The following is a 60,948-nucleotide window of genomic DNA, read 5'->3' as shown; positions in this document are numbered from 1 at the left end:
CTTAAAATGTTTCTTTTCACCTACAAGGTTGACAGACAATCTTGTTAAGGTTGTCGGAAGACGTAGTAAAATGGGGGGGGGGTGTCATGTGCAGCAGTGGACATGAAAAATTAATATGATGTTATTTAATTAAACTAATTTTAAATTGAATTCTATATAAGAGTTTTTGATATAGTGGCAGCCTTATAGCTGCTTATGGTACACAAAGGCTGTCACTATAACAAAAATTCTTATCAATCAAGACTAATTTTACAGATAACCTTGTGTGAAAAATCGAGATATATCTCGAAAGTTTGAAATCTACTAAAGCAATTTATCGTATTGAATATCAAACTTTTATATTGTCTCACTCAACGAGATGACGGTACCTCAATAAATCAATGATGTTACCGGCCAATTTAGTTTTAGACGGCATCTTACGTCAGTTAAATACAGCCTGAATTTTAGATGGATTGACTGACAATACATAGGCCTTGCTCCGTTTGGAAATGATATCAATATCACAGTTGAAGCCTGTAGGCATTACAGGCTTCAACTGTCATTAATATTTCGATAGAACATTTCGATAACGGTTTCAGGAATGCAAATATCATTTATCTAGCAAACAGAAGTGATTTTGCCGATTTGAAGGAATCGTAGCTAGGGTAATTATTGACCTGGTGATACATACTGCGATAGTAAGTGTAGTTGAGATTTGTTGTATTGTAAAATGTTTTTACTGTGATGACTTCACGTGCATTAGATGTAAATCATATTTAATCTAGGATATAAAAATAATTGTGCAGTGGAATGAGACTTGCGAATGTAGGTTCCGGTTTCGATTTCCGGGATGCAATCGTACATAACTCACGATACCTTAATTATATATGATTGAAAACTACATAAATAAGTATCTAGAGGATGGGTAGCAACGATCTCTATCTACCATAATACCATACTGCGATCGCTAACCCGCCTGTCAAGCGTGGCGATTATGATGCACCCCCATAGATATCTTTGGGGGAGTAAGAAAAGGACCAATATTTAGCCACATCCGCACATGCAGTGGTAGTCGTGCAATCAAGAGCACCGCCCGCCAGCCCGCTGATAAATGCGTATGCGGCAAACAATTCGAATCACACAACCGCCACCGCCAAATTACGCAACACGTGTCTCACCCCTCCACGGGGCATCTTCAAGAGTTATGTTACACCGATTAGTGCCAAACACAGAGTCTTTGACTCTGTGCATGTGCGAAAGTGGCTAAATATTGGTCCTTTTCTTACTTAGGATGGACTTCCGCAAGGTAACGCCTGATTCCATCAAATATCTTTGGGGGAGGCTTGCCTTGAAGTGACCCTCCATGGGTTGAAATAATATAACCTTTACAAAGGTTGATTGGTTATGTCATATGTTTACAACTTTAAAAAATTTAAAGAGCTGAATGTAAAGCGTATTTTCTGTCAATTAATATATCACACAGACTACAGAAATAGAAAAATTGTAAAGAAAATTATTGATTTACAAAATTTTTACAGCCAGAAGCTATCATCCGGTTGCATTCAAATAGAATTTTAGACTTTTCACTTTATACAGGATGAGTGGGTGGTACAGTTGTTTAGTTCATTTATATGCAAAAGCTTTATAGCTTTCACATATACTATATAATCTATCACTCTGTATTTATATTCTACACATACCTTTGCATAGACGTAGTTGGTAAAATAAGAGTTTATTCACAGAACTCACACGTTTTGAAGTGGAAATTACTGATGGGCAAGTGCAGCATAGGGCATCTATTCATAAAGAAGACAGATAAACTTATTAACACTAGATGCAGGCTTCTGAGTGGTCCTTATGGAAATGTACCGACGAGGTCTGGACCAGACTTGGGAGTAGTGGATGTACTGCGACTAGTAAGATGATGATGATAATCGTAATATTAGATGTGGCGTATATGTAATATGAAGTAGGCATGTGGTTCCACGAACCGTATATTTAAAAAACTAGACATTGTTAGGGCCTCTTTAAAACAAAGAAGAAACCAAAGATTTGAAAAAAAAAGGTTATCGTGGCAAATAGTTGACTTCGATTTATTTTCAAAAAGTTTACGATTTAAGTAAGTAAATAGTTTAAGATACTTATACACTGTAACAAGCAAAAACGTGAGTAAAAAAAATGTCGGAAATATTAAACGTAAATGTAAAAACAAAAGTACGGTTGTTGATGTCTGTGGATTATAGATCGTGATTAAAAATTTCATATCAAATTAATTATAATTGACAATTTTTTATGTTTTTTACTGCTGCCCAAACGGCATTTGCAGATACCACGGGTATGATAATTGACAATGGAGTGTATATTTAGTATTAAGGTAATGTTTCTATGAATATGACAAATTGCTAAAAAAATTCCACAGGCGCATCAAAAATATCATTAGAAAATAAGTATAGAAATATTTAATATTAGCTTTTAATAATACTATTTATGTACAAGATATATCTAGTAAAAAGTTTTCTATCTAAGACTTTTAATATTTGTATAATGTATACACTTACAACAAAATTAATGACATTCATAAAAATTAATTTATTAAACCAAAACGTAAATAAAAATAAAATAATAAAAGATTTATTGAAGCAACTTTGTGTTATACATACTTACAATTAGTTATAAATTGACTGTTCCAGGAGTCTTCTTACAATAAATTTCAATTAGTATTTCGTAACAGCACTATAACAATAATTTACGGATACAAAACGTGGAGAGAGACAAATGAGGAGATATGCAGAAAAGCCTAGGTTACCGAAGTAACTCGAGGAATTGCTTGTTTTTGCAGCGTCTTGCAGCGGAAGGCTTTTGGGGGCGTGGTTCACGATGGCAAAGAGCCGGTAGATGCGGCGTGAGTAGGCTTTCCCCTAGGTAGACCGACAACACAGTAAAAGGCCACATAGTAAAATCAAGGCCTTATTTGGGAAAAGCCTATGCCTTGCAGTGGGCGTCTATTGACTAAAAAGACAAAGAATATAACAAACTTTGACTCTTTTCTTTATAATTTTTGTCGTTATGTCATTTTATGATATTTATTAAATTACGTAAGTATGTAAGACGGTTACATTCTTCGCTATAATTTCATTGTAATAATATTAAAATAAATAACATTTTTTATTATTAATTTTTTATTTCTTTTATTCGATACAGCAGGGATAAGTCAAATATGTCAGACTTCAGATAATTAATATTCGTAAAATGTAAAGGAAAATGAAAAACATTTTCATTTGTAAATTATATAATGAAATTTACAAATTGATAATTTACATTTTTGGTGCTCCAAATACTCGTATGCCTAAATTTTCTTATGGATATACATATTAATTTATCTATTTATTAAACTAATACTATTTGTGTCTTTATGTATGGAAGATGGCTCTTCGTTTAGATCAAGGTTTTGATATAGAAAAAAAAGCCATTAAAATACAAAGCCTGTCACATTTTATGCGGCGAATTAAAAAAAAGATCATACACTAGAACAATGTTTTCAAACCATTTTTGTACCATGCCTCCATTTTTGTTCTTATCCTTCCTGGTTAAAATAGTGTCGAGTCCATTTTCGAATTGCCCTGCTGTGGGAATGGGCCCCACGTTAGTAAACACTGTTCTAGAAGTACTTAAAATGTTTTTCATAGTAATATGGCAGAGATAATTTATTTAAAATATTCATTACATAAAATTAAAAATGTTTATGAAAATAATTAAGAATTGCTAAATTATTCAAAATAGATCAGACTAGACTACAACTCAACTTTATGGGAATTATGATTTCAAGGAACATTAACAGGCAAAAACATTTGTGGGTCTCCTAATTTGGGCTCAAAACGAATGTTCACTTTGGTGTCACCATCACCGACTTCAAGAAAACTATTCCAATCGAGCATCCAATAAAAGCCATTTTTTCTTGGAGGAGGCAATATAGAATCTCCCGGAACTTCAGGAGCTGCACCTCCAAATGAATCTTCAAGATCTGAAATAGATGCTCCTTGATCATTGTCCATTGCAGGTGCATCATTTTTAGATTCGCTTGTATTAGTTGTTGGTTCCTCAGTAGTTATTGAAATATTACTAAAATCTTCCGTAACTGTTTCATTAACTTGTCTTTTATTCTGTTCTGTGTCAAAAATTATTTTTTCGTCATCTATTGGGCTTGGGCCTTTGTTTAACGGTATAACTTTTATAGATTCATAATCAATTGGGTCATAGTTAGGTGCTGGTGTAGCGGCTTTAGGTTTTCTAGGTTTTGGTAGATCGTAAGGAAGTACCGTATCTGTTATATCAGATGATGCTGTGTCTAATTCGAATGGATGTACCGGTGGTAATGGATCATATAAGAAACTAGTTTGGGATGGCACTTTGTTTTTTGTTGAAGAAAATTTACTGTCTGATGGTGATATTAGATCGTAAGCAAGCAATATACTTTCAGGTAGTTCGACAGTTTCGTCAATAACTTTTGCGGGAGGTAAAGGTTTGAAGCCGTCAAGTGGTAATAAGAAATTGTCTTGTCCTGGAGATCCTTTCAAGCCATGTGCATTCAAAAAGGCTTGTAACTCTGCTGGGAAATTTTGCTTTATAATATCATCAACCTTTACATTATTTACGGCTTTCGAATTTTCTTTTATTTTGAGTGTTGGTATTGGTTTCTTTGTTACTTTCGGTTCTGGCACTATTTCGACGCGTGGTGGTCTAGTGTACAATTCCTGCAGTGATGATCCATCTCGTGGGGTATACGGCAATACTAATGCTAACTTGTTTTCTCGCTTAGTTGTACTTTCTACAGTGGTCGCTGGTTCTGTCGTACTAGCACTATTATTTTTTGAGTTGTCTTTATCTTGGGTTACCGGTATTATCTGATCATTTTTATCATCGATGTCTGTCTTATTTTGGTCATCATTTTTAAGGTTTTTTAGTAAGAGTTTACTCTTAGCATCCTCTGCTCTTATATCGTTAAGTAATTGAAGAATTTCTTCACGTGTTAGTCTCGGTAGCAGGGAATTAGATTTCAGTATAGATTCAACTTGCTTTACAGTTTTTTCCACATCCACGGCTCCTCTTGTTATTGCGGCGAACATAACAGCCACGAAGAAGAAGATCAATTTCATTTTCTGAAAGATAAAATGGTTTAATTAAATTTTGTACAGAGATATTTCTATCACAACTATGTAGAATAATAAATACATAATTATTAATACGATATTTTTTACTTAATTGTATTTGTTTTTAAACGTTATAGTATTTTAAAATTATTGTCCATTCTTAATTTCTTTAGAAGTTGTAAAAGGTCTTTCTAATAAGTTAAATTGAGCAGTCAGGTGTGTGTTATTTATATTTTAAAATAAAACTTTCTTAAGAATAAATGCAAGATTGTAAAATTTTGATTTTTTTTAAATTATGATTTTGTTTAATAAAGTGTGGTGTACCTATACACCAAAATATTTATTGCAAATCATCAATAAAAAATTATATTTTTATGAAAGGTTAATATAAACATTGACATGTAACCAGCGTACCTAGAAGAAAAAAATCTTATAATATGACATTAAATTCTTATAAATCACCGCTTGGCCCCCAAGCAATTAAATTTTTTAAAGCAGTTATGTATGTGTATATAGAATAACGAATAACTATGCAAATGTCGTGATTTTCAAGACATTCATAATACGATGACATGAATAGATAGGCAACATTTAGCTTTGTGATTCTATAGCCATTGTTTTTGATTACTCATATACAGTATGTCAAAATGCAAATATAATTAAAACAATGAATAAACGTATCTGATATGACACGGCTAATTATATTAAAACTATTGATATTAGAAATAACCGGTTAATAAACAGTTTTATTTGGTTCGACCCGTACGGAATTTATTTGGATAAAAATTAGAAATTGAAATTTAAGCACCTTCCCGTTGTCAGATTGATCTGAAATTTGGTTTACACATTTAATTTAGATGACAATACAATATAATAAAATCAATAACATTATAAATCTAAGATGGCCGCCGATACAAAATGGCAGATTACGTATTTTTCCTTAACCCCCTCAATATGGGTATCAAATGAAAGGGCTACACTAGTAAAACACGATGATTATGTCAAAATTTAAAATTCAAGATGGACGCCGTTCCAATATGGTGGACTAGGTACATATTTTTCCACAATCACCACAATATGGGTATCAAAAAACCGTTTAACTTAAAAGTTTATTAAATGTATTTATAATGCTAAATAAATTATATTAGGTAAAATAGAATAAGGTCAAACTTCATAAATAATGTCACATAGATATTCATAAATGATCGAGAGGCCAAACGAATTTAATTGGAACGAGGAAAATTTCAAAAAAGTTACTCGATGACTTTCAGCTTCAACAATTTTACTGTGGTTACAAAATATTTCAACGTTTATTGGCACCGAATTTTACCTCGCCGAAATTCGGTCAAGCTAGCAAATATTAAAATTGTAATAATGTATCCTGATAAGAAATATACAAGGTTAATATTTATAATAAGTTTTTTGATATGTTCCTAAATAAATATGTAAATGTTCCTCCAACTTTCAAAATAAGCTACATAATTATTCAATTTTATTTATTTAATACAAGAAGTATAAGCTAGTATAGCAATGGAGAGGCTTTGCTTGGGGTTTGGTTCACTTTCTACAGTTCTTCGCGCTGCGTCGGTGACCTTAGTTCTATTGTGGACCTTCTTGCGAAGCTTTGAATTCAACACACATTACTCTATGAGTGACTTTGAGCTTTTTTATAACTCTTAAAGGGAATAATTTGTAAATAATGTCAATCAATATCAAAAATATTTTAAATAATCAACCGAATTTTCAGACAGAGAGATGCATTGGTAAATGTCGCATGTATTATTTATGTATTATCTCCTGTTTGCAGTAAGCACTTAGCAACTTATTATTCATAGAAAACCATAATGACATTATGACTTCGTCCAAATTGAAAGAAAGCTTAACGAGTAACGAAAATATGTATCCTAACCAATTCATTTCAATATCCTTTAAACAATGCGGCGCTCATTCATTTCCAGATCGTGGCAAACTTTCTGGGTCAATATTTAGTTTTGGTAACTTTCCTTTTGTACCGCGAAGTTGGCCGCTTGATTATACAGTGAAATGAAGAATTTATTTGGTTATTCAATAAAAGATGGGCGGACCCGGTTCGTTGCGTAATTGATACGCCGCGGTGGATTCGTTACCTCCTTACCGGTAAGTTACGACCGGAATGAATTTTGTTTTTTGTCGAAAATATATCTGAAATTGAGTTTCAGAGAGTTCAGCGGAGAAACACATTCGGTGGAAAGCGAAAATATCCAGCAGTTTCAAAAGCATACGGCTAATATAATTTTGACATACGTACTATAAGAAAAAATCACATTGAGGATGGACAACAGCGTCCTCCGCGTGCTATCATACGTCACTGTATTCGCCAACTCTCCTGCTACACTTGGCGATTATGGTAAATCCCCCATAAACATCTTTGGGAGAGGTTTAAGCCTTACAGTGTGCCTTACCTTACAGTGGGCGTTTATGGTCTAAAACGACGCTGACGAATGTTTCATTCTTATAAAAATATTATTTATTGTTTATCAGATAAAAGCATATAAGTGACACCTGTTGTGTGTATATATACACCAATACCTAACCTTGCGTCGTGGTTACGTTCCAAAAAAACACGACGCAAATTGAAACGCCGCAAAGTGAATTAAGATTTTCTATACCAAACCATGTAAAGATCGAAGATTGGTTCCAAGGTCACGAAAATACTACTTTTTAAAAGAAAATTGATCAAAATAAACATTTAAAAAACACAAATAATTTACCTTTTTATAACCAGAAACAACACGTAAAAATTTATGTAAATTTATAATTCTCTTTTAAAAAAAAGCACAACACACTACATTACAACTCTTAAAATTAGCAAAACAAAATGAAAATAAAACTATTAAAATTGCGTTGATTTTTAGTTACAAAGGAAATCCCCGAGTTTTAATGGCATGGCGCAATTAATAGAAGTGTTGCCATCTTTTAGAAAAAAAAGGAAATAAAAATAAATTAAAGATTTGAACCCAAAACAACGCAACCTCGAAAATGTAACGACGCACAGTGAAAATTAGTACTAATTAAGCAGCGAAAAAAACGCTAAACGAAACGACCCAAAGCGAGGTATTGGTGATATATATATATATATACACATATATATATATATATATATATGTGTATATATATATATACATGTATATATATGTACGTTCCGGTCGAAAATTAATTGAAATTAGTTGCGCTTTGTTCCTTATAATTTGTATGTATACATATAGTAATATGTTGGAAATAAATATATCAACATAATATTTTAATATGAAATTTGATAAAACATTACTTAGACAAAGTGAGAGGGCCTTTGGTAAAAAAAAAAAATATGTAATAGACAGAAAGTAATGTACGGTATATCCGATCTTTTTTCTAAGACACAAAATGGTACATCTAATAATTTCATTAGCTATTGTGCCCAAACGGTAACAATATGCGTTAATACAATATTACATTACCTTTGACCTTATCATGTTAAAAGGCTATGATAGGGAAAGTCAAACGTAATCTTGCGACTATATAGCGTAGGGAAAGAAAATGATAGATTTTTTTATTTACCCTTATAAAGTTGAGACACAATTTCTAATCGAAATTAGTACATAATCACCCGGATTTACATTTGTGTTAAAATAGTTCATACAGACAGAAAAAATCTCATTATTATATCATACGTAAAACCTTTACTACTGAACATAGGCCTTTACTATAGATTTCCAATAAAAGCGATTGGAGCCTCCATCAAGCGACTTTAACAAGATCGTCTGCCCATCTTCTGAACTGCTCCGTGGTAATCAATCCAGAACCTTTATGTGACTGCGGCCATTATTTTTTTAAGCTGATAGACGCCCGCTGCAAGTGATAATCCTTCCTCAAAGATCGCTTCGATGACCGGTCTTGCACCACCACGTCCAGCTACCCATGCGGCGTCTACCAGCTTGTGGTCACCATTCGAGAACATCAGGCATCATTACGCCATTAAATTCGTATGATATAACGTAACGATTTAAATATAACATCTTTTATTTTCATTAACAATTGCATAACAATACATAACTACAAAACTAGGTTAAATATTTTTTTTTGAATAGCGTTAATAATTATGTTATTTAACATAATAATTATATAACACAAACGGAATAAAATTACATAAACGAGAATAAATAACATTGAGAAAGTATGTTAATGATGAGTCAGTGGCGAGCTAATAGCGCATGCGATTTATAACATATGTTTTAACATACGTTATAGCAGACGAAGCGTGTAGACGCGATAGCACGTTCCGTTTTGATATTTCGAATCAGTGTAGTGTGACCAATGAGATGAAAGTGCATAATTGAACTAATATGCATGTTCGCCATTTCTAAACTATATTTATTTCTACATAATATATTATTAATTATTAAGTAATCATTTTGGTCATTAGGTCAAGAGACCAATACCTCTCTGTTTAAAGCACATTGTTTTTCTACAATAATTTTAATTTTTAAAGTACATTGGCGTCTAGATACTCCAGAAACGAGCAGTTTGTGATGAGGTGTGAGGAGTCCGATTTATTTTTTATTTTTTTAGCGTCCGATATCTTATGCGACTGTTTTTGTGTTTGAGTAAACTACGGAGTATTTTTTTAATTCTAATATGTATCGCTAGTGTTTTATTACAATAAATTTTATTTCGCTTTTACTAAACGCAGAAAGTTGGGAGAAGGTTGCCGCTATTCGATACGGATCTTTCTTCTCTCGACTGCGAGTCACGATAAGATTCTATCATTATTTACATTTTTTTCCTTATGTGTGAATACGACTGAAATTTATTCATATTAATAATACAATTTGGAACTTTTATTCAATTGTACTTTAGTTGGCACATTATTTTATTTCATGCTAATGTTTTCGTGGATGATATTTTGAATCCTTTGTAAATACTTTTGCTTTTGTTATAAATAACAATTTTTTTATTTTACACTTGGACTAGTGTAAATATTACTAATCTATGTAAAGAAAATAATTCCGGAAGAACCACATATAATGTTATACAGGGTGATTTGTTATACATAGGCGTAGAAACTATAAAGAGAATGTATAGCATATTTGTCCGCAAAAAGAATATAAGCTTATACACCTATTTCCCTGCATAAAGCGATCATTCTTTAAAGTTCATATTATGTTTTTTTTTATTGCGACAAGGCAATAACATTTGGAAGGACGTAGTCTAAAGCGACAGATTAATAATTATTTATCATATGTAGTAATTAAAAAATTGTAAAAGCTATTTCTTATCATATTCATTATTTATTATATCTGAAACAGTCTACCATACGTCAATTGACAGCAAATGAGCAAACATTCACCTTTTCGAAGCTTTCATATTTGTAAACCCGGCTTTAAATTTCATAACAATAGTGAGCACCAACCACAATCATCTGTCCCTTTCACTCGCTTAATGATAAGTACTCGTGTCTCGCTCCAACCGCCACTTAGGGTTATGTAAGGAAATTTGCTGTTATAAGATTGTGTTAAATGTTTGAAATTTGTTTTATACAAATAGTAATACGTAAAACATAACAGAAAACTTGTAATAAAAATTATGCACAAATGACATGAAGTGTGTAACATGTATTTATTATACAAATAAAAAAAAAACAAGTAAACGTACATCGTGACGTACCAAGGCGAGCTCAGCAAAAGTGAAAGGCATCGTGCGTGATAATATTTCGTTACAGCGACGACATACAATGAAAACAATTGCATTGTTGGCTTTATGTGCCTCTTAATGTCGGGTCGTAGAAAAAACACATCAATGGATATTCAACACGGCAAAACAATCGCGTACTTAACATCTAAAGGTCAGAGGCTTAGATTATACAATATTATTTGTTACATGGTCATGAAGTGGAAATAATTCCGTTAATAGCGATAAATGTAAAATAAAAAATTGTTTTGAAACTTCCAACAATAATTTTTGAAATATATATTTAACTAGCTGATCCCGCGAGCAAACGATGTTTTGCAAAAAAAATTAAAGTTTTTAATTAACAAATGTAAGATAAGGGTTGATCGTAGAAAGGGGGAAAATTTAGGTTTGTATGTATTTTTGTATGCTGTATCATAATAAAATAAAAACCAAAAAATTGTCTAAAAAATTAAAAATAAAATTTAGGGGTGGACCACCCTTACCACTTAGGGGTATGGAAAATAAAACGCATGTAAAATTTGGTAAAAATCGGTCAAGCCGTTTCGGAGGAGTTCAGGTTCGAACACCGTGACACGAGAATTTTATATATTAGATATAGGTACGCAATTTCAGAAAAAAAAAATTTATTTAAATGAAATTATCTAATAATAGTTAGCTTAGTTTCTTACTTTAAAAATGTATTAATGTTGACGTCTGAAGTGGAAGGCGAGGTACATCGCTCGTGTAAACAACGGTCGAACCGGAAGACGCGTCGTAGATAGGCTACCTATTGGTTAAACCGACAACATATACAGTAGAGGTCACGTGACCCTTCATCGTAGCTATCCTTGGGGTACGCCTATGCCATGCAGTAAGCATCTATCGGCTTATAAGTTAACAAATCTAAAAGACAACTTAGACCTTTAGTTACTTATTTTTAAACCTGAAAGTATATTATTAAATAAACCTTATTCCGCATTCAAGAGTTTTTGATTGATCGAAATATGCGAAATTTAATATGTTGGCCTATTTATATAAATGATATAATAATGTACATATAAAAAAATTGTTAAATCATTTAAAAATGCAACTGTTGAGGTTCTGACCGGCTCTTCTCAACACATGAGCGCAGCGAGCCAGAGGAAACTTAATATTTATAGAGTCAAAATAATCGACGATTCAATATCGCTTGTAAATACTTTAACAAACATATTTTTAATAAATCAGTTGGGGTAGCTAGTTAAGATTAAATACACCATTTGTATTATAGTACAACGGTTATAATTAAAAAATTATAAACGTTTTATTTAACTCAAAATATTCTTTTTAATAAACACCGAAAATAAATTTGCAATCTTCAAATGTAACAAATGAACGACTTAATAACGTCATTCAGATGACGTTTAGTGATATAATTATGTAATTAAGTAAGTACCGGTAAGAAGTTTGAAACAAAGAGCAGGGAATAAAAGAAAATAGAAAAGGTAAGTACTTTGAAGACGGAAAGGAAAATGGAACTTGGCAATTGGAAATGGCGTTTTTTACAAGTGTAATTATTTCACTTGATTGTATATACTTTCTTAATTAAATCTTTTTTTATGATTTCTTATAACTAATCATCGCAAATAAGTTCTTAATATATATATATATATATATATATATAGCTGTTCCCGCAAACGTTGTTTTGCAAAAAAAAAATTAGGGTTTTAATTAACAAAAAAAATAAGGGTTGATCGTAGAGGGGTGAAAATTTGGAGTGATATGTATTTTTGTATGCTATATCATAATAAAATAAAAACCAAAAAAATTGTCTAAAACATAAAAAAAATAATTTAGGGGTGGACCACCCTTATCACTCAGGGGTATGAAAAATAAATAGTAGCCGATTCTCAGATCTACTGAATACGCATATAAAATTTGGTAAAAGTCGGTCAAGCCGTTTAGGAGGAGTTCAAGTTCGAACACCGTGACACGAGAATTTTATATATTAGATATTTAAACTATTATTTTTGTCTGTATATTGCAATTACAGGGTAGAACAATATCAATTAAAATTCAGAATACCTTCATTTAAGCAGACATTTGCATGCGATTTTGAATCTGAGATTATTTTTTACTTTTTTAACATTATAAGTAGAGCTACCACCAGCTCAGAACGCTGATCTGTTGAGAAAAGCCGGCCAGAAACTTAACAGTTGATCTTTTGAAAAGATTTATCACTTTTTTATGTGTTCATTTTAATAATATATCATTCATGTGAATATGTCAACAAATAAAGTTTCACACATTTTGATCTATCAAAAACTTTTGAATAATCTTTCATGGTGGCGATTTATTATTGTCTATTGTCTCATGTGAAGTTTTTGCTGTAAGCCTTGCGGCTTTTAGTTTCATCGGAAACGAGTTCACGGAACGGAGGGGTCCGTGAACTATATAAAATTTACAGGATTCGAGTTTCCCCGTATCAGTACTCGGCGGGGAGAGGAGGAAGTCACAAAGAAGCAGCGGGGCTCACCCAGCCAGCCCTCGAGGACACAAGCCCAGCGCAACCCAGTTGGCCGGCAGAACTCGCGGCTAGCGCGCATGTCTGGTCAGTGTTGCTGAAGTGTACTGCGTGAGGAGTTAAGTGTGGACGGCAGCGTGGACAACTCGGCAATCTGGGGAAGGATACTGATCCTACCTCGGATCGGGTGGCGATCTCCAGGGAAGGCCTAGGCCTTTCATAGGCTGTCAGTTGGCTGGCATGATCTTGGTCATGAAAAGTCTTTTGTAACAGTTACACTCGTGTCTATTTATGTATCTAATAAAGATTTATTATATGATATAATTATTTTTTAAATTTCACTTTACGACTCAGGAGATATTACAAAACAAATACCTTTTTTTTTAAAATTAAATCTGTCTTTAACGATGTGTGCATTAAGGACTGAGATATCAGATAATCGAATAATATAACATGAGAACTACTGTCCGAACAATGTACTCCCATAACTCATATAACTATGTGTAAATATGTTAATTGAATAATTAGTTGAATTGAATAGTTCGTAGAGTTGTTACACTACTCCGGAAGCTATTTAAACTTGTTGTAACTATGCAAATTGTCATACTCATTGCCTATTCAGTTTAAGTTACAATGTCCGATCCATTTACAAAAGATAGCTGCTTACTTTTTATTTTTTAACTGTCTTTCGCTTCTAAGTAAACTGTAAAGCCTTGCTCAGTTTACTTGATCTCTTTGTTTGGCACTAATCGGTGTAACATAACTCCTGAAGATGCCCCGTGGAGAGGTGAAACATGTGTTGTGTGATTTGGCGGTGACAGTTGTGTGATTCGCATTGTTTGCCGCATACGCATTTATCAGCGGGCTGGCGGGCGGTGCACTTTGTTGCACGACTACCACTGCATGTGAAGAAGTGGCTAAATATTGGTCCTTTTCTTACTTAGGATGGACTTCAGCAAGGTAACGCCTGATTCCATTAAATGAACAGTTTACTTGAAACAATACTTAGCAACAGTTTCGCTGCTTATTTTTGATACAATCATCAAAACAAATTAAAAATCAATTAATGCTTGAACACAAACAGCGATTTTCCCGTAACTATGCTAATGAAACTTACCGCACGCTTACGCGTGTACAAATTATATTTTATTGATATATAAACAGTTCCGACTGACTTTGTACAGCCAGGAGATATTGACCTGGCACATTCCAATTACGAATGTTTATTAACATAACGTATTTCTCTTGATACCTTTATTGATTGATTAAATTTGAAATAATTTAGTTTTGTAATAGATTAATACCGATAGATGCGCTTTCAAACGACTATATATAGGTAAATTTGCAGTGGTTGTATACTGAATGGAATGCGAAAATGTTCCATACATTTCTAAGTAGCCGTAATAAAATGTTACAGTCAAATAAAGTGACAATAAAGCTGTAATCGCAAGCACGTGTTTCACTCTAATTCCTACCGAAGCCGTGGTAATGTTAGCCATATAACTGTAACTATACAAGTCAAGGTTTAAACTTCTCTAGTGACATTGAGGTGGAATACTAAACGGGTACTCTCCACGAGTGACAGTCATTCCATGAAGCGTCCGCCGAAGTCATCTTAGAGTTCAATAACCTCCCCATTCCTGGTAGTAAAAAAAGGTCCGAGCCAAGGCTCCCCTATGAGTACCTCAGCTTCGCTATCTTTAAAGAGGTCTTAAGATAGGCGCTCTCTGCGCTCTGACGCCATGAATTCGCGGAATCTGGAAATGTCACTTAAGTAGCAGTGTAAACCAAGTTAACACGTTCACTGCGGCTTGAGGTCGATTCAGCCTCATGGTAAACTTTGCACTGGTGCGGCGCGTAAGACTCGTGTTTTCTCTCTAGTGCGGCGGCTGTTTACAATCAACCGTATGAGGTATGACAAAGACAAATATAGCTTTCTTTATGTCTGTGAAGCATTGACTCAATATTGTGAAAAAATATTGATGAACATGAGGCAGAAAAGGCCTCAACCGCACTACTAGGAAGTTCAGCTTGAGGCTGATTCGACCTCAGCCGCACCAGCTGAAAGTTCTTCAAAATTGGGCCCGCAGTGAACGTGTTAAAAAAAATATGATGTAGTCATAAACGAAATAGATTAAGTTCATCTAAGCGATCTAAAATCTTCTAAGGGCGCCCTCGAACTTCGATACCTAAGAAGTGTTTTTAACCTAAGCACCGTCTACGCCCTGCTCCCTAGGATAAGTGGAATCTACAAATTCCAGTTGGGCAGCAGTTTAAACTTGGTACACAAAAACGAAAATGATTTTACATAAATAGCAGTGTGAACTTTAAATGATGTGGATATAATTATAAAATAATAATCTTGCTTTAATAACCCAATAATGTACATAACGTGACCGCAGTGTAGAATAGCCAGACTGTTGAAAATGAATTATCGAGGTGTAAACTCATATTTTGTAAAAACCTGTTTATTAAAAACAAATTGTGGTGAGTGGGCGTGTATTTGTCAACAGGTTGTGGGTATGAATGGTAACGCAACGACTATAGATTTCGAAAATCGCATGCATTTATTGCCTATCCTGTATATACTTGTAATCTCTCAATTATATATATTGTTAAAAAGATAGCACCGAATACTTTGTTTAAGTTTTGAAAGATATAAAAACTGATGCGTGAACATAAATAGTAATGTCGAAAAAAATTCATAAGAATATTTGTGTGGAACATACACAATTTTTGTACAATAAAATGCGTCTTGTATCTAAGAAAATATTCATATCCGATTGATAATACAAAAACGTTTTCGATTCTTAACTCGATGTTATGGCATCACATAACAATCTTTATTTTGCGTTTGTGTCTATAATAAGTTAGTACTGTAGTTTTTCAAAATTATTTTTATAGTACGTCATAAAACAAGTATTCTTTAAATATAGGCACTCTTTTATTTGAACAGTTTATGGAATTAGATTTATACGACGCACAACACATACAGAAATAAGATCGGAGGGTTCGTGACAGTTTGTGAGTGCGACGTTTGCGATATGTGGTTATAGGCCGAACTGACGATCGACTGTTCATTTCTGCACAAACACTGCAGATTTTGCACAATAGAGTCTGACGTGATATATTTATGTTGTAACTGAGGTCCCCTAGTAGGGACCCTTAAGGCTAAACACTCCATGGAACATCCATGGAGCAATCTGACTAACTTTAAAAGAGTTCTTGGGCTAGGCGCGCTCTGCACCTTGCCAACGTAAATGCCATTTCAGTAGCTGAAAGAATCAGGTTCAAAAAATCAAAAGTATTTCCTTTCGGCACAAGGACAAACTCTAAGCGAACATCTTGTATCATTAATAACAGCATTCTTCTTTTAATATTCTAATAATGTTATTGTATAATAGGCAGTACTTCTACGAAATACGATAGTATATATTTACTCACACACCTGTACCTATTGGATTTTACACCTGAATACTTGATGTGGAATATATTAATTCGTTTCAAAAACAATTGTCTATATATATATGTACAATTTAAGTATGCGTGTTTGAGTTTATATTCATACAAATATACCTACAAAGCCTCGCTTACACGTCGGTTACTCCGATTTAAATAGACGTAGCGAAGCTTTTGACACATCAGTTAAAGGCTTTGCAAAGGTAGCATGTACTCTCGGTTCAGGCCTACTGAGTTATTTTTGGTTCACACTTTATAACTGTTTATGTTTATACGATCTCTTCCGACTTTAATCCATAAACTACCATTAATTCTAAATCTAAACTTTAAAAAAAAGTAAAAATAAAGATTTAAAAAAAATTAAAGCTTTCCTGCGTTTTAAGTTTGTCCTTACATAAAGATATCAGTATATTCTGACAGCCATACTGTGTGAAGTTCACATTGTATTGTAAGTTAGTTGATAAGTTTTTAACATCGAACTTGCTACCAAAAATTTTAAATTATTACTAAATACTTAAATAAAAGATTTTGCGTTGAAAAGCACATACTAATCTATCTATAATACCCGGCGCTATCTCTATCGCACGAAATACGACTGACAAAACGTCACATAGGTAGTGTCGGACAGAGACAGTGCTCTACGAATTCGAAATTAGCCGATTGTCTCTTTCCAAAGGTCGATGTGCAATATTAATCGCCGGGCACTGTACATATATTCTTTACCTGCCTTAAATGTAGATTTTTCTATACGACTCACATGATAAATTGTTCAATTCACCAGAGTACTTGAAATCGATAATGCTTGTTCATTGTATTATGTACGTGTATAAATCTTTCATAGTTGTCGCTGTCAGGTTATGTATTAAAAAATCTGCTAAAAGAGCACTTCTTTGAACTCAAAAATAGAATATTGACTAGCATTTATTTATTATACGTATATATGTAATACCTGAGCATAATAAATATATGACTGTATTTATATATGTGTGTATATTAATGTATACGTATTTTAATATGTTCGTAAATTAATTAGTACGTCTAATTTTTACTATAAACGCTTTAACTCGAAATGTCCCTCATGTCCTTCATTCAAAGGTTGTCTGGTAGAGATCGCCTCGATCAATACGACCGCCTGTTATACCATGTTTTTATAAACTATTTAACATTTGTTTGTCATCTATATTTTTGTGCTATACTTGTGTTTTATTTGTTATTTTGGTGTACAAGTAAGTCTAAATAAATATATACGTAAATTTAACAAATGGTCTGTTAGTTATTTAAATAGAAATTGTATTATCGCTTAAACTTATACTTTACTTGCAGTTGAATATCTTCTTTTTTGTCAGCCCAGGTACGTCTAATGCAAGGCGTGGACCTCCCAAAAATACCGCCAGAATGTATTATTAAGTTTGAAGTAGTAATAAAACTGTAAAAAGAATTTGAAAAATTAAATGCTGAGAGACTTTTCTTTGTTTCATTTATGAGTGTCTTTATAAATTATAGATATATCATTTTAACAATGATTCCCCAGCTCGAAGCTCGGTTTATAAATATCCTAGTCCTTTAGAGAAGTTAGTCGAACTAGAAGAAGTAGAACTAAGTCGTCGATCTACCTGAGGGGCGGGGGGGGGGGGCTAACTCACGTTTACCAGTTCGTGGACGCAATTCGAGAACTTTTCGAACCAAACGGCTATCGGTTGCAAGAGCGATGTACCCCGATCACTGCCATTTCAGACGAACAATTCTTCGAACTACATAGATGATGAACTACTTAGTTATTCTGCAGATCTCTATATTTCTGATCTCGATCTCGCAGCTAAGTTCCGAGCATAGTTCTCCCATTGGTCTCTGGGTGACCTTGAGCGTTTTTATGACGCCCATCGTAAGCGGACACGTCTCTTGGATCCTCTGATATCATTACCTCAGCTGAATATGAAATGATTTCATTTTTATCTTCGTTTTAAATAGTTAATATTTAATGGAATCAGGAGTTACTTTGCAGAAGTCCATCCTAAGTAAGAAAAGGACCAATATTTAGCCACTTTCGCACATGTAGTGGTAGTCGTGCAACAAAGTGCACCGCCCGCCAGCCCGCTAATAAATGCGTATACGGCAAACAAAGCGAATCACTGCCACCGCCAAATCACTCAACTCGTGTTTCACCCCTCCACGGGGCATCTTCAGGAGTTATGTTACACCGACTAATAAGTTCGATTAAATATTACTTATACGACAAATTAATTGATTTTTTTCATTTATAAGTTTTTACAAAATACATGTTTTAGAATGAATAAACATTTTTCACTGTGAATTATATGTTTATTTTCATTTTTTATAGATACAAAAGTGTCGATGTTTGGTTTCAAATTAATATCTTGGTTAGAGAAACCCGTAGATAGATATCCGGTTAAATTAAATTTAGTTCTAGAAAACTCTCCGCAAACTGTCGTAACTACGATTTAAGTTTCGAACGCGTTTAAATTTCTATTGGATTTCAGTTTAGCATAAATTAAGTTCCGACCATCAAACGCCGAAGTTAATTTCATACACGGTTAAATTGTAACGCTTTCACAAGTGGGTATGTTTATTGTTTAACGTCGAGATACATTGCCTAGCTCCCGACTTGAAATTAGAAGGGTCACATTTCGAAGTTCTTTAGCGAACAATATAACACAGATGTTGTGTACACTTCAAACTTAAATGTTAAGCAAATAATTCTCTGAAACTGTTTATGTTAATAGATTAAATAAAGCTAGATGTTTGTTGATTTATTAACCTGTTTTATTTATATAAATTTCTAAGTATGTTCTTAAATAGGAGAGCTTTTTTTTATGACTTTGCTTCCAATATAGTGACTCATCACGATATCTCGGTAACCATAAGGCTTAGAAGCTTGAACTTAAGTAGAAATATTACTTTTGCTGAGCTAAGATCAGCTAGGAACGAATTTAAAATTCTATTGGCTATGTCAGTAGAGACCTTCATTAAAAATGCATATTTTCAAACTATGGCTCTTAAAAATTTAAAACTTGGTTAAAATATTTTTTTTGGCATGTAAAAATGTCAAGGATTAATTAATGGAGTCGACCACAAAAGGCAGTGCAGTCTACGTGACGTAGACGGGGGATAGCTAGTTATTGCACTCTTTTTCTTCTTTTTTCAGCCGATTGACTCCCATTGCATACAAGTAGGCCTCCCCTTAAAATAACTATGAAGGATGTACCATAATCGTTACGCTGGGCAGGTGATCTTAGTATGGTGTTATGGTACATTGAGGACAATGCCGCCCAACCTCTGGAAATTTGTGAGGCAGTCATATACAATTAAAGCACAAAGCGTCAATTATATAAGATTGTATCATGAGAATCGAAACCGCGATTTAAGCTCGCAAGTCCTCTATCGCTTGGCTACAATTACTTAACTTAAATATGCCAAGCGTGGCGATCATGATATATCTCCCCATAGATTCTTTGGGAGAGGTTATGCCTTGCAGTGAGCGTGTATGGACTGAAAAGACAATATGTAAGCAAATTCAAGTTTGATATTGTATTTTTAATTTTTGTTATTTCTATAAAGACGTTTTTAATTAAATAGAGGCATTTGTCATTTAATATAAAATAGTTATGTAGTATATTGCTTATATTTAGATATTTCAGATGACGAGATTGTCGATATCGGCATTTTTACTAAAAATAATGTGGTTCTATAATTGTGATACAGTTTGAAAAGTGCCATAATTAATAAAATTATTTTGTTAACGAGGGATACTGACGTATGTTTCAAACGGAAACACACAAACACACACACATATACATATATATATTTATATATATATATATATACACACATTTGGTTGATTAAAAAATACAATGTCAAATGTGGCTGGCATTGCAATGTCGATAAATAAATAGCAAGATCATTTTTTCAACGCTTAGGGTATCAATTGTCATAATGGATGTTTTTCACGTCGTGAATTATATCCTGCTTGTTCCCGAGCTAAAAAAGTATCTTATTTATTTCGGCACGAAAAAATAAAGTTAATTTGATTTTTCATAGGTAAAATTGAACAGCGACTATCGGGTCAGCTCGTATATACGTACGTATATTTACATAAATATGTAGAAACTCTGTAGTTGTCGGACGGCGCCGATAGATGGCGCTGGTAGTATCCCCACTATAAAAGTCATAGCCAATGACACGACACATACATGAAATAGACACGAGGTTAACTTTGACATGTTTCCAAGTTTATTTAAGTGTTTTGACAAATGCCTAGACTTAAGATATATTTCATTACTAAATACGTCTCTTTCTTTCGAAAATAGTTGCGATTCTGTTTGATTATTGTATTTGATTACAAAAAAAATAAAAAATTGTTACATCATACAAATTGTTACATCTTCAGTTACATATGAAGAACTTATTTTTTTGTAACAAAAGTGAAGATTAACATCATTTGAACCGTAGAAGGTCCAGTTCAGGACTCAGGCCTCCCTCATTTACAATGAGACAAATTGGAAGCGGTTTGCTTTCAGCGTCTTTTGGTTGTGGTTGGATGACCTATGCTTTAGAACCTAAGATCACAGCGTCTATCTGTTCTGCGCTCCATGTAGCTTATCCACTGCCACTTCAAGTTGTTAACCCTTAACTGGGCAGATTTTTGTTTAATATTACATTAATATTCATACCACTTGACTTTTAAGACCCAAGGATGCCAACAGAAAAAACTGAACAAGCGTTCGCAAATTAAGAAATTACTTAAACATTCACATACAAATGATTACTTTGCGTTCAAAATTGATGCTACTATATTTTTTTTAATTCTGATGTATCTCTACAGATACATTATCAAGAAAGGAGTTAATAAATGGAGACAATATTATCAGAATTATAATAATGTCTACGAAGTATTCTTTTTACTTTAAGATATGGCCACGAAGAAACCTTCCGAATTTAAGTGGAAGGCATTTTTTCATTCCGTTATATTTCGATAAATATTTAACAGATTGGCTATTAAATATTATTGAGTATTATACAGCGAATTTAAATCGTGTTCCAGTCGAATAAAGTTCACATTAATTAAATCACCCTTGCTGTGTCAACGAGTTATATTTTACAGCGGAATTGCGGACTCTATCTAAAAGTTTGCGGTAATTTGAAGCGATGCTGGTTCATTAAAAGGCGGTTATAATTTCGAAGTCATAAATTTTCGTTGCTTATTTACAGATGGATATTTATAATGATGTGATAATTTGACTTACAAACTGTCATTTTTCGGAAATTATTTTGATAATTATGTAGAAATGTAATTAAAATACTTTTTCTTTCTTTACAGCTGAAGGACGCCCACTGCAAAATATGTCTCCTTCTAAATTCGCTACGATAACGGGTCTTGCACTGCTGTAGTCAGCGACTCTCCGCCACTTTAGCTATATCGATGGTAGCCTACCCACGCTGGGTCTACCTTCTCGTGGTCGCAACTCGAGTACCTTTCGACCCTAACATTAAACAACTCAAAATACTTAAGTTATTTTAAGTACGAAAGAGTGTACATAAATAGTGGAAGCCTCATATTATTTTGACCTCGTTGGATAACTTCTTTAATTTTAAGTATCGTAATTCAGTTTTTCCAGTAACCCTTAAACATCGCACTGTTCTGGCATAGAAACACACTTTCTAGCTTTTGAATGATACATCGAAAATATAAAAAAATTAGATCCAGTCAAGAACAAGCTGCTATCGCTGATGATGATAGCTTGGAAACTACAGGAGACGTTAATTTGAAATTATAATAGATAGAAGCATTGCTAGCGTTTCTTTCACTATTTCTCACGGCGTTGATGCTTTTCAAAATAGCAGTAATGTTAAATAAGCAATAACAGCCGACTAAATTGAGGTCTCATCACTTTCGGATGCCCTTAAGTTGGAACGCAAAACACGTTTTGAGTGACAATCCAAGTCGAGGTAAGAAAAAAAGTCTAATATTTAGCCACTTCCGCACATGCAGAGTCAAAGACTCTGTGTTTGGCACTAATCGGTGTAACATAACTCCTGAAGATGCCCCGTGGAGGGGTGAAACACGTGTTGAGTGATTTGGCGGTGGCGGTTGTGTGATTAGCATTGTTTGCCGCATACGCAGTTATCAGCGGGATGGCGGGCGGTGCACTTTGTTGCACGACTACCACTGCACGGCGGAAGTGGCTAAATATTGGTCCTTTTCTTACTTAGGATGGACTTCCGCAAGGTAACGCCAGATTCCATTAAATATCACTTGACGATGTCTTTCGGGAGCCTTTACACCTAGTTACTCCGTGTACCCAAGCGATCTAAGATCTCAAAGGCCTTACAATCTGGTAAGAAAAAAGTATCAACCGACCTGAGTCTAGACTCCTGACTGATCTTTTGAGCTATGCTATCTAATAAAGGTTTAAGTTAACCACCATCTGCTTGCTAATTTCTCAAACCCGTAGAATTTTCAAATACCAATATGGCAGTAACCATCACAGATAGAGATAAATTTACAGATATATAATCATGATCATTTTACATAGGCCTACTTTATATGTTTACAATAGAACCGGTTGAATTGGGTTGCATCCAGTGATTGATAAATTTAACAAGATCGTTTATCCACCTTGTGGGCGGAAATCACACGCATGATGATCCTTTCTGATATATAGGAACGTAAAAAAAATATTTTTTGGCGTCCTATGTGTTAGACTCGATTAACATCTCAAAGTCGAATTTCTTCAACATTTTCATCCCTAAGCAATAAGAACGGTTGATAACCCAATGTTATATATAAAAGGTACCAATTACCTTGACAGTCAGTCAACATGTTTTGGTGCGTATCAATCTCACGAGATTGGCATTGCTTTTTCTAGAAGCCCTTCTTGTATGTAGATCTATTCAATACTACCTTTTAAAGTTTTACTTGATTACTTGATTTAAGTATATAAGTCGCAAGAACTATTTAGTTTTCGGTTTGTTTAAAAGTAGCATAAGCAGAATTGGAGTCATGTTCACAAAGAAGGACTAGCGTTAGTGAAACATGATTGCGGAAATATGGTATTGAAAAGCCATAAGGATTTACTCTCAAGACTTATCGAGGATTTTGAAATTCAAAATCCTTGAGTGGTACATTTTTGCATTCCTCGCTCCATGTTCGATGGTATTTTTAGAATTCTCAACGCTAATAAAGTTACTTAATTCAGTATAGTTATTATTTTTAAAGCCATATGTGGTCTTACGTTTTCTTACGTAGTTAAATTAAAGAAAATGTATAATTGTATTGAGTAAGCCTTTTTGCTTCTTGTAAACCATTCAGGTTATACTTCAAGGTTTAATAATTAAAATTACGTGAATCTTTCATTTAGAATAATAAAGTCGAAGGTAACTTTAATTTATTTCATAATTAACCAACATAATTTGTAAAGTTCCGGCACTTTAAAAAAAAACGTAAAGGACACGGTATTGCCAGAAAAAAATTATGACTTTGAGACTTATTCTATGTAATTATATCCGATTTAAATTACGTTCGAATTTAAACTAATTATACTGATACGAATTATATAAGAAACGATATTTAACTTGAACAAGTTATTACAAATCTAAGCAAAGGCAATGCATCTGTTAATGTATATATGTATCATTTTAACCTTGTTATTTTATTCACCTTGCAAATTAAATTATACATTTTGTACACGCAACCGGTTTTGGTTTACCAATATATTTCTGTTCATAATTATTTTTACTAAGTAATAACTAATTACGTCTAATTAATATTTCAATTAAACATTTGTATTAATTACTAATTATACTAAATATGTAACGTAATTATAATGAATACTAAACTACTGCAAAAATTATTGTATCTGATTTTTTATTAAAATTGAAATTCCATAAGAATTAGCACCGTAGTTTTAGCCCATAGACGCCTACTGTAAGGCATAGGTCTCCTTTCAAGATATCTATAAAGGATATACTATAATCACCACGCTTGGCTGACACGTTGGCGATCGCAGTGCGATATTATGGTACGCAGAAGACGCTGATATCTATCCTCTGGAAACTTGTTTATGAGAAGTGGCAATCGCATATATTTAATGCACAAATTGTGAATTACTAAAGATTGTATCTCAGAAATCGAACCCGCGACATATTGATAGCAAGTTACAGTCATCTACCACTGAGCTACCACTGCTCGTCGTTCAATACACATTATTAAATAACTGGCATGAATATATAATATAGGGATATTTCTCTGTATTTTATATTAAGTATTTTAAAATCTTCGGTTACTACAATTACTTCTCTAACAATTATAAATTCTAATTTTATAAATCGAATTCGCGACCTAAGATCGCAAGTCTAAGTCCGCTACCGCTGAACTACCTCTCCTCAATATGAATTATCATAGAGTACGATAAAAAAATATATTATTAATTTTAAAAATATGTACCAAAATTCATTTATTCATGACAGCTGATATACGTCCACTTCTATACATAGGACGCCCCCAAATACCAGCGACTTCCATTGAACTTGATTGTGTTGTCAGTCCACATAATAGGTGGCCTGCTCAAGCCGATATAAGTTTATTGAAACTGGTCCTTAAGTACATTCTAAGTGAACATTATATAACTTAGCTATTTTTGATATGATTTATCCAATTCATATTCATTTAAATATTGAATCAAGACAATTCAGTTAACAATAGTTTTCTATTGTCGGAACCTAATTGGCGCTATGCAAACTCCTTGGGAATATGTAATTAATAATAATATTGTACAGTATACATTTAAATATTAAGTAGTGTATATTACTGTAGTCAGTCTTGAAATAACGCCGTTGGACAAAAATAAAAAAAGAAATTAAATATCGTTTGCATGCGTTCGATTTTTGAATATTTTTTTTAAAGTTTTGGCCTAAAAAATAGATTATTTTAGTAATTTTCTACTATGAATTGGAAGGTTGAAAATATATCGTTGTGGTCAAACAGCTCAAAAATTTAAATATCACGCAAAGATTTATTAGTCGCACTAATAAAAGTCACAATGAAGTCATGCATATTGACAGGAGATCTAGCCGGCCTGGATACATTTTTTTTATTTAACCCCCCCCCCCCTCTTTTAGGGAAGTCTCGTTCTTCCCTGCAGAGATGTTACAACACGGGTAAATATTTTTTTCATTTTACACTTTTATTTCACATTCTACTTATATCTCCGCAATCTCTTACATTACAATTTCCTTCAGTCCTTATCTCTATCTTCCTATTCAAATCGTCTTCCATCTTCGTTTCTAGACCGGCCTTGATCATAAGACACCAGCGTATAAAGTGAGAATTATAAGAAATCCTGTCCGCATATAGTAATTGGTTCTTCAAAAGGGTTTAAGTAGGGAAACCATGAAAAAGGCACTTAATGAGGTAAATGTATGCCTTTTTTCCCTAGTTACAACTTGAGTAAAGATAAACTTTACCGATATTACGAGAATAACTTTGCTGATTATCTTCTTTATGTTTCCTAATAGGGTTCTGTATAGAAAACTCTTATAAAAAGTATAAAGTAAAGAGCGTATTGCATTTGCAATATCGATAAATAAATCGCAAGGTTAGTCGTCAAGCGCTTGTGACATCAATTTTTATATAAAGCCTATTTTATTTACCGTGCTGGAAAAGCATCAAGCATATTTATTTGCTTACCATAATTTGTTTTTAAAATTACTTTTTTATCTATTAAACTATGAATGGAATATCAATTGTCTATAGCTGAGATGGGACAACGTCTGTCACGTTTGCTAGTTTCTTAAGATATCTACAAACTAATTAAAATATACTTAATTGTAAGAAATATTAAAAAAATCTTAACAGTTGACTTTAATATCAGCGTCTAAGATCCGTAATTTAAGAAATAAATCATTTATTATATATATATACATTTATTTGTCACCTTGATTTTAAATTTCGAATGAATTGCAAGATATTATGCACACATTGATAAACAGAATGACGGAATCAACCTACCGTGGCCACGGAATAAGAACACTTTCACTTCACTAACACAGTATTCCCGTTGGGCGACGGATGTAAAACTGCGCTTGTACAGACCACCACTCCAAACCTCCCTCTACTTACACCAGCTGACCTGTCACCGTTTCGTATGTAACGAGTGAAGGTAAAATATTGGTAGTTAACACAATTGGTATTTATATTATACAATCATTACGTAATATTAGTCACACCATTAAAGCAGATTCTATTAAAATCGATTTTATGAATTCCATCCTTCTGTGAATTTAAATTGTACAATCGATTTGAATAATTTAATATATTAATTGCTGTCTTTCATTTTATAGCTCATCGATATAAAGTTTTTTCTCTAGTAAGTAAAACAGGATGAAAACAACGAAACCCGATGCTTCCAAAACATTTGTAATGACATTTAAAGATTGGTAAGAGTTGACTCTGGTCGGTGAATCTGATTGCCATTTACAAAGAAAACTTAAACTTCATATATGGATTGTTGAGCCTGATAGCCGTACCTGAATCGTCTGCCTACAGTGTTAAGAAATCGGATCCGGAAAGGTGAATGCATGGAATGCTAAGACATTACGTCTCTGATAGTATTTAAAAAATATATACTTTTAATTCAAATCTGTTCCAGTAATTAAACGATGCTCATCATTGTCAGGCTTGAATTTTCCGCAGGTTATATCGAAATTTTGCTATACCACTCACATTCTTAGCATTAAAAGCCGTATAAATTCATTCCCTTTTATTCTGTTTATGAATTGGCATCTATTCTTCTTAGATGTGTCTTTGAGTATATATATTTTTTTATATATTTCATTAAATTGAAAGACAGATAAATACATGTAAGCAATGCTTTTTGACTATATATTGAGATGTTGAGAAGACACCTACCATTGTGGTATCTATCAAACGATATCGATCACCCAAAGGTGAATGCCTTGCACATCTCGTCACTTAAAAAAGAGTAACGCAATACACCAATGAATCAATGAAGCGAGGAAACGTTCCGTAAGGTATTTGCAATGTAAACGATATTCTTTTTTGCAACATTCTTGAAAGATTTATAGAAGACTGAAACGGTCTGAGAGAGAGTGATAGATTAAAACAGTGAAATAAGAAATAGATAAATAAAAAAAGATGGAGTGACTGAGAGGCGATCAGTGAGATAGTAGAACAGAGAGTGAGAAATGGTGAGATAGAAGAAGAAAGAATGAGAGAGTCAAATAACAAAATGTGGGGTCTAGGTTCTATGCCTAGGATATACTAATTTGTTCACAATATTTACGTTTTTAATTCGTGACTTCTGGTAATTGTGGCACGAACCAAATTTTATATATTAATGTATTTTTGACTTTTATGCACAGTCTTTTGATAATAGCTTATAATTTCTCGATTATAACACTTAATGTTTTTTTACTATGTACATTCATTTTTTCCCTCTTGCATTGTATATCTCGTTAACATAGGTCATGAACATTTTGATCAATTTGAACCAAAGATGATACTATAGTTCGTCAATAGTCATTCATGCCTCACACAACATAATTAGACCAGGGCATGGAACTGCAGCCTCATGGTCGACGTCTACCCAATTTTCAGGAGATCGAAACTCCTATGTAATCCGTCTTCATTTATGAAAATTTACACAGTAAAAGCCATTTTACTGTGTTTATTTTTAACTTATACATATGACTCAAATTTGAAATCATTTAAAATTCGTTGATTGTTGCAAAAGGTTCTAACGGGAGTGCCAATGTAACAAATGATTAAGTAAAAAGCATTAAATCAATATCAGATACTCCTATTCTTTATCTTGTTGCTGTTTTTTTCGACTTTTGATGAAAATAAAAAATGTCCATTGTAATTCGAAAAGGTTTGAACCTCCTTGTAAATATAAAAAAATGCAAATGTCAGGTGATTTCGCTCTTACATAACTAGGGTACGCATACATTAATTACGCTGAGAGACTAAAAGGTCACAGTTGCAATAATGTTGTAAGGTTATTTACATGTGTGTGTGTATTAGGAATATCTTTATCTCTAATATTCCATATTTAAATGTTACATAATAAATAAATATACGTATAGAGTAATAAAATATTAAGATATAAAGTAATATCATCACCACCATATCGGCCAATAAACGCCGACTGCAAGTCATAGGCGACGAGCGATCTTTGCGACCTTGTCTATGATCAGTGATAAATGTAGCATCTGTCATAGAAATTTGAATTAAATTGGTAAAATAAGAAATATCGTGATGAATTAAGATAAAAAAACATTTGTGATTACACAGGAGAAAATGAGAGGCGATTCAAAGAAGGAAATTAAGAATTATGGAGAATGTAAGATTTTATGATGTACGATAGAAAATGAATGAACGATAATATAAAGATCGATAGAAGAGAATAACACTAAAAAGAAATGTAAAAAAATTATTAAAGACAAAAAGTCCTATTCCCATAAAATAAGAAAGAGTGTGCGAGTGGACCCCAATAACAGTGGCCCAAAAAAAGAAACTATGTCGTGAGTCCATCTAGTGGGGGCTCATCCATGCCGCTGAATACGTAATAAACCGAATCAGTTTTAAAACGCGCCGCCATCGTGTCGTGACGTAATGCCACACATTTTTGCGAATTGAAACGATCCTATCTTAAATCTGACATCGATTCAGAGATGTCTTCGGAGAATAAGTTACACCTTCCTACCACAACTGATTAGATAAAAATTACTCAACAAAATACGTCACGGCACGCATCTGCCGTAGATTTTATTTTAATTTATTACCTCGCGGATTTCCGATCTGCGAGCTCAATGAATCTATAAAGGCTAACAGCGCCTCCAATCGAATATAGCCCTATACGTAATACAATATTGTTATTTTACGAAGAATATGTGGAAAAAAGTCACCTTCTAACCCCATAGCTTTGAAACATTATTTAAAAGAAATTGTTTACATTACAAAATGCTTTTTTTAAACGTGAAAATTATTGTTAATTTAAATAAATAAGTGTACTGCAATCAAAAGCAATTATAAGTAACAAATATAGTTGTACAAAATAGTTGTTAAAAGTTGTAACCTTATGCAATTTTAAGAAAGCAATTAAAATAGATTGTCTTGTATAAAACCTTTAATTACAGAATATATATATATATATATATATATATATATATATATATACATACATAATATATATTACAGAATATATATATATATATACAAACGTATGTATACATATATGTGTGTGTGTGGGTGTGTATGTATATATAACATACATTTGTAGGGAATCTAAACACTTGCAGGTGAGTTATTGACATCTTTCTACCTTAATTAATGTAGTGTTATTAGCGTTACTTTAAATAAGTAAAGTAATCGTCTTTAAGCCAATACACGCTCACTGTAAGGAAGAATAATCAGTTTTATTAATACTATATTTATATGAAGCTGTAATCTAAGAATATATGGAAGTGATTGAACATTTTATTAAAGTTGGCAAATAAGAGCGTATTAAAAAGCTGAGACAGGCGAAGCGAAAGACGTCAGTGAAAGTGTTTCCGAAGTCGACGCACGCGCAAGGTCGCCACGCGGAAATGTCATAAGACGTTACATAACCCGTGGAATTGTTCAGTAGTTTTTTTACCACTGATGATATACAGCTTCACCGGATAACATACAAAAAAGTTTACATATGTATTTCTTGTTTTTATTAGGACACCTACAGATGAGACTCCTGACTTTTACTGTATAATGACCGTGTCGTTTCCTCCATGTGTTTTTTGTTATGGGTTGTTTCACAAAAAGACTTATTTAAAGTAGCAAGTAATGTTTTTTGTACACCGCAACTCTCCGTATAAATTCTCGTGGATAACTTATATTTATTATGGGGATAGATTATAAAAAATAAAAGCGTAAAAATCAAATAGCTTGATTAATTTGGTAATTTCTTTCTTACTATCTTAAATAGACGGGGAAACTTTTATATCGCTAAAAATGGTATAATTGCGAGCATAATAGGAAAAAAAAGTTTAATTTCCTCACCAATCTTTAAAACATTTTAAAATCAAACATATATATTTAATGTGAAGGATACTATGAGCAATATAATGAAAATTACGTAATAGAAAACATTTTTTTTTTCAAATAATCGGTAATTTACTTATTAAGACATAAATTTATCATTTTGATATTGTACGTTCATAAGGCTGTGGAGTTGTCCTTTAATGTAAAACACGGACTGGCAATCGCAGGACCTCCTACAAAGTGAACAGATGTGACCTTGTTAAGGTCATCGAAAGACTGGATGTGAGCTGTTTTCAACGGGGGAGACCTACGGCTTTTTTATGCTCCTGTTTTTGGGATCGTAACCCGTATCATTTTGAGGTCACTTTTGACTTTTTATATCACAATCTCTAACTTCTTCTTCCGTTCTTCATATGTTTTTTCATTCACTTACCTATTTATTTACATTCCATTCACACCTCGTCTCATCCTTTTGAGTTTATCAAAGTACAGTTTCAATAACGATTTTTGTATATTTATTTTATTATCACACTTATTAATGTTGTGAGTTTTCATAATTTTGTTTAATTTTAGGAATCTTACATTGTTGTTATATTATTTCTCTATTTTAATAAACGATTTGTTATCTTGTTATTTTTATTCGATTTGCGTGGCATTTTTACTTATCACCTCCTTTATAATTTTTCGACAATACTTCAATAAGATCTGGCGACGTTCTTTGTCACCCATTAAGAAGGTGATAGTGCCACTCTCCACCTTTCTTCCTAGCTCTAGATCACAATTCATTCTTCCACATGCATGAGAGGTCTATGTATTTTTTATTATATGGGTACACAGGGACATTATTTTTCTCTATAAATTTTTCGTTTAATAATTCTATTTTCATCGTCATCTTTTGTTTTTTTTTTTTATCGATAATTTCTACGCATTTATCTTTTATTCATCACATAATATGTCATTCTATTGTATACTTAATTTTTCTTTCTTACTTCGACTTCACCTCCGGAATATAACATTTTACATTTTAAATTTTATATTTAATTTCATTTATTCCTACATTCCACTTTTTATTTCAAATTTTTCCTATTCTATTTTGTTTATTTCTATATTCCATTATCTTACAATTTGTACCTTATTCCACTCTTGCCCGACTATGGCTTATTTCTTTAAATAAGGACAGTTATAACCATTTTGCAGTACTCTAAGACGTGACGTTTTTCTTCGTCTTCTAACATGGCGATGTTGCTCTAATCTATTTTGAAACTGGCAATCTATTTGTTCCACCTATACAAGGCATATGTCTAGCAATAGACTTAATTATGATAATTGTATGCTTTATCTATTAACTTTTTCTATTAGATTAAAATGGAGTAAAACTTTATGATACAAACTGACTTGGAAACTATTTTTTTTAAATACTAAAGATTTGAAAAATACTTTATTTACAATTTCATGTGTGCGATTAACACAAATTGTCTCTTGGAGATTTAATCACTTCTTCACTATGAATATTTTGTTACTACCTAACCCCAAACATGTACGACAGGAAATCGAAACTAAACCCAGAGGTTCAAAAGCTCAGTACTTTGAAGTGAAATGAAGATTGACGTAAAATCGAGTGGATCGAAAGTAATTAATTCGCGTGTTTGTTTCGTTCAATTATTCACGCTGGGAATGAATTAGACGAGACGGGAGAGAAACATATCTAAATATATAGTATTTATAAAAACGCTACGGCTATGTAAATTATTTTTCTCGGAACAATGAAGTTTTAAATGTTTATATACAACTAATTGAAAATATGTGTAAAAATTTTTATATTCATGACGGATATTTGTTAGCAAAAATTTTTCAAGATTTTATACCTTTTTCTTATCACCCCGTATAAAAGAGATCGTTCTGAAACACGTTATTTTAACTTATACGTTCCATTGGAATGTGATAGGACAATAACTTATAATAAACCATTATTGATTTTAATATTTAGTAATACGACATTATTAAAGTGCATTTTCTTATTTGATCAAACATCTAAAACCGATCAACCTATGTATATTTTAAGACAAATTTTACATGTGTTATTATATAAATTATAATTTTAAAAGTTATCGCATAAAAGAGAATTTATATCATATCTTAAGTGAGTTGAAGTTTTTTAAGATATTTTTTTTAAGATTTAAGTTATTAGTTATAAGGCCTCCCGGGTAGATTGTTAATACTTTTCGCTCTTTGTTTAACACGATAAAGTTAATAAATAATAAAGTTTCGATAAATAAATAAAATATTATTCGAGATTTTCACAGATATTGTTCACGGTAAACATTCGATAGCAATAAATGAAATGAAATTCATCAAAACGCCCCGTTGTTTGCAACTTGTCGGCAAAACAAACAGAACTTAACTCGTAACTGATTCATTTGAATCGACTTCTTCAAATTTATTTAATATTTCTCGAAGAAACACTAAGGGTACATTTAATTAAATCTATCTAACTTTTTGTTACGAAACCTTTCAATACGGGCTGTGATTTCGAGTTGAATAATTGAATTTATCAAGCCTTGTAGATTATCAGAGTGGACAAATTGTTATTTATTTCATTAATTATATTCTTTACATACAATACACACAATACAGGGTGATTGGTTATAGTTATAAAAGTATAGTTTCAAAAAGGTTTATTATTAACTCATTTGGTGCACGGCACACAATTTAATAAAGTTGTACTATAGGTAAGCCTTGTGTTATGCTTGTTAGGTACATTTTAAATGAACCTACACATATTAATAAGTGTTACGATAACGTGAAACTATATACACAGCTGTAATAACTAGTTATTAAATTCAACTAAAATAAAGATCGAAAAAAAAAACAATATAATTGACGTAGCTCGAAGAATTGTTTGTCTGAAGGTGCAGTATGCGGAGCATATCGCTCGTGCAACTGGTGGCCGTTGTTGATGAAAGGTTCTTGAGTGGTGACGTCAAGCCAATAGATGTGGCGTGTGTAGAACTCCATTAAGTGGAAAAATGACATAGTTCAGGTCGCGGGAAGTCGTTGAATGCGGGCATAGTGCGCTCTTTGGAGGCCGGTCATAGTGGCGCTCTTTGGGAGATCTATGCCACGTGGGCGACCATCGGCTGAAAAGAATTAGTGGAAATAAAACTGTGATGACTTAAAATAAACATGTTTTTAAGGCCCCTGTTATTATCTCGTTCCCCCTGACAAGACTGTGGGGCAAGCCACTTTCATACTTTAATGGCTTTTAAGGTTTTTGTTTTATTTTAATTTAGATACTCCTTTCTTTCTTCAATAATATCTTTCAAATTTTTGTTCGTCACATGTTCTATCTTCCCTCATCTACATTCCCTGATCATTTTTATGTAAAATATTTTATTTCCAATTTTACTGTGAGAGTTAAAAACCATTATTTTTCAAAATTGTTCACTATTTTGTCTGTATTGCTTTTGTATTATCACAGTTTTGTTTTCTCATACGAGACTTGTCGACCCTTAGTATCTAGGCTTGAGTATTATTCCCATTTATTGTGATCTGCACCTGTGAAACACTTCGGGTATTATGGTAATATCAAAGACGCCCAATGAGTCACCACTGCTCGGTATTTTATAATAAAATCTGGAATGAAGAGATCCGTGAACGAAATTAGCCCAGCGGACTGAAAAATTGAATTGGCAATGGGTAAGCCTCACAATTCGCAGAGCTGATTGTCTTTGGTGCCTTAAGTTATTGAAGTACAGACTAGCAACCGAAGCGAAGGATTTACAAATTTAGTAAGAAAAGGACTAATATATAACTAATTCCACTATGCAGCAGTAGTCGTGTAATGAAGTGCACCGCCCGCCAGCCTGCTGATAAATGCGCGTGCGGCAAACAATGCGAATTACACAACTACCACCGTTAAATCACTCAACACATGTTTCACCCCTCCACGGGGCATCCTCAGGAGTAAATATGAAAAAAATGCCCCGCATTTATCAGCGGGCTGGCGGGCGGTGCACTTTATTGCACGACTACTGCTACATAGCGGAAGTAGCTATATATCAGCTCTTTTCTTGCTTAGGATGGACTTCCGCAAAGTAACGCTTGAATCCATTAAATATCTACAAGTTTGTCACAGACGATCTTATTAAGGTAGCGCCTTTTTCATCCGTCCTGTGTTATTGGAGATCTTAGAGACCTTTGAAATGATGTTGATGAAATAAAATAATAAACTAAAAAAAAATTTAATTTCAAGCCAAGCTGTAATCTTCCGATACAAATAGAGATGTTTAACTCTAGCATAATTATAATTTTTACAATAATAGAGTTTATTCAAGTGTATAGCAGAAATTAGTTTAAAAATAATAGTAAAATGATTTCAGAAACGTGCAGAGGCTTAAACGAAAGTCGTAGTTAAGGTACAAGTTTCCTGTGTAATTATTAATAGCAATCCGCAATGGAACTATAACTTTGTGCGCTATTACTTGAAGCGAAAACGATTCCATTGAAGTCTTTTGAGATAGATTTAAATGCAAGGCAATGAAATGCTAAGTAATGCTAATATATATATATATATATATATATATATATATATATATATATATATATATATATATATATATATATTAAACTTAGCATTTCATTGCCGTATATATATATATACACGTTAAACACTATGTCGTGCTTTGAAATAGGTTTTCTCATGGAAATCTTCTCCGGTTTATACGTAATAGGTTAAGTCATAAGTTAGGAGATTAAGTTTTAACTATTTATTTGAGATTGATATGAGAGATTTCCTATTATACATTTTTAAAATTCGGATTAGTACATATTAAAATTAATTATTGTTTACAATTTGTCTCTGCACACTTTCTACTGCTAAAATTTATTGTCCTATCACATTATAATACAATTACAGATGATCGCTTTATTTGAGCTTGAGCTTTTGTCCCTTTTACGCATATCATCCTGTGTATATTATATAATTATACATGTAACCATATTCATATGTACATGTTATATAAATTGGGCCATATATATATATATTAATATACTCGTGAGACAATGTTTTAAAAGATTTATATTTACATGAATATGTTTCACGTTTAACAATTAAATTGATTTTGGTGATATAAACATGTTTTGTATTATGTAGATATAGATTTTGTACTTCAAATATACTTTTTTTGCCATTAAAACTTTGCAAAGAAATGTTTTGAAAAACGTGACATTTTTATTTATTCATATATTTATTTATCCTATTTTAATCATTATAATTTTCATGCGCAGTATGGCAGATTAAATTAAATTGAGCTCCCTGTAATGGTATTTTACTTTAACAAAATTGCCAAGTCTTTTGTTCGTAACTTTCATGGGTGTTATTCTAAATGACTATTTAAAAAAAAAGGTCTTAAAATAAATTAATAATTAAATTCTTTATATGTATAAATATTTGGTAGTTGCGGACACGAGCAAGTATACGCAAATAACGCAAAGAGAAGTTGAAGTAAAGAGAAAACTAGTTATAAGGTTTCTTAGTTAAAGAATCTTCGGAAATGAAAACTAAAATGAAAAATCTTTCCTTTAAGAAGCACAATAAGAAGTCATAGAAATCTTAACTATTATTATTTATAATGTTTCCATTTCACTGCTATTTTTAATGGTAGAGATCCAATATCGAAAATATAATCTAGGTTCAACTTCTCAAATATTCTAGAGTAAAACGTTTTAATTCTTTATCTAAGGATTCTTTATTCTTAGATTAATGTAGCACTTAACCCTTCGTGTGCCCCAACATGGCGTCCGCTAGTGCCGGGAATTATTATTATTTTTTTTAAATGATAAAAAATTTATTGTTGTTTATGAACATGTGGTCAGTAGTACATCCAGATTAAGCGATTTTAAACTATATTTTTAAGGTAATTCGGTTTAATGTAGCCTACTTTATTTCGATATCTGACCCATACGGACACGGGGAGTTCGTACAGATATGTCTATAGGCAGTTGAAAGATTAAATTACGTAATACTTAAAAATTCCCATGTATTACTTTATTTATAAAAAAAGGATAATAAAATTTAAAGAATTGAAATTTTTTAAAGTTATTTTGTATATTTACTTCTTATTAGATACCTCACAGAAATTACAATCTAGCTTATAGCCTAACAAGTAATTTTTATTTAACTTAATTTTCTAGGCTATATATCAAGAATATGTCCATTAAGACTTCTCTTATTATTTTTACTAAAGGGAAGTCCCTTTGTTATTGTGTGATTTTAAAATGAACTTAACGAAGTCAATAAATAAATAGAAAAAATAAGCCTTGGTTTCCATATATAAGGGAATTGTAATTTGATTAAACAATCAATATTATACATAATACTATGTGTCGTCTTGATATCAAAACAACTTGCATCTGAGCATACTTTATTAACAAAAAACTTTATGTAAGGCAAATACCTTAACTATATTATATAGATATAATATACTCGTAAGTGTTTTTTTACAAGTATGCTTTGTTGTCTAAATTAGTTCTGGCACATGGGTCTTTACACCATGTAATGTCAAATCGAAATGTTAAAAATATATCTCCTTATTATATTTGTATTATGTTATGAATAAGCATCAACATTACTTGTGGTTTTCTTTATTTTTACATAATTATGTTATACTGTTTGTTTTCTATAATACAATTGTATAACAAAATAAAATTAATTTAACTAGCTTAATTTTAAATAAACTTATAACTATTTATGTAATGTTAAAAGATGTGTAATTGTTAAAAGAATGTTTTTATTCTTCTTGTTGATTTTTTTTATTTCATTCAACCGCGGAAGTACAACGTTCATTCATGCAATAGTTCTTTTGCGAAATTAGATTATTTCGTTTTTTCATTATTCCTGTTAGCTGATATATGATATAATGCCCTCTGCAAGGAATATGCCTCTTCCAAAGATCGCCAAAATGGTCGAAATTGCACTGCATGTCAGTCCATCTAGTGTGGGCCTAACGCCGTGTCTACTGACACGTGGTCGACATTTGAGAAACTTTCGGCCGTTGTGTTAGTTGAATTAAATATGTGAAATGGATCGGGATCTAAACGTATAAAAGGTAAACTTCAACAGTACCTTAATACAAAAATATTATATTAATACTTAACGTCTTCTATCTTATATCTCCCACCCAAGTATATCCGAGTATAAGTGTCCCATAAATCAGTTCAAGTTATTACCTTATTTGTCACATAAACGCCGTATAGTTGAGATTACCATAATTCACTCTTCAAGTGTTTATGGCCAACATTAACGCTGTTATCACATGAGTGCGCATTAGTAAGGATATAAACCCCAAATTTCTAATGCGTAATACTGGTACAATCATTTCCTCTAAGGATTAGATCAACTCCTTGAGATTCCTCACATCGATAAAGGTTTTCAATAATACCTGGTAAAATACACAGTCACCTTTGGTAAGCTTGATGATGATTGGTTATAGATATAAAAGTTTTAAAGGGTTTAAATGTATAGCTCTTTTGCTAATAAATGTATACTGCACCTAACCCCAAAAACTAAATTGAATCAGAAATAATAAATAAAGTAATGATAATCATTTAAGAAAAGGCGTTATCAAAATTCGAATTACTTCATATTAAAATTAATATTTTTTTACTATTTATCCCTATAGACTTTGTAATAAAAAAGTTATGAAGCTTTTTAGTATTCCAGTAGAAAAAAAATAATATCACATATTTAATAACGATAACTTTATACAGGTATCTTGTAAATGCTTGAAAATTCAATTTAAACCTCCGGTACCTTTAAACATCTTGCACATTTTAACCTAATAATTTCAAAGCAATTCATGAGAGAATCCCTACAGAATTGTTTTTATTAGTCTTTCAGTGCTGCCCAGCTGGCGTTAGTGGCAGAAACCGCGTAATCTATCTCTTTTAAGGTACCGAAATTCGAGGGCTCCAGGAGAAGCTGCGGCTCTTTGTTATTTCAACGGTTGACAGGTTGGGCCACCGAGCTCTTAGGTTGATTTGGCTGTTGAAGGGACTTCGGCTTGAGCTGTTATATGTCGATAATACCGGTTTAACTTTCCGACACAAGGGCGCCTAAGAGGGCAGAACTCGGTCGGAACAAGATTGGTTGGAAGCGGCATGTAGGTAACGGCTTAACGTTTAGGTTGGTGCATACTTTAAGACTGAGTTTCACTTAAAATACTCTTATCAGGACATAAATTATAACAAACTTAAAGAATTTTCAAAAAAAATTATTTCAAGCTAAGCGCCTGTTATTTTTTCATAGCAATTTTACTTAAACACCTCTATTAGCTAAATAAACAGGGAAGGCACGCGAAATAGAACTTATTCCATTTAGACATGGAATAGGTGTGTAAATAATCACTCGGCTTACATGAACACAAATTAAAATGTAATAGAAATGTTATGTCATTTTAATATTTAACTTTTCCAATTTAAAATTCGTTAAAGAAAATATTTTTCAACGTAACAGATTATTATTCAAGTAGAAGATTCTATTCATTTCCCTCAGATCTAACTAAATGAAATTCTTTCGGCTCGTCGAACCTTTGATCTTGAGTATGATATTTTGTTACAACTCTGATAATATACAAAATTAAAAGATTTAATTTTTTTTCGAGAAGAATTTCTTATATTTAGAGTTGATTGAATACGAAACATCTCGTCTATCCCTCAGTGTCTTGAAACGAAAGTTCACGACTAATGTATGTTATTTATGATGACTTTTTTCTTGACTCTCCCTTTTGGGGACATCTCCTTCTCAACTGCCATATGTAGGGCAGAGATGTTACAACTCGAGTAAAGTAATTTTTATTTTATTTCACTTTTATCCTTACCAATCTTTTATGTTAAAACTTTCTTCTGTTCTTCATAATCTCGGTCTTTCTTCACACAATGTTGATTCACGACATTGAAATGTTGTCTTTCCCTTCGTGCCGTAATGGCACGCCCTCGGTTGGTTGTCCAAAAAGAATGTGCCGTGAAGATGACTGAAATGATGAGATTTGTAGACGGATGAAAGTAATTGACTTAGCTAAGAGTAAGTTGAAGTGAGAATAGACAGGTCATGTTGCGCATGGAACTGATTGTCGTTGGAGTTTTAACATTTCGGAGTAAGTAAGAAAAGGACCAATATTTAGCCACTTCCGCACATGCAGTGGTAGTCGTGCAACAAAGTGCACCATCCGCCAGCCCGTTGACAAACGCGTATGCGGCACAACACAACCGCCACCGCCAAATCACTCAACACGTGTTTCACCTCTCCACGGGGCATCTTTAGGAGTTATGATACACCGATTAGTGCCAAAAACAGAGTACTTACTCTGTGTTTGGCACTAATCAGTGTACCACCTACCATTGCATGTGCGGAAGTGGCTAAATATTGGTCCTTTTCTTACTTAGGATGGACCTCCGCAAGGTAACGCCTGATTACATTAAACATTTTGGAATAGACACAACAGACCGGAAAACGCAGCATAGGACTTCCACCGTTTATACCGGTACTATTGGAAATTTGTAAACAAAGCCAGTGTGTAAATATTCTACGACAAAAATGATAAGGATGATATTTTAATGAAAAGTACGTCGATATATTTCAAATGTGTACGCAATATTTTTTCTTTAAACGGTGATAAGTTCATTGGCAGAACGTAATTACATCCATCTGAAATGTAGTTTACGCCGCGTGAACATGTCGCAATGTAATTGTATCGTTACGTCCAAAACAATTAATATATATATTATTACAATTTGATACGATATCAAATTCTTTTTAAGTGATTATGAAATGTATTATTTTGAATGTAAATGAAATTCATCAAAAATTTAATCAAATTTGAGGATATAAATTTTAATTGAAATTGGACATTTTTTCAATATGATTAATTTTTATTTATCAATGTTAGTTTACTCTGTATAATTTATTGTGACCAATGGGAAAAGAGTCCTTCTATCTTCAGTCATATCTTTATTGCTGAAGGTTGAGTCCATGTTTTTAAAGGCCTCAACGGAATGTTTGACTAGGCATTTACATCCTATCCTTAGCTTTCTTTAGGAGCAGTCTTGTTATTGACCTAACTTAAACAGACCAACGAGTATGTGCTCATCTTAATGATCTTTTATAGTCCACTCTTCCTCTAACCCAGTATTTTTCAACCTTTTATGTGCATTGTCCCACTATACTTTCTAAAATTCTAATGCTCTCCTACTTTACTTATTTCTTATATTAAAACAAAACTGTGAAAGTCTTGTTGAGTCGAATTTCGAATTGCACCCTGCGGGTCGTGGGCCTCACGTTGGGAAACACTACTACACGAAATTGGTTAAATATACAGGTTTCGTAGGTCGATGTGAATAAATAGCTTAAGTCTCATTAGTGTGGAAATCTAGACTTGATTTTGAATTTTATGAGAATGGACCCAATAATGTATTTTTTGTCTATGATATACGTACCATTTTCTTCAAACACCATATTTTTAAGGCAATAATCCTTTTTATGTGCGAATAGATCATGATTTAGTGCTTTCAAAGAATACCGATACCAGCGTTCAGTACTAGAAGATAGTTTCCATTGGTACTTACTCTCTCGCTCGACTGACAAATTCTTATTTTGCAATTTAAAATAAAGCTATGATAGTTAAATGCGACCTGTCGTAATATCCCAAATAAATCTTATTCGTGTATCTGTTAGTTACAAATATTTTATAATTTAATTTAATCAATTAAGCAATTTTTTATAATCATAACAGCCTACTGGTTTATTCTGAACGATGTGAGAGAGTCATGCTACAATAAGATTGTAACTTTATAAGAAGAAAATTGTTTGTTTTTTGAAAAGGGTAAGATGTAGTGTATCCGAACACTTAAGATATTAAACGTGTATTTCCGGAACGGTAGCAACTGCTCACCGCACTTTCTTTTCCGTTTGATGTTTGAATGGGACAAGTTGTATCCGCTTCCGTTATGTAAGTGTAGATTGATTTAAGAAATCCACATAGCGTCCATGTAAGATCTTTATCTATGTCTTTAATATTATATATATATATATATATATATATATATATATAAAAGATATAATATAATATAAATAAACGCTCAGTGCAGGTGGAAGGAATTTTAACTGTATACGGATGTCGTGAATCCGTGTGTCATGTTGTTGGGAGAAAGGATATGGGGAAATTATTTGGTGTAATTCCGCTGCAAAATTTTCCAGCATGCAGTCTATAGAAGGCTCAGAATAATGACACGCACTGAATTTATTTCACGTTCCCTTTGATAAATTGTTTTGTTTGACATGCGAAGCCCTCTTTAAAAACGCTCCTGAAATGGACGACACACTCCTCGGAAAGCCGCCGCAACAGAGCATCGCTTTGACGTACGTCGCCACAACAAATGGCGAGCTATTTGACACATATATTTGATATTATAAGAGTAGTGAACTTTGCGAGTATATACAGATGCTATATTCCAAAGGAAATTAAAGATTTGTGGAAATGGTTTACTACTTTTTTTACTCCCGTTTTTAGGGGCCTGTCGTTTCTAGTGCTTTGTGAGTTTTCCAATTTTTATTTTACATTCTCTTTCGTTCTCTTTTACATGACCTGCCCTTGTTTGCTTCTTTCACCTACACTCCTAGATCACAGTTTTAAATTTAGATTAATTATCACAGATTATTTTATATCACAGACTTTCATATTTAATTAATTTATTTACGTTTCTTTAGTTATTTTAATGTTTGACACTTTATTGCAAGTTGTTAATGCTTGTATCAACAAAGATAAATAAGTACTTGCACACCTGCAATAATATCGCATAGGGTTCCCACTGTCGCGTTGCGTATGAATGGCATATTGTGATGTTTGTCAACCCTTATTCTGTTACATTCGTCTATCAAGACAAATATTCTCTCTTTTCTAGAAGTATGTTGTCGGTTTGGACTCGAGACTTGGACAATAAAACAGGGCTGTCAAGTGTGCCAGCTACAATGTAATAAAGTCTATCGTGAATTGTTCGTAAAAATTTCAATTTAAAAAATGGTGAGGTATTTTGTAATAATAAAATAGTTTCCCTCAAATTGTGCGAAATGGGAAGGCATAAATTTAATAACGTTCCATACCACGCTCACATTAAAGAGCAATTAAAATACTAATTAAATAAATGCTCGACCAAGCGCCTACCAAACTGAATAGTTATAATTTGTATATCGGTTAGCCATTGCTAACAAATTACCGCAGGCGCTGTCCGGTCTTTGAAATTAATTGGTTGATACTTGTATCTTGAACAACCTGACCCAGTAAATCCTTTGCTATAATTACGCGACCAAAATTGATAGTATCTAGTCAATTATCTCTAATCTCTATAAGCTAATGTATTGATTCTAAGAAGACGATAATGATTAACATACTAATTAAACTGTAATATAAATTTAATTAATAATTTGTGATCTTTTCGTTTCAATTAAAAGATTGAGATATATTGAAAAACATGGTTACCTGTTCTTTGTTTTGCTTTTTCTCTGTTGATGTTAAGCTGTTAGCCCTAAGGCTTTTACAGCTTCATCGGTATTGAGTTCACGGAGTGGAAGGGTCCGTGAACTAGAATTAAATACTAAAAACTAAAGCTAAAGCTGGTAGGAAGCCTACCAGTTGTACCGCCTACCAGTTGGTAGAGCTTTGACGGGGTGTGTTGCTGGAGTGTGCTTGCAGGTTGGAACTGCAGCGTGGACTACAGGCGAGCCGAAGAGGGATCCGAATTCAACCACGGTCCGCCCACGCTGTTTGCGGTTAGAAGCGGCCGCTCACTAAAAACGGGTGTTGTTCATTATGTTTCCTTGTAGTATAAATATATAAATATTGTCCCGACCACATTGCCTAAAACAATAATTATCCATTCGAAAGTATACCTGAATAAAAATTTCATGTACTATTTATTACTGTAGCTTTCGTAAGTACTTTTAATATGGGCAGCCCCATCGCCCGCAGCAAGGTTTACGTATTTATTTTTATTTGGAAACAAAAACGGAATTTGATATAAAGTTTTCCATATATTGATATTTACGATACAGAGAGTTTTTTTGTGCGACCTTTAATATGTGTGATTTTTTTGTGTCGTATTTCAAAAGTTCAATCAAACTGGATTAAAATTGACTAAGTTTCAGGATCTTATATCTATCTATAGAGACATGGTATATGAAAAAAATAATTCTAAACAGGTAGTATCGAGTTTGTATCTTTAAGTGACTAAAAAGAGTTTGAACCAGTTTACAGCGAGAAAGTTGCCGTATTGACTGACTACGACTTCTTAGTTACTTCACTTAGCTTTTCAGTTAACTTAAAGTATAAGTTATGCTGTTATGCTGTACTTGTCCACAGCTATAAAAAAAGTTTTCTAATTGTATTTCAAAAACTTTTTAATTCAGACTTGTGCAGTTTTTTTTACGAATTTTTTGCGCCTTTTTTTGCATTGTCTATTGCACTGTCTATTGGCTGAAACCACGACGTCGATTTAAAGTTCATAAGCAAAGTTATAAAGGCGGATTTAATACCATAAGTATTATTTACCGGTACACTTAGAGTAATGCAAAGAACTTGCTTACACGAATTCTAAACCCTTTGATGTCCGCTCACTCTAGTTTTTTCCAGGTAAACAAGTCTATCCAATGGTTGTCTGAAAGAAAAGATCTTTAGCGATATGATCTTTGTTTCAATTTTTTTTATTATTTCCCGTTTCTTAATTTCTTTTTTTTTTGTAAAGTTGAAATATACATAACTCTTTGGATTAGTGACGTATATATATACGCGTTCATGCGATGAAACGCCATAATGAAATAAAATTTGATCAAAATGAAAAAGCGTGCAGATTATGATGATTTATTTATGTAACGCAAACGAATTGTAACATAAATATTGACATCATTATTATAATTTCAAACTTAAGATGTCCACAACTGGACATAGGAGGCCTGTGATGCCTGGTATGAAGCCAGGTTGAAAGCAGCATGTATTTGGTAGAGTCTTAACAAGTCCTTGGTACTGGTATATGATACCTGGTATGAAGCCAGGTTGGAAGCAGCATGCATTCGTAGTCTCAACAAGTCCGCTGGTACCTTTTTCATCACCAATTATTATAGGATAGTCTAAAAAGTCTCATTAAAATCAGTCTAGAGCAGGGATGGACAACACACGTCTCGAAAACTTCTGGAATTGGATTTATTGTATCGACTTTCTCTCATCAATATACTATTATAAAATTATTTATAATAAAAAGGTGGTACATGTTAAATCGAAACAATTAATAATACCCATCGATCAAAACTGAATGATGCACGATTAGAAGCTGCGTACGTATTAGACATACGCTTATGCGAATAAATGGTGCCATATTTCTAATAAAGATTTTCATGTATCATATTATTGTATCATCATATTCATGTATCATCAAGTATATTCGTTTTTACGTTTACCTTTTAATTTTTATTTTGCATATAATTTTCATGTTTTCTTATACCTTTTATGTTTATTAAAAATAAAGCTTTGTTAGTTAATAATAAGGTTAAATTATGTGCGGGCCGACAAAAAAAAATTAAATTGTAATTGACCCGTTGATTAAAAAGGTTGCTTACCTCTGGTCTAGAGGATTGTGCGTGAATACACGCGAAAGCGAAAAAGGTCTGCAATGATCGTCAGTATTACGGAAATATCTCATCTCTTTTGAAAGAGGAGGAAAACCGCTATATTTCCTTGCGATTTTGTTGCATAGTGGTGGGTGATGTAATTAGGCAAAACAAAACCATATGACAAGAGATGAGAGGCGATACATAAATCTAATGTGGATGAATGCTGTATGTTGAAAATATGCTGAATGATAGAAATTGAGAAGGATGAGAGAGGGAAAAAAAATCATCAGGATTAAGATCACAAATATTCGCAGAAGAGTTTGAAGATCTAGAAAACAGTTTTAAAATAATTTGTGACCATTTGGTAGTGATTTGAAGTCTGATACTTCTCAGAATATGTATTATAAAGGCTTTCTCGTGTACATGGTTTTTCAACAGAACCGCATCAACATCATTTAAGCCGTAAAGGCCTCCCATACAGATAGGACCGAATGGAGGTAATTTCAGCTTCTTCCGATGAGTTCAACAAGGTCGTCTGTCAACCTTCAATCGAGAACCTTAAGGCTCTGTCGGCCATCTGTTCTCCTCAATATTGATGTTATTCCCAGTTTAAGTTAGACGAAATATGAAATGTAATTAGTTGACAAATTACAAACTTTAAATATGGAAATTTAAATAAAGAATAACAATACATCCTTTAGAATATATCACAAAAACTTTTGTATTCATGTTGTTTTATATTGTAAGCGGTCCTATAGGCAAGTGTTTACATATTGGCCCATTTTAATATTTTCATAACCAGTCAAGCTATTAACACGTGTTTACACAACCAAAAAACAGGTCATTGCGTTCAAGTATTAGCGTAGGCGCGGTTTGAACTAAACGAAGCGAGGTTCAATTTATAACTGTCGTGACGAGACTTTACGGTATGATTAAACAACGGCTGACTTGTGTCTATAGCTGATAATACAAGTCGTTTAAAGTGTTTGGCGTTTGATTTGGCACTTAGGGAAGAACTTTATGACTTATACCATATATCGACAGAGGTACGGTTTTGTAGAGCGTTGTTTTTATCACACAGTGCTATGATAGCTTGGTTTGTATGTGGAATAATTTTGTCGATACAAACTTTTGACGTGACAATTCACATGCCGGATATTATACCTGATTATAGACAAGTTTAGTTTGGGAATTTGAAATTCAAAATCGGGTGTACCAACGCAATTAAAACGTCTCTATGTTACAGCTCGTAGCTCTCCAATATTTAAAACTACGGTAACCTAAAGAAACATGGTTACACTTATATTCGAATATTTAGTGGGAGAAATGAAGTGAAGCATAACACGCGTTATGATAAAAGCATTTATATTAGAACTTCTATAAACTTCTTTAAAACACGGTATTAAAAAACTCTTCAAAACATTGGCAGGTGATGATGCAGGCCATGTAGCGTTTACAACAGACGTTCGTCGAATCTTTAAAGTTCTGGAGAGGAACATCATAGACTGGTAAGCACAGCGTAGGATCTCCACCTACAAGGTAAATATACGACCTTGACCATCTGGTCTCGACGATCTCGTCGGAAGATTCTAGATGTAGTCCGCTGTCTTGTCATTAATCTATGAGGAGGCATTTTTGCAGTAGACGTCCTTTTCCGGAATAATGATAGAAATCTCTAGAAATTTCTAGACCAATTTGAAGGAACAAAACGAGATGGCAGATTCGGCATGACTTACAAAATAAACATCGTAGATTGTTTTACAGCTTAGCCTTATGTCAAAATCTCATGCGTGTATAGTATGGAATTATCGACGAGAGATAGCCTAACTGCAAGAAGCGATATAAGAGTTCGGCTTGCCAAATCGGTAAAATTTTAAGTATGAAAAGGACCAATATTTAGCCACATGCAGTGGTAGTCGTGCAATAAAGTGCACAGCCCGCCAGTCCGCTGACAAATGCGTATGCGGCAAACAATGCGAATCACACAACCGCCACCGCCAAATCACTCAACACGTGCTTCACCCCTCCACGGGACATCCTCAGGAGCTATGTTACACCGATTAGTGCCAAACACAGAGTCACTATGTTTGGTGTGTGGTTTCTGTCTGCATGTGCGAAAGTGGCTAAACATTGGTCCTTTTCTTACTTAGGATGGATTTCCGCAAGGTAACGCCTGATTCTATAAAAAAATTTAAGTATGTTTCGGCCGAATCCAAGGCTTTTTGAGAAACTTTGTTACCACAAAAGAGGTTATGCGCACTCATCGCATTGCCCACTATCAGTTGCAATCTGCAAGTGATGTGACCTACAAAATCAACATCTTTCGCAGATTGTCGAACAGCTAGCCCTATGTTAGGATCTCACACGTAGTGTGACATGTACACTATTATCGGATCCTTAACGGGTCCAACAACTCCACAGATGTTAATTGCGTTCCCAAAGCGTCTTACCCCGGGATCAACACGATAAATTTACATCATTAACATATTGCCTATTTATTAAGGCCCGAGATATATGCAACAGAACACGAGCCGCACAGTTTATTTATTAGGGTACAATAATTTGCGAACGCCTTCATATTATGGTGTGCGGAAATAGGTTTTAATATATCATGTTTTAAGCTACAGGTATTTTATTATATGGTTGCCCTTAATAAAAGACACAATGAATTAGATAAATACAATAAATGATATATATATATATATATATATATATATATATATATATATATAATTTATAGTACACGCTAAGATACACTTAAATAGTTACATAATAAAAAACAAAAAAGTACAATGGGCGGTCTTATCATACACGGCAATCTCATACAGACAACCATAGTATGGAGAAGGTAGATGTATATATAATGGGTATTTAACGTGTACAAACATACATTGTATATAATTTTGTATTATAATAATATAATATACAAGTAATAACATGTATGTGAAATTTGAGTATTTGGTATTGTGGTGTAAAATAAAATAAAAAAAGATGAGTTTCCTTTTATGCCAATTAAAACGTATTTACGTGCTATTGCGTATTTAATTAAAAATTTAATGTTGTTATAACCGCTCTGTTTTACAAATCATACGAAAACTATTTTCGTATGATTTGTAAAAGTCTTTTCATAATTGTGTAAAGTTTATAATTATAGAATTCTAAAAACCAACGATAAATGTGTAAAAATAAAACCAAGATATTTTTACAATTTCACTAACAAACCTTCAAACGTCAATTTTTTTTGAATTTTTAATCAGTAATTAACAGTAAGTCGTCATCAGTTAAAAACTAACAAAGTAAAATGATTGTTGTTTCATAGCTTAAGTCAGTCGCAGTCAGCAGTCAGTTTCTTCCAGGCTTTTCAAAATCAGAGTTAATAAGTAACTAAGTGTTAGTAAGTTCAACTTGGAGAAAGTAAACTCGCCGACTCGGATGCGCATAGTTCAGTAAGCTTTGTAACAACTTATCGTCCAAAACACCGACATGCCCCAAGACGAAGGTCTTTGAACAGTGTGTGTTGCCGGTGATAATCTATCAGAGATGTCGTCATTTACGGTTGCCCTTAAAGCAAGTCTCAAGGTCTAGGCCAGTGATTCCCAAAGTGGTTTACATCGACCCCTAGGGGTCTATGACAACCTGCAAGGGGTCTACGTCAGCGAAAAAAATTTTGGGGGTCCATGAAATGAAAATGGGGGTCCACGATAGTGGATCTCAACACATACACTGATAGTACCTATTTACTTACATCATACTATCTTATAATATCAAAATATTTACGTTATTTATAAAAGTACCTATGAAGTAAAAAAAATATTATATATGTTTATAAAATTGTGTAAGTTGTAGGATGTTGGTATTCGCTTTGTGGTCGCAATATATTTTGAACATACACTAAACTCCAATACAGTTAGAAATTTACAGGAAATCAATATCAGGTAAGTAGGGGGTCTACCCAAAAGGAAATACATAGCAAGGGGTCTACGACATAAAAAAGTTTGGGGAACTCTGGTCTAGGCGAAGGAGAGTGCTATGCTCGAAGTTTCGCTGGGATAATTCAAGAGAAGATCCGTAAAAGAACCTGGGTTATTGACGTAGGTCTAAGAATTGCTTTTTTGAAGTGGCATTGGGCGGGCCACACCGTGGGCGAGCCGTTGGGGCCTGTTCTTGAGTGGTGACCACGAATCGGTAAACATACCGTGTAGGTAGACACCTGGATGGACCGAGGGCGTAGTTAGGTCGCGGTCACTGGATGCCGGCAGCAAAAAAGGCAAAAAGAAAGTAGTAATTATTTAATGGATTCAGGCGTTACATTGCGGAAGTCCATCCTAAATAAGAAAGGACCAATATCTAGCCACCTCCGCACATGCAGTGGTTGTCGTGCATGAAAGTGCACCGCCCGCCAGCCCGCTCGTAAATGCGCATGCGACAGACAATGCCAACTACACAACCGCCACCGTAAATTCACTCAACACGTGTTTCACCCCTCCACGGGGCATCTTCAGGAGTTGTTACACAGATTAGTGCTAAACACCGAGTGAGAATTGAAAGTAAGTAATTAAAAGTAGTAATTGTCAGGGCCATGATTCTACAAATAAAATTATTACTGAATATGAAATATAAGGAATGAAAAAAATTCAAATAGAAGCATAAATGGAAAACTCAATACTTGATTTTGTGTTTTATTATATTCTTTGATTTTATTATTTCTTTGGAAATATTAATAAAAGAAGAATCAACTCTCAGAGTTAACGTTCAAAATTTTGATAAAGGAATCAGGAAAAACAACATTGTTTTTCTAGGAATCAACGAAACCGAGGCAAGTGGTTACGATATTAAAAGATTGATTACAGAAACATTTTCAGGACAATTATTGGAATATATTATGAAAAAAAAACACGAGACTAATACTTATTCTTGTGAAACTGACCCTAGCATAAAACGACTGAAGCTTTAAAAAACCAACAAGATTTTCTCTCCGGCAGTCACGGAAGATTATTCCAAGTAAATCCAACAATAAAAGTAGAGAATTAAAAATAGAAGTAATACAAGAATTCGAAAAAGGAAATAACGCAACGATCCGTTACTATCAGCTCATTATCAAAGAAATAACAAACACGGTTTAGTTAAACGAGAAAAGAAAGCGATCGCCATCTAAAAGTCTTTTCCTAGTATTTTGCAACTTACATTTAATTCACTTGTATTTTTCCTGTAACATCACTTAACAAATGTAAAAGAAAGTATAAAATCTTGACTATAATTCATTTCACGTATCGATTGTTCATGTCTTAGTTTATTGTTATTAAGAGTGACTTTTAACATTGTTTGTTATTTTGTATTTTGTTTAAAAACTAATGTAAATGTATATTAAGTACGCCTGTTGCGTACCTATTTGAATTAATAAAACGCTTGTTTTAAAAATGAAACCTCACATGAAGCACCAAACAAAATTAATGTATAGAATGTAAAATATAAAAAAATCAGACACCCCGCGAGTACTAATTCACTTGCTAATACAGACAGCACAAACAACGAATGAACCACTCCCGTAGATCCAACCGGAACGGGGAAATAAGACTCGTATAAATTTACATCTATATGTTGACGTGGGAATATATAATGTACTAAAAAAAAATCACAATTTTTTTTTTAAAATGCGTGAAAAACTCATCTCATATCGTTCTGCAATAATTGATGATTTTGCTTCGTGCGACTTTTGGCTATTTAGTAAAAGGTCAACGAGTGAAAGTTATTTTTACAGGATTGTGGAGATAAAAACCGAATCGAAGATGATCATGAATATATGATGATATCGGACGTGGAATACTTAAAAGAGGATGAAGTTGATTTGGAAGAATAAAAAAAAATTCCTTTTATAAATAAATTCACTTTAACTTTAACTACTTTTTTTATCACAGTACTATGATGGAATATTCCAAGAAAAAAGGAACACATTCAATTGCACTCACGATGTAAGATCCTTCGGAATCAAATAGAACAAACATAATAATTATTAGAACTGTGTCGTCATGTTTATACATGAACACGGCTTGCAAAAATTTTATATCTTCGTCTTTAATGTTAGGAAAATAAGTACATTTAAAAAACTTTTAAGTTAAACTGTTTTTTGATACCCATATTGTGGTGGTTGTGGAAAAATATGTACCTAGTCCACCATATTGGAACGGCGTCCATCTTGAATTTTAAATTTTTACAAAATCATCGTGTTTTACTAGTGTAGTCCTTTCATTTGATACCCATATTGAGGGGGTTAAGGAAAAATACGTAATCCGCCATTTTGTATCGGCGGCCATCTTAGACTTATAATGTTAATGATTTTATTATATTGTATTGTCATCTAAATTAAATGTGTGTACCAAATTTCAGATCAATCTGACAACGGGAAGGTGCTTGAATTTCAATTTATAATTTTGACCCAAATAAATTCCGCACGGGTCGAACTAAATAAAACCGTTTAAAAATATAAATATTCAAATAACAATAAAAATATAATCAAATCATAAGTGCCGTCAATTTCAGTTATCAATATGTAATGTATCATCACTATTGTAAGATTTAATAATAATAAAAGAACTAACCCAACGCTACTTTAAAATATTGGCCGTGTTTCATTTTCCGTATTTCATTTGTTAAATATTTAAGCGGAAAAAGAAGGTGAAAGAGAGCGGATATCCAATTACCAATAACGAGCAAGAAAGCCTCTAAACTACGTTCTTACATTTCACCTTACCTATAAGGCATATTAAATAATCTCGTAACTTTTATACTTAAAGATCTACGTAAATTAAAAAAGTAAATGAAAATAGTATTTATTTTTATTAGTTTCTTTATTTTTTATGAGGCGTGAGGCGTTAAGTGCGATCCAAATTTTCTTCCTTATTTGATCCAAATTTTTTTTTATTATTGCATTTAAAATTATGTATTTTATTATATTTATTATAAGGATATACGAATGAATGTATTCTGTATACATATGTATGTATATTTTGTCTATATGTATACGTTAACTACCCGTTAATTATTACTCTCCTGTATTCATAATATGGTTGTCTGCAAGAAAATGCCTCGTGTGATAAGACCGCCCATTTGACTATGGTTTTTATTATTATGCGATAATTTATGTATTTTCTAGCGTGTAAAACAGTTTTAAATAAATTAATAAATTTATGTTATTAGTTTAAAGAGAGCTTTGGTCCAATCGTCACATCGCTTCGAACAAAATTAAACTGAGTCATGATTTATTCTGTTATGATATAATCAAGTTAAATACGTCGATTTTTAAGTGATTTTGAATTTCAAACTACGGCAACATTCTAACTCCATGGTTTGATTATCATGTCCCTGAGTAATAAAATAAAACTTGATTTCACTTCATGTAGTTTTAAAATATTATAATATTAAATTAATAATTCAATATCACACTATTTTAAATTATAATAATATTCTTATAGTACTTACGCTTTCACATAAATACTCCATTGATACTATCCGGCATTAAGTATCGAAGTAAAACTTGAAATATTTGAACATTTTATATCATGTAGTTGTTAAAACGTGAAATGAAATTATATAAGTGAATTTGAATTAAACTATAATATTACAAGTACTATTTTTTGTTTGGGCGAAAACATCATGATGACACGGTCTGTCATTAAGTAGCAATATTAAATTAGGACATTCGTCCAAAGTGATTTTGAATTTTAAAATCTAAGACGCATTCATCTTTACTCGTAATAAATAAAAACATGGATATATTCTACTACATCGAGATTAGTTGTGATATAATTAAAATTAGAGATTTCACGTCGTAAGTGATTTTGAATTTCAAAATCTTAGACGCACAATATAGTGTAATGATCTGAATTTATCTGTTTGAGATATAAACCAAAACTGGGTCATGTTTTACATCGTAATTGTGTTACAGTCAAATCAGAACAATCACGTTTTAGTACAACTTTAGATAGTTCCATTCAATATATATTATTTACGGCGCTACCAGAATGATTAATTCATTTTATAGTAGTCGTAAATTCTATCATTGATCTACTTGTTTGTGCTGTCGAATTTCGAGATAAACAATTTCATATTTGTCGACCTGTGACTTAGAAAAAGCACGTTATTTACTCTGTGAATATAATCAGTGCTTATAAACGAATTATATATGACCTTTTGCGATATATAATTAACTATATATCCTCTGTACGCTCTCATTAACCTATTAGGTTCAAAAACGAGTTCTTGACAATTTTTATACCCACTAGACAAATAGTTTGAGTAAAAACATTTATAGAGAACGCCCACTTAATCTTCTGTATAAGTGGAATTTCATAAAATCATTTCATAGCTGCACTACATATAAAAAAGAAATAGTCCGAACAAATATCAAGTTTTTAATTATATGACATAGCCGTTCAAAAACCAACCAGTCTTGTCAGAGTCACTCTAGATAGGAATGTTGCTTGAGTTTCTTTAGCATCTTCTTCCAACCAACACAAAGCTGTCCGAAGTAGTAATAGCGTTATCCAGATAGTGGCAACTGATCAAGACGAAGGTCTGTTCTTTTGGGCGCCAAAATGAACGGGAATTATCTAACCCGAGGTACACATACTTACCTACATATATTTCTTTTTATCATTGTCGTAAATATCTTAGGCATAGGATGTCAATTGCTGTATAAAGGCTTCCCTCATTGATGACCTGTTCGGAGCGACTTGTCCTCAGGATCTTTCATCAATCTTTACAAGGTTGTCTGTCCACCTTGTAAGAGGTTGTCTTACGTTGCTGCAATTAATGGTCCGTGGGCTCTATTTTAGTTATTTAAGGATCCAGCGGCTATTTGTTTTGCGTGCAATGTCACTTGGCCATTACTATTTCAACTTACCTTTGTTCTAAGCTATGTACTACTTTCTTTGCCTACGAACCTCCTCATCGCAAGTATAGCTGTGTCCGTGGCTCTTTAATAGACTTTCATCTACCCATCAAGGAACCTAGATGACTGTTAAAAAATAAACACGTATCATTTTTACTCCTTCTGCTTTATTTAGCATATGTTTGTTTCATAATTGTATTGAAGATGTTTTACGCTGTTAGTAGGAAATAAAATCTCGGAAACGGTGTCGTGTTGAAGGTAAAGACAGATAGTCATCACCGTTGACGGTGTAATATTTTTTATCCTTTCTTCAGTAAAGATGAAAATGAAAGGTGTGCTAATTCTCAGACGCCAGCTTCTCGTCAGAAAAAAAAAACGAAATAACGAACAAATTTGGGGCGAGGGTCGAACATAAAAACTGCGATAGTGTACGGTAGTAAACCGTCACGACTAAAAGGAAGACACTGAGATGTTCCACTTTTGTTTTTATCTTCGTGTATTTGTGAAAAGTGTGATAGCTTTGCAAGCGGCGGTAGCTCAGTGGTTAAAGTTTGTAATTTAATTTAATATTTCTTTATTATACAACCCTGTATACATTTAAGTAGTTTCATTGTGATAAACTAAAAGTACAATGATCTTATCACATGAAGTAATCTCTTACAGACAACCATAGCATGGAAACACTAAAAGTATAAATAGTGGGAAATTAACATGTACTAAATATACATATATACATATAAAGTATATATTTTTATAATAAATATTTATATAATACGTTTATTAAATGTAATACAATAATAAATTAAAAAAAAAACATTATACTGATTTGGATCGCATTTGCCTCAGAAAGTACAAAGAAACAGAGAAAGAAAAGGAAATGAATTGACATATAAATAATGTGTAGGAAATAATTCTTAATTATTTTCTTAAAAATAGATAGTGAGTTTGCACGTCTTATATTCAGTGGTAAATCATTATTGCTACCGTTTTATTTATATTTTACCGGCAAGTAGACAGTCTATCAATATTTTTACAATACGACCTTATCCCACTATGCCCGTTTCTCTATAGAAAGAGTAATAAATCCGCTAACCATCCTTACAATGAATATTCATTTGAGGCGTAACAACCATTTCAATTCAACATTTTTGATCCACACAGCCGAATATGCAACTATCTATCGGATTCTTTATATCCTGATAATTATAACCTAGGTCTTTTTTGGGTCAGAATAATTAGGTATCTATTGAGTCTATGCTTTCCAACAGGCAAATTGAAGGTCAAACGCGGACATGAAACCATTAAAAAAACTTACGATTCGATTCGAAAGTCAATCAAGTTAATTTATTCAAAGAATATAGTTATATGAAACGGTGAAAGAAAATTCTAACGAAACCTACATTTCTTAGTAATCTGCAGTTGCCTCCTTGAACAAATGTAAACTCTATGGTGATGCAAAAAAGGATTTTAAAAAGTAAAAATAATGTTCGTTTTATGAACGAAACTATTAAATGCCAATAAAATTACCTTCGTCCGTCGAATGTATCGCATTCAGGCAATAAGCTTTATTGATACACCGTTTATATGAGTTATTGAACAGAGAATAATTTAAAAAATTGATATGTTGTACTAAAATTAATATTTGATTAATAAAATATTGATAACATTTTTATAAAGATTTTCTTTTTTATGTCAAAGAATGAAATCAAAATAAATTAAATTTAGCTTAAAAAACACGGTTTCAAAGAACACGTGACATGATTTATCATATGTTTCTATTATAGATTACCAGTATATTCGTTTTTATTTTTTAATTTCTATTGTTTTTTTTATTTGACTATAGGTATTATGCCAGAAACCTTCTAGATTTGTTTGCGGCCTATATTGCTATTCAAACTATTGATAACCGTATTAAATGAATTTGTGTCTTCTACGACATTATATTTTATGTTTCAAGGTTATTTAGTGTCCTGAAACCTTGTATTTATTAGTACAACTCCTTGTAATATTATTCATGGACGTTTTATTTATAACTGAAGGTCGTACAATTTTGAAAGCCTATATTATGCATAGGTCTATACAAGTAACTTCAGAATAATTTAATTTAAGAGCGCCGATATTAGAATTAAAGCTAAATCCCCGAATCACATTGTTTCATTTTACATGAGCATCGAGTTCCTTTAAAAAAAGAATAAAAAATATTAATATACGTAAAATAGTTTTGTAGTTCTTCATTTGTGGGATAATGAAAACTGAAAAAATATTTTTTGACATTTTAATATACATATCAATATATCATTTTATTTTGATATTAAAAATATCCGTAAAAATACTTTTTAAACATTCATTCAAATTTATGTAAATAATATATAAAACAACTGAATAATATAAAACTAAAATAAATATAAATAATATTTATATTTATTTCAGTTGTTTTAATAATTCGACAAAGTATTAACTAGCAGGAAATAAAAAAGTAACTTTTTAAATATATCTTATTATTTTCACATTTTAAATCGAATCAAGAAAAATTCTATCTCAAGCAACAATGTTTTAAATCCCATGTGACATGGTAAAACATATTTTTTTCGATTACCAGTATATTCGTTATTATTTTATAGAAACTACACATTGAACAATACAAAAGAGAAACAAATTCGATCACGTTTGATATTCCTGTGCTTATGATATTGTTTACCCGAAGGTAACATATTCCATGAATTTTTCAGTAAGTGCGTGTTATTTTTTTGTAAGGCAACATGGGTTATGTTAGAATTCGTGAGACGGGAAGGAAATAAAGTTCCTCTGTCCACAAGACAATGTAATGAGATGAATTACAAAAAAGAAAATGTTTTAATATTTTTGTTTGAGTATTTGTTTTCAAATTCATTTTTGTTTTATTTAAAAAGCTTTTACCGGTTTGTTTTTTTTTTCTAATAAATTGTAAAATTAGGTTTAACTGGCCGCCACGATGGACAAAAATTATCGAACTATCGTAGACCAAAAAAAAATGAAAATTAAACGTATTTTAGAGTGACTACTTTACACAGGGAGATTGTTTATAGGTGTAAGATTAAAAGTAAATATATAGCTCACATGTGAGAAAAAAAGCTTTAAAGTTTTTAAACCTTTTTCCAGTCACACTGTATAAAGCGACTACTCCGAAATATGTTACATTAATATATTTTTTATATAGGAATACAATAGGTTTAGATATATATAATAAGACAGATAGCAAACAATAATTTATTTTAATAATTTGTAATCTGAATTATGACAACGCTTTTTATAACATTATCTTTATGTTATTTATAATTTCGGAAATCATTGATTTTTGGATAGGATTGTACTTAATTTGACAGATAAGCTATGTACTAAACATTTTAAAAATTTAACACATATAAACATTAACGCTGTATTCATTTAATAATTAAATATCTAATTGTCATTATTTATATAAATAAGTTACCTATTTCGTACACTGCTTATTACATACTTTTATTTTTCAAACAAAAATTCTTATTTTATCCTTTATAGGCGAAACATTTTACCTCTATTTCGCCTGATGTTAAGCGATGATGAAGTCTACGATGGTATATGCTTGCCTAGAAGAAACCTATTTAGTCTAATCTTGAAGACTCCTAAGTTAGAATTATAGACAAACTGTCGCTTGTAGTTTCTTATACTTTTTGGCTGTTCGCACTATAAAAGTAATTTGTATGTTAAAATATTATAATTATATAGGATGTTTCTTTACGTACGATGAAAGAATAACTTATGCTATTTTAAATAGTTGAGCTCGAAATGACAAGAAGCATTTATGTGGAGTGCATTTACTCGACATCAGAAGCAAGTAGTTTAATTTGTAAAAGGCAAGCCGGATGTTCAGCGTCTCTTTGTGCGACTACATTTCATGAATTGCACATTTTATAGTAACGAAATAAAGCGAAAACGTCTGTGTGTATATACGTTCAGAATCAACGGTACATTTTGGTGCTGTGCAAAAGTCAGGTAAAAGCCTGTCATTAGATTGTCTCGTGAAAACAGAAATCTGTTTGCTCTGAGTAAATTGAAGCCTTAAAAGTCGAAAAGGTTAGAAAAATATTTCTCATCTAAAATTTCATCCAAAAAACTGTAGTGTTCAGAGTTCAGTAGGCTATTTTAGATAAAGTTTATTTACTAACTTACTTCCATAACAAGAGTACATAATAAGTAGTATTTAAGTAAACAGAAGTTAAATTGTGAGTCGATCACTTTCATAACAGACAGGACTTTAAGTATATATATATATATATATATATATGTATAATAAATATATATGTGTGTGTTTTTTTTTTTTTTTTTTTTTATAGAGGTTTAAAAATACCTTTACGTATCATAGGGCCTGATGTTGGTGCCCCGTATGTCGGACTCGATCTAGATCAATACCGACTAAAAACAATCCTCTCTCTTCGGTATCCCTGGTCCCCACGGCATGGCCGTTAGGCATTACTTCGCGGGGGGGATTTAGCCGCAGCTTTCTCTGATAGAGTGGCTGTTCAGGCCAACTTCCTCCGCTCTTGCTCTATTTTACGCAACTCCTTTAGCACCGTCGTACAGTACGCGCTCGTAAGTTCCCAGGCCGAAGGCGAGGATAGCATTGTAGCTATCAGAGTTTCAGGATAGATTTTGCATCCTACACCTTCTTCCCAAGACCTCCTGGCTTCGTTAAATCGGGGGCAGACGAAAAAGACATGCTCTGCATCTTCAATCATTCCGACACAATTAGGACAGTCAGGGGAATCTTCGTATTTGAACCTATGGAGATACGCTCGGTAACAGCCATGGCCGGATATCATCTGAGTCAGGTAGTAGTTCAACTCTCCATGATCTCGGTTCACCCATGACTCTAGGTTTGGTATAAGCTTACGCGTCCATTTTCCTTTCGTCGACTTATCCCAGGACGATTGCCACTGTTGCAAGCTTTTCAGTCTTCCCCGAATTCTAAGTTCAGCTGAAGTTGGGTCTGATTTGCTTTTTTTGCTACGGTACAGATCAGTTCTTTCGTCTGCAAGAAGCGCAACAGGAACCATACCTGCTATCACGCATGCTGCATCCTCCGATACTGTACGAAAGGCGCTAGCTACCCGTAGAGTGCTGACTCTATAAACAGAGGCGATTTTCCGTCGGGACTCCTGTTTGCTCAGTGCGTCGGACCATATGGGTACTCCGTACATAAGCACTGACGTAGTCACCGACGCTAATAACTTCCTTCTATTTTGCTTGGGACCTCCGACATTAGGCATGAGTCGGCAGAGTTTAGCTGTCACCAGAGACGCCTTCGCTGCTGCTCTCTCAGCCTGATCTTTAAAGTTTAGCCTATGGTCGATCATTACTCCTAGGTACCGTATAGCTGGTTGAGTTGCGATTTCACAGCTGCCGACATTGAGTGTGATGGTCTCCGCAACTCTCCTGCCAGTAATGAGCACTGCTTCCGTCTTCTGCTCAGCCAGTTCTAGTCCGACTGACCTCATCCACAGGGTGATTACTTGGAAGGATCTTTCAAATGCCCACTTCACTTCCTCCACGTGTTTCGCTACTATAACGACTGCTAGATCATCAGCGAATGCGACGAGTTTAGTTTCGCTGGGTAGATGTTTCTTTAGGAGTCCATCGTACATAGCGTTCCACAAAAGTGGCCCTAGTACTGACCCCTGTGGGACGCCTCCGGTGACTTTGTACTCCTCCGTCCCGATTTCCGTAGTGTATATGAGGACCCTATCAGAGAAGTAACTAGCGACTATTTTACGTAGGTATAGAGGTACATTCAGTGAGCTAAGTGCCCCCATGATGACCTCCCATTTTGCTGAGTTAAAGGCGTTTTTAATGTCCAAGGTGGCAACCAGGCAGTATTTTATCGAGCCTCTCTTCCATCTTTTCCCAGACACTGCTAGTTTTGCTATATTGACTACTTGCTCTATAGCGTCTAGCGTAGACCGGCCTTTTCTGAACCCATACTGTGAGTTAGCTAGGTGGGGTTCAACTGCTGCTTCGATCCTGCTGTGGATAATACGTTCTAGTATTTTCCCCGCAGTATCCAGCATACAGAGGGGCCGGTATGACGATGGCTCGTCTGGTGGCTTCTTACCTTTAGGGAGAAGTACCAGTCTCTGTCGTTTCCACGCGGTAGGAAAGGTGCCTTCCAGTAAGCAGCTATTGTAGGCCTCCAAGAAGACTCCTGGTGTTGCTACAACAGCTTGCTTAAGAGCTACGTTGGGGATCCCATCCGGTCCCGGAGCTTTGTTGTTTCCAACCCTACCGCATGCTACCATTAGCTCCTTCTCGGTAATAGGGGGGATTTCATTCGGATCCACAATCCCTAGTTGAAAGGAGGATTTTGGTTGCGTGGGGAACAGAGCTCTGACAATTCTTCCTAGTAGAATAGGACAAGTGGGCGTTGTATTCTCATGTCTCAGTTGTTTAACTACAACCTGGTACGGCTTGCCCCATGGATTCTTTTCAACCTCTTCCAACAATATTTTCCACGCGTTTCTCTTGCTCTCTTTAATGGATTTATTTAATTTTAATCGCGCTTCCTTA

The 60,948-nt window shown here is 33.1% G+C and overlaps 1 protein-coding gene across 1 annotated transcript; it reads right to left on the bottom strand.

Annotated features, from left to right (window-relative positions):
- Positions 1–3,709: 3,709 nt before the first annotated feature.
- LOC137931035 (uncharacterized) lies at positions 3,710–26,887 on the bottom strand. Its single transcript, XM_068774432.1, has 2 exons — positions 26,801–26,887; positions 3,710–5,135 (listed from the first exon to the last, which is right to left on the bottom strand). The coding sequence occupies exon 2, from the start codon at positions 5,130–5,132 to the stop codon at positions 3,801–3,803; it is 1,332 nt and encodes a 443-aa protein (XP_068630533.1). The 5' UTR covers positions 5,133–5,135; positions 26,801–26,887; the 3' UTR covers positions 3,710–3,800.
- Between the last annotated feature and the right edge of the window lie 34,061 nt (positions 26,888–60,948).

This window comes from Battus philenor, unplaced genomic scaffold (assembly GCF_028537555.1).
Source record: "Battus philenor isolate CCGP_79_NKW_IND1 unplaced genomic scaffold, ilBatPhil1.0.hap1 SCAF_11, whole genome shotgun sequence".
In the NCBI taxonomy this organism is placed as follows: Eukaryota; Metazoa; Arthropoda; class Insecta; order Lepidoptera; family Papilionidae; genus Battus; species Battus philenor.
Note: the sequence above shows the minus strand (reverse complement) of the source record. Positions and strands in the feature narration are given on the sequence as shown.

Bases quoted from the DNA above. Each gene is read 5' to 3' on its own strand.
- LOC137931035 (XM_068774432.1), bottom strand. From the start codon at position 5,132: ATGAAATTGATCTTCTTCTTCGTGGCTGTTATGTTCGCCGCAATAACA.